Genomic DNA, 68,756 nt, shown 5'->3' on the forward strand with positions numbered 1-68,756 from the left:
TAAAATGTTTTATTAAATTTAACTGATTAAGCATTTGATATAGATTAGTCATCGTGAATAAATACTTCACATTAATTAATATCTTATTAACAAAAAAGACTTCTTCTTTTTAGAAGGTTCTGGCCTGTCTGATATAAAGATAAGAGGAGAGAAAAGAGAATTTCAGGAAAAAAATCATGTCTTATTAATTATTTTTTTATAAAAGTTGAAAAGGTTAATAATTCTCTTAGTTTAATTAATTTCCTCCAAATTTGGAGAATATTAAAAGGGAGAATAAAGTGAGTCAAAAGAAAATATAATTTAAATTTAAATTAGGTTATTTTTAAACAACTAACTCTACATTTTATGAATTTGAATTTAGATTTCTAACTAGACATATTTTATAATATAATAATTATATTTTTTAAAAGATAAAAATATTATTTTCTTAATATATGTATATATATTAGTTTATATATCAAATCATTGTTTTATTAATATTATTTAAATTTCAAAAATATATATTTCATCTTAAAAAAAATTTATTTTTTTGGAAAAAAGTTAAAACAGATATAAATAACTTATTGTTATGAAATAAGATTAGCCTTAATAATTTTTTTGTATTATGTTTTCTTAAAGATGTATATTTTTATACTTGAATTATTTTTATCATGAAAACAATGTCTTCATTAATCAAAACGGTGTTTACTAAACATTTTTATAAGTGTGTTTCTTCCTTTACAGCAAGTAAAATGTTATGTGCATTAAGAAGAGGAGGTATTTAATGTTTATAAAGGACAAAACTGTCATTTTGTTGAAAATTATTAGGGTGCAGTTAGAAATTATGGGGCTGTAGAAAGAAAAATGCTTAGAATTATGCTTTCTCTCATATTCCAGAAAAAAAAAGCCTGCTATTATTTCTTAGCAAGCTGCTATGCATAGAATGATAGAACCCGTAGCAAAATTTAAAGTTTCCATCTTTAGAACAGTGACTGTTAAATAAAGCTAACACAATCAACATTACATTGAAAGAAACCAATGTCAATCTATGTATGTTAAATGGAATTTTATCATACAACTTAAAATTTTCAGATCTCTAGAAGGTTTTAAAATGACTTTTCACCACTGGTGATACAAAGAAAATTAAGCTAAACCAGAAAAAAAGATTGAAAAAAATATATATTTTTACTGATTTCAGCTGTAAAATGCTTTTTGCAATTTCGAAAACACATTGATTTGTTGGAAAAAAATGAAAAAGACAAGATATTTTTAATGGTTTAATATGTTTTTAGTCCCTAAACTATTGATCGTTTCTGGTTTTCGTCTCTCTTTCAAAGTAAGGTACAATTTGGTCCTCATTTTTTTCGAAACCTTCGTTTTAGTCCTCGAAAACTAACACCATTTAAAAATTTGGTCCTCATTTAGTCAACAAAAATGAGAACTAAAACCAAAGTTTCGAAGACTAAAACAAACGTTTCGAAAAGAATGAGGACCAAATTGTACCTTACTTTGAAAGAGGGACGAAAACCACAAATGGTCAATAGTTTAGGGACTAAAAACATATTTAACCCTTTTTTTAATACAAAGAAACCGTAATTTCAATCGTATTTGACCATTTTTTTTCCAGCTTGATACATGCTCGTTTTCTTGTGTAAAAAGTGCATTACTTTCTACTTCCAAAAAATAGTTATCACAGATACTTGTCAAGAACTTCTCAAGAAACTTGTCCAATGAACTTTCAACATTATCGATTATACAAATAATCGATCGTTGAAAGAATTTAATATTCATAATTATCACAGATACACAGTGAAAGGACTGAGTGAGTCCAAGGTGATTCTTCACTGCAACATGATTTCAGTGTCTAAGTCATTACGCCTCATCTAAGGGTTCTAGTTCTACATTAGACCGCTCATAAGTAATGTACATACAGAAGCATAAAATATTTGTTGTGTACATAATATCAGACAGTTTAGCATGTAATGTACATAATATCTCAGGGATAAACGAATGGTAGTTGAAGGGAAGATTACATTAGGAAAGATGTTTGCTGTGTACAATGCATATCAGTTAGGAGTCCCCTGCATTGGCTTCAGAACAAAGTTTCAAGCAGTTTTGGTGAAGACAGAGCTGCTACACACTTGAACTGGTACAAACAAATCCATTATCAACATCAAGCAAGAAAACAGTGAAAAGGGTGTTTACTCACAAGAGTTTATATTTGTATAAATGTTGGGAAAGATGTGTTTTTTTCTATCTATACCTTGTCTTGTCTATATTTTGTGCGAATGGCAGTTAGAGGGCAACCATCAGTATTCAGCTGCAGGTCTTGCAATGCAAGAACTGTGGTTTTCAAATCTAATGCTTTGTAACTGGCATAGTGTTCAAGAGTTGGATTCTGCAATAGATATGAATAAAAGGAATGAGTGTGATTCCATGCTAGCTAGCTTCAAGAGTAAGTAAGTGAAACTATGAATGAAAGGACTAACCCATGGATGGTTTGACTGATCCAGTGTCCACAAGGCAAGAAACACTGCTGATGCAGCAATGATAGAAGGAAGGAAATTCAAGAAACCATAGTCCATGAGTGTTAGTTCAGCAAGGTAATTGGCCAGGTACTCTAATTCAAGGTTTGGATCCTGCATAATTTTTCAGCAGGTAGGTAAGTGGTTAGTAATTAGCAGTACTCAACCAAATGATTTGGCAGCATTGCCCCAAGAACAATGTTATCACCTTGTATGAAGCTTGTGCTGCCCGAAGAAACCTCCTAAGAACCAAGAATGTAAAAGGGCAATTGCATTAAGGATCTCTCAATAGTGGTTTGAATTTTTCTTATATGATTTTTTGATATGGATATATTAATGATTTGATGAAAAAAATGTCAGAAAGTACCTGAGAAATGTTTTTATAGTGGGAGCAAACAGTTGATATTCAGACGACTTCAACACTTGACTCTCCATTTTCAGCACCTGTCCATTCACATTATTCAACAATTGCAAAGAGTTCAAAAAATTGTTTTCTTACTTTTGCATGATCATATACAGGATCCGTAGGTTTCAAAATGAGTTTGAAAAGTCAGAGAATATGATGTTTGAGATTGAGGTTCTATGTTCTTGTCCATCAGTGCAAATAGTCTTCAGTTTTCAGTTATTTATTGTGCTTAAAGCATTTATTGAAGAAAAGTGACATACCTCAGCTTTGGTGTATGTATTGTCTGTAATGAAGCAGAAATCTTCAATACGTGGCGCATTAATTTCTTCGTACTTCCTTCAATCACAGAAAGCATAATACAAAATAAACATTTCAAAATGCATTACAATTTACAATGACACAAATTTTCCAATCTCTGCATTCCACCTTTCAGCCTAAGCTGAATTATCAAGGTTTAAACAATGACCATTCATTGACATAAAAACAAGGATACGGCACATTTTATTCTCAACAATAAGCATCAATTGAATATGGAACCACACACCAAGACCAATCAAACTAAATTTTCCAGTTCAAACATCATTTTTTTTTAGTTCAAACATCATTGTATCATGAAAGTAATTACATATGCTCAGTTCAAGAATAATACTGAGAGGACACGGTTTCAAAATTTGAGAACTTACGAGGCAATTAGCATGCAGGTGATACCAAGTAGCTGAAGTCTCTGTCTTTCAATGTAGTTTTTGGAGAGGAACCAATCTATGAGGTACACAGTGAGGTAAAGAGTGTCTGTAACCAATTTGTATTCCTCCGAAACCTTAAAAAAAAAATATAGTTCAGAATAGAATTTGGTCTCTGAACAACACAAAAATGTTTCCTAGTGAAACTTCTTATCATCTACGTCCAACTACAGCATTTTTTGGCATGATCAACCACATATTAGAATGTGTAACCTAACTCCACGTTCAATGCCATTAACTCTTATTTATAACCAAAGATCCTCATTTTTTTCCATATTACCAATCCATTTTTATCTTATCTGCAACACTCAATTGTTTGTGCCATATCATATACCACTAAACGTTTGGAAATTATATTAGAAAAGTAATTAAAACAAACCTCTACAAGCCAATCAACCAGTATTCCACGCATGCTTTGAGTGATATCTCGCTGCACCATCTCCATAAAATTAGGATAAGGCCTTCTTGCAAGCTGGAAAGCAGAATATCAGACAAACAAATTAAGACAGGAAACATAATCTAATAGAGGCAGGTCACAGAAAGGTAATGGTAAGTCTGCAATTCATTTGATAGGACAATTAGAGACTAGGAATCCTAACATGTATATTCCAAAATTTATAACAACCTTTTTCTTATTTAGATCAAGTTATTCTAAAACCAACCACCCAGTTCAGCATCTTATCAGCATCCATTGTGATAATAGTTGGATGCTGCTCAGTAATAGCCATTAGTATTAATTTCATAATGACAAATGAAAACTCTTCAATCAGAAAGCAAAAGAAACCAATTTCATTATTATTCTTAGCTCTGTAAACTTAAATTGTGTTTTCATAGAAAGATCCAGTGTCCTAGTCATGGAGTTAGATTGATGCAAATTCAAAATCTAGAAGACATACTCCCTGTCAGAGCAGTTGAGGTGAATATTTCGACTTATCAGCCAACCATTAATGCAATGAGTGAAACACTGATTTTCTAATACTAAAGGCTCCTGTTTTTTCCACCTATGTAGAGTGTACAGAAAGAAATCAATACTTAAATCCTCAACATGGAAAAGTTGGCAGAAAAAGGTAGACATTTGCTTGCTTTCATAACTACCACAGTTGACTACAAAGTAAGATCATATGGTAAAGACATGACTACTGCGTACAAATGACATTATATTTATGGCACAAACCTCAGCAACACGCATGGTGTCGTAGATATCAGCAGCATAGAGGCTGCACAATAGAGGATCTCCAAGATCATCGTCTATGCTAGTGACGTCTTGATCCTTCCACGCAGTTAAAACTTTCGAAAGGTTACCTTTCTTGTCTGCAAAATAATTGTATAAGCACGTCAATAGTGATTTATTTTATTAAGGTATTGAACAAATTCAAAAACCCAGTGAAAAGTCTTATAAAACATATGATGACAGATTATGGTTAAATGCTTCCATGCAACAATTGATTATGATATTAAGAGGAAACAGATAATCTTTAAATTTCTCTGCACCAACGAGTTGGATCCTTGCGAGACTTTATAGGCCAGCGATGTAGCAACAATTTCCAGTCTTATAAGAACTGACTTTAAGTAAAGGAGTATAACAGAACAGATAAAAATGTTACATTCAATTTTGAAATCAGCTTCACTAACCAAATTCCTGTCTCATTTTATTAATCAACAAAACATCAATTTTTTATGACATTATTGTCTCACGATACATTTGCTTGAACATCAAGATAAACAACCTCAGACTTAAGAAACTGAAGTACAAACAAAGTATGAGTCCTATGAGTATTTGAGCAATGCATAGTTAGGAAAACCTTTATTCTGAGAAATCAAAGGTTGACCAGATATTCCAGACATCTGACTTTCAGGCAATCGAACATCCATGTTACAGTCATTGGAACTTGGCCGGAGAAGTTCTCTGTGTTCCAAATTAATTGAGCACATAGTATCTTCTGATTTCAAAGCCGTTTCCTGTAAACTTTTTGCTTTGGAGTCAGCTTGAAATTGCAGTGAGTCTACAGCAACAGAAGGAACCCCTTTGGACACATAAACTTGAGCAGCCTTAGACAGCTTTCTTTTCTTAGCCTATCAATCACAAAAACTCAATGTAAGTGAGGGCATGAGATTAACTTTCCATGAATGTTACATTAATCCAGCAACAAATTTCAAGAAAGAAAGTAAACAGTGAACAACAAGAGATAAAGTATTTTCTTGCTCTAAAAGGTTGGGGCTTCGTCATGAAAAAGACCTGAATTTTATTTGAGTTGACACAACTCGTGTACACATTTTCACAGCAAACATTAGTAACATCCTGAAGAACGGTCCTTTTTTTACGAGGAACACATGTATTATCAGAAGCTGCTCTTTTTGAATTGACTCTGGATAACTGCTTCTGATTTTGCTGTGATCTCTCTTTCAAAGGGGGTAGCTTTCCTGATGAGCAATGAGCAGCAGCCCGAGCCCGTGTCACTCGACCAGATAGCTCCCCAGTTTTCAGTGTAACACTGCTTTCCTTCTTCATCTCTGCAAGATTCACAGCAGCACGAAGAACTGTAATCTTGGTGTCTCAATCCTGCAACAAAAAGACCGAATCATACGAAAGCAAAACATCTCGAAAAATACTAGTGTAGTAGTGTCTACTGTTTCTCATCAGATGAAACATTTTGAACTGGATCAGCAACTTCACACCATGAAAACAAACTTCGCTTCAAACTTTCAAGCACTCTCCTCAGAATTTAGTAATTTCGTGGTGGACCAAGTCCATTTTGTAAATGCAGAGTGAGTGATTAAATTAGTATATTGTTGGTTATTGGAAATCAAGCATACAATTGGCACAACTTGAGTAAGTAGCAAACTATTTGAATGGCATTCAAAGTTCAATCTAGTTAAAGAGAATTTAGCATAAAAACTGGTTAGTAACAAAGGAAACAAGAAGTCAACAAATCACATTTTCCCCTTTGCAGGAGAACCGGTTTGCATAAGGTCTTGCTGGGCCGAAAAAAATTCACTCTCTAAATGGGGAAAGAATGTTAAAAGATTTTACTCAAAATAGTGAACATACGAGATCAGGGACTAATTCACGGTTTCATCACGCTAACTCAGCTTATTTCGTTAATTCTTTGTGCAAGGAAACTTCAATTAAAGTTTCTTAGAGTGGCCAACAGAACGATCATGTCAACAAAGAAATTTTGAAAAATCAAAATGCTCACTGCATATCCACTCCGCTGAAAGATACAATTGCTTAAGAAAGGAAGATATGCAAGTTGAAGCAAAGTGGACATCAAAGTTCTGAACATCCAGGAGGGAATAAAAAGAAACCCAGCAACAATTTGTCAGAAAAATGGTGTAGAAAGGGAAAGAAATATTCTTTCTGCGAATGGATATTACCAAAAAATATATATATATCTTTGTCCATATAAATCAACATTCCAAAACTTCAAAAGTTTTAGTACAAACCAAACCAATCTTCAATAAAAATGTTCCTTGTTTCCTTTTACTTCAGTTGGGATTTCCCCTTTTGAAAATCATACAAACGTACCCTCTTTTCTCCAGAGAAAAACAATAAAAACTCAATCTTTGTATTAATACATTCTGTTTTAACTCATTCTCTTACAGACCCAACACAAGGATAAACAGAAACCCAAAAGCAACATTACCACCACAACAGACTCGGGTATCTTCAAAGACGTGACATTGTAAAAGACAAGACAAAAAGTAAAAACATTGATGGTCTGTTCCAGAAGCAATGCAAGAAGAATGACCTGGTCTATCTTGCAAGCTCCACCACCTCCATTGAAGAGAGATAGAGAGAGAGAGGAGCTCACAGACAGAGAGAGAAAGAGAAAGGGCTCCAAAGCCTTTCTTGGGAGGAGCTTCGGACAAAGGAAGAGACTGAGCGGGATGTGGTTGTTTAAAATCTTGGTGAAACTATGCAGGAAAAAAGGGAAAGGTTAAAAATTTATTAATGATGATAAAGATTGTTTCTGAAGAAATAATAATATAATATATGTGGCTCAGTGCCATTGTATTGTTGACTTTTGACTCAAAAGTGAAAGCCAGTTCATCACAAGGGAGTGATGTTTTTTTCTTTTTCTTTTTGTTTTATTTATAGAAATAGAAACATTTAAACTGCTAGCCCAGAAGTTTTACGTAAACAAATTCTTTAAAAATTTCATCTTTTTATTATATACAAGCATTTCATATATAAATATAGTATTTTTATATTTTATATTTTAATTTGTAATAAACTCAAGTTTGAGTATTTACTCTTTATAATAATAATCTTAGATTTAAGGTAACATAGCTTCTGAGATCTGGTCGTGTGTTGTAAATTACATTCATGTCCTTTCCATAATTGGGTGTTGACAGACAGTAAAGTTTGAATTAGTTAAAAGGGTAGTTTGGTAATTGAGAGATTTAGGTTAAGAATTAACTTTGTCAATAGCACTTTGTAGGGCACTTTTCTAGTGATATGTGAACTTTGAACCTATAATATTTATGGCTTTAGTTTTTTAGTTTAAAAGAAACAACAATTAAGAAGTTGCAGTTATTGATTCAAAAGTTAACAGTTATAACCACTTAATAAAATTCATATCATTTCAAGTTTACGAGTAATGGTTCGGAAATATTAAATTTAATTTATTAAATGTCATTAACTATTTCTAAAAGTGATTTAATGATATTTTAAAGATTGGGAATGACTTTTAACTAATAAATACTATTTTATTTTCTCGATATATATATAATATTAAATAATATTCTCCTTACACAACATTTCTATAAATATATTCGAGGTCTAAAAGCATACTTAAAAAATGTAAAAATGGAAGCACGCTGTTTTATTAATAGTTAAAGTATAACAACATGCACGTAAATGATAATTCAATGTTATTTACAAAATTTAATAAAGAAACTCGGAGTACTTAGTGTTAATTAAAATGAATTGAATATATTAAGTAAAGCAAAAACATAATTTAATTCGATAAAGTAAAAAAATGTTTATTGAATTATACGGAAAGTTGATCAAACATGTGTTACATATTAAAAGAAAAAAAAAATGTATCGCTGCTGAAAAAATATAAAGAAATTCGAATCGAATTTTCCAAAATAATTGAAAAAATAACCATTAAATCGTAGTATATATGCATCCACAAAAATGTATTATATATATATATATATATATATATATATATATATATATATATATATATATATATATATATATATATATATACACACACACACATAGAGAGAGAGAGAGAGAGATTATATAATATAATATCTAAACATTAAGCATTCTAAAATTTACCTCGTACCAAATATATATAATTTAATGAGAAGAAAAATTACCCATTAAATGAGTTTGAGTTAAGTTGTAGTATTTATGCATGTTTTTTTTTATAAAATGTGTACCACTTTAAGCATTTTATAATCCACCTTGTATATATAATTTAATATTTAAAATAAAATATTACACTAGTGTATATATGAACATTAATCTAATCCTTGACTGCAGATTTTCATATTGTTCTCATTTATTTAATCTAATTCATTGGTCATTATTTGATCCAAAGTTACATTTATTATAAATGTTGGTATTATTACTTTTATCTCTGTTCTCTTTCAAGACAACCAGAGACACTTGTCTTCTTCTAACATTAATTTGCACCAATGTATAGCTATGGTGGTCCTTTTGTGTGTGTGTATGTGTTATTTTAGCTTCAATATAGCCATGGTTAATGTGATTTTAGGTAGGGTATATGGCTGAAAATAGTAAATGTTTTGACAAATATTGAAAAAAAGATTTGAAGGTCTTAGTTGTTTCATATTGTTTATATATTATTTATTTAGTGTCATCAATTATTTTATTTATTTTGGATTTTAATTTGTTTTATATATGTTTTGAATATAGGGGAATGCTTTCTAGTAGTTAATGTTGACATTAAAAAGGCGTCCATGGTTTAGTAAAATGCTAGAAAGAAAATTAAAACATGGTTTATTTAATTAAAATATAGAAAATAGGATCTAACATGTAAACATTAATTGATACGAGCTTGAGGAGACTCTTTATGTGAGCAAATATTTTAATATTTGAATTAAAATATATTTATTGTCATTTTCTAATAATCGGAATTTAAATTTACGTTAAAAAATAGTAATAATGATGATAATAATAATAATAATCTCAAATAGGACATTTCTTCTGGCGTTTGAATTGGGTTCTTATTTTTATAAAATTGAATTAAATAGGACCTCTCCATTAAATTGATGAGACAACCTTAAATATTAGTATGCTTACAATGTTGTTTTAACACTTAACGTGTTTACCTTTACTTTAAAAAAATATTCGTTTACCTTTACTTTAAAAAAATTTAAGGAAGATTAATATTTTAAAAGCATAACACGTTAAAAACGAATTCAATGAACTTTGTAGGAATCATCCATTTAAAATTGAATTGAACTTTATAATTACATGAAAAGTATAAGTAGTATAAATATTTTTTTCTTCTTCTATGAGATATCTTTTTAAGCTAAAATTATATCGAAAGTTTGCTTATATATATATATATATATATGTATATATAAGTCTAAAAACATTAAAAAAAACACTCAAGTTTGTTAGAAATTAGGTTTTTAATTAAGAGTGAATCCTTAATAAATTTAAATATTTTTAATAGAGTTTATATTAAAATTTGTAGGTTTTTAGTATTTAAAATTTTTATGTTTTTTAAATTGAGTATCGATATCTCTCGTTTAATTTATTTATTAAATGTAATGTGAGTTATTTTATATTATTATTTTATTTATTTATCTCTATTTTTTAGAAAATATGACTTTATGAAATTATTATAAAATAACATTGTCATTGATATAAAACGAAGATTAATTTTTATTACTTTCATTCAAAACATGTTAGATAATAAGAACTCAATAGTAAACATAAATTAATAAACAAGATGACAAAAACATAATTATATTTATACAATCCAAATAATAAAAAAAATCAATCCACAAAACTCTAATAAAAAAATGTCAAATTATTATTTTTCTTTTTTAACATTAATTGAAATGTTGGCTCAAGTACCAATCGAGCGAATCCAAATTCAAATTTCTGGCGATAAACAGACTGAGATTCTGACAAAGAAAAGGGAACCATGTTAAGAGAGTAACAGCTAGACAACCTAATTAAAAACTTTGGAATGTTTTGAATTTTTTTGAACCATATCTTAGGATAAAATTAACATAATTTAATACCATAAGCATGTGACTTAGCAGCTTTGGGACACACATATGCATATGTGAGGGGCATGTGGCTCCTATGGGCCCCACACTAAGTGAAATTACCCTTAATTTATAAGTCCTATGTCCCAACTCACCCATTTCTACATCTCTTATATTTCGGATCGACATTTAAACTATGTTATCTAGTATTTCTCAAATATTATTGTCACATTTTTTAAATTCGTATATTTAATCATAAATACAAGACTTGCGTGAAATAAACAATGGTTGTGCGTAAGTCAACATGGATCCACATTTTTTCTTTTCTTAAAATCAATGGAAATGATTCCTTTAATTATGGGTTATTTGTGTAAAAATAATAATTTTGGAAGAATATTTAAAATGTATTAATTAAATAAGAATTAAATATCTTTTAGTTTTTTTTAACTTTTAATAGAAATTATAATTAGTAGTTTTCAAAACTTTAAACCAATTCTTCGTGTTTAAAATTATCTAGATTTCTCACTTTTAACTAAATTTTGTTAAATTTATTTTATATTTAAAATACGTTTTTCGATTAACATTGAAGTGAAAATATATTAAATGGTATAAACAACTTAAATGTTATTATGAAATACGTTTAAAATGTTAAATAAAATTTACTTAAAAAGCTATATCCACTTATATATGTGGCTAAAGTTTTGAAGATAAACTATTTTTAATTTTCGCTAAGAAATTAAAAATATATTTAATCATTAAACGATAACACGAGAGTGTATAGTCTATTTTTGAGATGTATGATTATTTTTTTAAATATTTTTTACTCTGGGTATAGGATTAATACATTAAAGTATAGTTGTGTGTTAAAAAATGGAGTTGATAGATTAGTTGTTAATGTTAATGTTAATTATTTGTTGTGAATATGATTTATTGGTAAGTGTTAACCATGCATCACATGATAGTAACGAGTGGACCCTTCCCAATGGAGACAAATTCAAGATCCCTTTGATGAGGTTTAAATTTCTTTGTTGACTTGTCAAAAGTGAACCCTTATTGGTTCTTTAGGATACACGAAGATGGCCATGATAACAAAAATTTAAAAAAAGGAAGTCCAACTTAACTTTGTTGTTTCAATTTTGAATACAGAAACAATTTTTCTCGTGGCTTCAAAGTTACTAAACGTGGTGATGTAGTCTTTTTTTTTTTCAGAATAAACTCAATATCTTTAGATTATTATTTCTTACGTTTTGAAAAAAAAAGTTTTAAAAAATAATTTTAGTTAATTTAATTAAAGAGATTTACATTTATTTATATATTATAATTTTTATTATTTTTTAGTTAATGTGAGATTTGATGTTTTTTTTAAACAAATACATTTCAAACGCACAGGACCATAGATATGTTAATTGTCCAATAATAATAAGTGAAATAACAAATTTAATTATTAATATATCTTAATAAGATAACTCTAACATAATTATTGTAAAGAAGTTGATTTAAGTCTGATTTAGTTCTACCATTTATAAAGTGAATTTTTACATTTATTTATATATTATAAATTTAGTCTTATCTCTAATTAATATAGGATCTAAAAAAATTAAACAATAAAAATACACAATTGCTTAATATAAGTTATCAACATGTATGAAATATAGTTTAAACTTTTCTTTTTTTACTAAAAGGAACCGATTTACTTTTTATAATTACACATTGAGCAAGCTTATTTTAAATATTATGGGATTGACTAAAGTCGTGTTAGATGAAACAACTTTTAAAATGTAAAGTCGTATCATCCATAACGATCTTAGTTTAAGTATGTGAATCAAAATTGTCACATCTGAAGTAGTATGTGTTAGTGTGACTTTAAGTGAAATCGTGATAAATGATATGATATAATTAAGATTATTTTCTATTTTAATTTCTTCAAGTGGTATCAGTTATCATTATTCACTTAAAAAGAACATCTAAGAAGATGTATTAACACGTATAATTTCAAATAAAATAAATTTAACTCAAAATCATTCAAAACTATATACCCAACAAACAAATTTAACCATGAAAGTAGAAAAATGTGGAAAGAAAAAGCCATAAAGAAGACATGCACGATGATCATTGCCTTAGAGCTTTGATGGGAGAAAAAAACAAACATAATTGAAACTTAGAAGTTGCATGGGTTCGTACTTTAAATTCATTGGTGGAGAGGGAAACTTCGTAATGATAATTATTAGAACTGTATTTGGAATTTTTTTCGTACTAGAAAATTATAAGAACAAAGAGTACAAGGAAAAGGACAAAGAAGGAAAGGGATCATTTTTCGCCTTATTTACCATTATTCAAGTAAAAACAATGAATACTTTGATGTTAGGATAAATAGAATAATATATGTTGGTATACAAAAATCACTACCATCCACTTTTCTTTTGAATTGGAGATAAAAAAGAAAATTAAAGAGGTCGGTAAAAAATAATTAACAAACATTTTTTTTTTCTCTTGGGCGTTAAATAAATTATTTCCTTATACAGTTAATTTAAAAAATAATTTTTAATTAATTGAAAATAAATTTTAATTGACTTTCGTAGTTTGTGCAAAGTTCAATGAATTTATTACGTATACTCTTATAATAAATATTAGTAAGAAAAGTTTGATATGTTCTTAACTAATATTTATGAGAGTAAAATTTAAACTGTTTCGACATCGCAACTTTATCATACCAGATTGTTTGGATATAAATATAAGACTTTTTTTTTTCAATTGAGTATGGAGATAAGATAACTACGTACATATTCATTATGTTTTCACGTTTAAATCTATTCCAATTTTAAATTTCTAATTAAAACACATTTAATTTATTAGAATCTAAAAAAATTATATTGACTTTTTTTTTCCTTTGTAACTTATTATTTTTAAAGTACACGTTTAATCATTTTTACTGTTTTTATAATTATTTGACATTTATTTAAATTACTATATGATACTCTTATTTGTTTTAAATTATTATAATCACTAAATGAGCAAATATGAGTATATTGATTTTCTAGTAAGGATGAGAATGTGTATAAATTTAAACTTTGAGAATGAAAATATGGATGAGATAATCAAACTTACACTTGCCATGTTTTTATTGTCATTCTTATAGGATATTTGCATCTATTTATATATATATATATATATATATATATATATATATATATATATATATATTATAATTTAGTCATATTTACGGTTAATATACGAAATACCCAACTTATTATCTTATGTGAAGCTATTGAGTATCTACATTAAAGACATCAAGTATGAAAACAAAGAGAATTTAATACTCAATGATAGGATATATCCAATTAATTTCATTCAAATATGTCATTTAATCATTAAAATTTATCTGAAGCATTAAACACAATAATTACATACCTCAACTTTATTATTTTCAAAATTTCTATAACATATGATTGTTATATGAGTGAAATACAACGTTTATTCAAATTAGTTAATATACATTAATTAATACAAACTTTATTCAACGATAACTTTATTGTTATTCACTAAATTCTATTCTATGAATCTGTCATTAGATATAAGCGTACATATTATAATTAATTTGATGAATACTTGTTGACAAGGTTAATCATGCGAAAAAAATATATATAATGTTTCTTTCCAATTTGACAAAGTAAAAAACATCATTATTAATCAAGTTTCTAATAAATTTATATATATTTTTCATTAAAAATAACAAGCACTTGACCAGTAATTGATTTTGTAACATTCAAATTTGTATCACTGTTTCCTTCGATAAAAGTATGGTTTATGAAACTTTATCACTTTAGAAGACTTTTATGTATACATTATGTGAATAATTATAACTTTGAAGGTAAGAATGAATTTTAATATATAGATTTTTTAAAATCTTAAAGACTTTATATTTAATTATGATTTGTTTAAATTAAATTACCGTATAATTTATGATTTTTCGTTTAAGTGATAACTACTATCGTCAAACTCAATCTATTAAAAAAATTAACCACTTTGTTAAATTTGAAAATTTTACCCGCGCATGAAACACCCAAATCTTTTAACATCATGGTTTTCCTACTTTGTTTGTCGTTAGCAACAATTCAATATATACTATGTTTACACAATATAATATATATATATATATATATATATATATAATATAATATAATTAATGCAATTCTATAAAATCACAATGACCCAGTAAAAAAGGACAAATAATTATTTATTATTTCACTTTCATCGTAACTTTTTTTCCAGCTGGTGAAGTTATTTAAAAAACACACAGTCAGAAATTAAATTCAAATGAATGGATGAGCTGCCCCTTTCAAGTAGATTGGGACTATTCACACTCAAGATTGGGTCACAACAGGCCGAATCTGACACTACATTTGGGACTCTAACCAAACACATTCTTCTTTCTTTCCTTATTATTCAACAATTCTCTCACAAAAAGAAAATAAAAAGAAATTGTCATCAACAGATTCTTTATTCTCTTTGGTTTTACTTGTGTTGAGAAGGAAAAATAGTTGACGAAGATGAACATTCTTTAAAATCTTGTTCATCACTTCACGAACAATAGAGTAAATCATTGGATACAAACTTTCGTATGCTATTTTAGTACCAAACCTAAATTTACGTCTTCTAAATTTGGATAATGATACTTTAATAACATTTTTTTTTTACAATATTTTAACATCATCTACTTGTTATTCTGTGATTGATCCAAAATTATTCCACGATCAATAATAATAATCATAAATACTAATATGGACCAATTATAGAATAACACATGAATGATGTTAAAATATTTTAAAAAAATGTTGTCAAAGTATCGTTATCGTCTAAATTTACTTTTGATTTAAAGCAAACACAAATAACAAAAAGCATTGAACACATAACATTATTTTTGTGTTAGTGTGTAAAAAAGTAAATAGAGATATGTTTGACTAAATTTTGTAGTTATTTTTTGGTTTAATAAGTATTTTAGTTATATATATATATATATATATATATATATATATATATATATATATATATATATATATATATATAACTAAAATATAAAAGTTCTGATTAATTTTGTTCTTAATATTTTTTCTACTCATTGAGACTGTGTTTTTTTTCTCTCTAAAAAGAAACTCAATTAAATTTTTATTTTTTATAAAAAAAACTTAATATTTTGTTAAATGAGTGTTAACACAGTTCAAAAGTGATATATGTCAAAATTTAAATTTATTAAATGCGAAAATCTAAGTAATATGTAATATGTTAAAATTAAAGAGATTCTATGAGAAATGAAATGAAGTTTTACACATGACAAACCTAAATTTAGACACAACACTTCTAAATAATATTAATTTTAAATTAAGATAAACTCTCAAATTAAGTGTTTTAACAAAAGTAAAAACTCAATTGAATAAAAACAAATACAAACCCTAAAAAATAAATATAAAATTATTTATTCTACCTAATTAAAAAAAAAACAAATGACTTCTATGGATTGAACCTCCCTCACTGAAACCTACTTTCTTGTTCTTTTTAAATTTTTTGAATGTCATTGGTATCAGTATTACTCCACCCTATTAATGGCTTTCATACTGGTGGCCCAACTTTACTTTATTCAAATAACAATACTCAAATGTTTAGATCAACTTATAAAAAAAAACTGTTCAGATCAAAACAAAAGCATCTGATTCTACGTTTACTTTTCATACAACTCATCGTCAAATTATTTTATCATAAACAGTGCCGTATCAACCATTCGGTAACTTCTACTTTCAACTTCCATCTATATTATTTTAAAACAGTGTTACAACACTTTTTTCTTCTTAACTTTAAAATCTTGAGATTAACAGTGTTGACAGTGCGAAATTTTTGGCATGAAAAAAATATATTTTTAAAAATACTTTCCTGCGAAATATTGGTATATATATATATATATTTATGTGATACTGTATCTAATGTTGTCCATAAAAAATTATATGCAGCTTGCTGTTATTATCGTTATTCGTACATATCACATACTTTGATTAAAATAAGTGTCTTATGAACTTTAAAATCTAGTTGTTTCAGGAATGAATTCAAATCATTCACGCAAAATATTTCAAGTTGTTTTGGATACTTGTCAAAAATAATGTGACATGATATAATGTTTAAGTTGCTAATGTAACCAAATGGTTAGATGTATATATATTGTGCTAAAGTCATATTTAAAACCTTTATTTATATTAATTGGGATGAATTTTTACTTTTGGGAATCTAATAACAGTCCAATAACACTTTAATATCCATTAAGAACTTAATGAGTCAGTTAATAATATGACTCTATTATTAGGTTGTATTGAGCATGACCTGGGTAGACGGTCTTGGGGACGGCCTGAGAAGAAGACCTAAGTAAACAACCTGAATGGTCAGCCTAAATGAACAATATGAAAGGACGACCTGAATGTTGCTTGACTCATCGGTCAAACCGTACGGTACACTAGTCAATCTTAAATGCAATGAATTTGGTTCGTGTTAGATATGTTTTTTTAGGTTAATTGTTAACTTTATATTTGACAGAGTTGCGTTATATACATGTATAAATGGTTTGAAATTAATAATATGATACATTTACCAAATATCAAATGTTTACTTTTACATAATTATGATATTATCTTAAAAATAAACATTAAATTTTATTAGTTTTTAATAAATAATTTATAAAAGAAGATTTACAATCAATTTTCAATAAGGTATAGTATAAAAATTAACCCATAACATATACAAATATGTTAAAAATAAATAAAAATCAAAAGAATTTTGAACGGAATGACTTGACATGATTACCCAAACTCCACTCAAAGAATTCAAATGAAAAGGGAGAGGAAGAGAATAAAAGGACCATAAAGAGTTAGATTTTCAAAATGAAAAAGGCAAAAATAATAACGTTATGTTGACATTTTATTTTTAACAGAGAAACAGATAAAGAAGAAATATAACTGAAAAGGAATAGTTAGGAGAAACTGGGCCACTTCATAATTTAGGAAAAGAAAAGTGGTTGTGGGCTGGTGGGCCCATCTCACTGGACTCAAATTCAAAACTTCAAAGCCCATCTAAGAACACCATCTCGTTTCGTTCCGTTTCGTTCCAAGGAGGAAGTGTCACACTGTTGGGAACAGAAGCAGAATCATCAGAATCAGAAGAAAAAGAAGAAGAAGAAGATAATGGTTGGAGGTTCCTTGGGAGGGTTGCAAGAGCACCTCAAGTTAGCCAGAGACTACGCTGTGGAAGGGCTCTACGACACTTCCATCATCTTCTTCGACGGCGCCCTTGCTCAGATCAACAAGTACTCTTCTCTCTCTTCTCAATTTCCTGTAATTTCTGTCACTTTCACTGATTCGTTCCTTTTCACGATTCTTTCAGACACCTGAGCACCGTCGAGGACCCTTTGATTCGCGCAAAATGGATGAATGTGAAGAAAGCGCTTTCGGAAGAAACCGAAGTTGTGAAACAGTTGGATGCCGAGAGAAGGGCTTTCAAAGAAAACCCAATTGGAAGACGCGCCGTTTCGCCTCCCATTTCTGCCAAGTCCTCGTCTTTTGTTTTTCAGCCGTTGGATGAGTACCCCACTTCATCGAGCGGTCCTGCTCCTTTTGATGATCCTGATGTATGGCGGCCACCCAGTAGGGATACCAGTAGGAGACCCGCCAGGGCCGGTCAAGTGGGTACCCGCAAATCTCCCCAAGATGGGGCCTGGGCGCGAGGTTCTACTGCTAGAAGTGGTGCAACTGGGCGTGGTGGTGCTAAAGGTGGTGCTACTAGTAGGGTTAACTCGGGGACACGAGCGCCCGCTGCTGGAAAGAAGGGCAATGTTTCTGGAAAGTCGACCAATACCAAGACGGATACTGCAGCTGTTACTGTAAGTTTCAACTTTGATGAGGCAGTTTGTTGGATAACATTCACTGTATGCTGTTGGTTGGAGAAGTCGTTTCTAAGGATAGTTTTTTAATTTGGTTGGTGGACTCAACCATATTTTGTTGGTTTATTTGCTTAATCTTATGACACCTTAATTATTGAATAGGTTGTTCTTAGCATTGATAGGGTGTCTTTGGATGAGTGGTTGCAACTTTGACATTGAATAAACTTGATTTTTGTGAAATCGATTCTGGTTTAAATTGATTATGTAGTGACATACTTTGTGTTTGGATTATATTTAATTTTTCTGTAATCTGGAGTTGATTGTAAGTAAATGTGAGTTTATAGTGCATTGTTTTTTGGTTTGGATTACACATATTAGAAATTTGGTTTCAACTTGTAATGCTGTTTTGGAAACTTGCTCTCGAAGTCGATTTTGGATATGTTGTTACCAAATTGACTTGAGTCTAAGCTATATAAGTGGAAGAAATAACATGACTAGAGTTAGAGCATCTCTCCAGTGGAAGATGCTTGGGGGTTGTTTTGGGTTACTTAAAACAATTCTTCGATTGTAGTGGTCTCACATCACATGGCATTCTAAAGTTACTTGATAAATTTTCTTTTTGCTTCTCTAACAAACTCCAAGCAACTCAACCTTAATAATACAAATTATTTTACTCATCAGAACAATCAATATTATTTTCAGAAGTGAAGTATAAATTAAAAAAATATAAAATAGTGAGTTTTGTATCCAGGTGTTAATTTTGTATTAGATCCACGGCAAAGTGTTTCTTCTTCTTCATGTTTTGTGGTTTCTTGGATTATCAATTTGGCCTTTGCATATTGCATCCCTAAGTCTGGACAGTTTGAAAAACGTCTAACTTCTTAGATACGTGGTTTGGTCCCTGAATTTGCTAATAGAATGGACAAAATGGTGATTCTGAAGATGGTAAGTCAAAGAAGGGTCAATATGAAGGTCCCGATCCTGAATTGGCTGCAATGCTTGAAAGGGATGTGTTAGAAACCTCTCCTGGAGTTAGATGGGATGACGTTGCAGGACTTACTGAAGCAAAAAGACTTCTAGAAGAAGCTGTTGTGCTTCCCTTGTGGATGCCTGAATATTTCCAGGTAATTTTGATTAAATTTCTATCTGAATTCTCGTAAAAGCTGGCTTACTTAATGATACAATCCAGTTACATTTAATAATCATAGTTTATTTTAAAACTAATAATTTGGAATTGTGATTTGTATGATACTCTAATTGTTATCACGGTGGTTATTTTAGACATTTTGTTTGGCATTATGATAACCTGCTTTTGCATACAACTTGATTTCCAACTAAGCCTTGTTTATGAAATTATTGTTGCAAAATAAGTTCACGCTTCTCTGGTTACATGCATATGACTCTTTGAATTTTTAATTAGAAATTTGTTTGTTTGATTAGGCCTATTCTATAAGAAATCCCATAATATCCGCACATTTGAATCTCTGCGAATTAAATGTCTTGGGGAATATTGAAGTATGGTGCTCATTATTTCAGGGAATCAGGAGGCCATGGAAAGGCGTTCTCATGTTTGGACCTCCAGGAACTGGGAAGACACTTCTTGCTAAAGCAGTTGCTACTGAATGTGGGACCACTTTCTTTAACGTATCTTCTGCAACTTTGGCTTCTAAATGGCGTGGTGAGAGTGAGCGCATGGTGCGGTGTTTGTTTGATCTTGCAAGAGCATATGCACCAAGCACAATATTTATCGATGAAATTGATTCTCTATGCAATGCAAGGGGGTGAGGCTTTCTTGTTCTTTAAGACGTCCATTTTATGTAGTAGCCTTTCAAACTTTTTATGGCTCCCCAAAATGAAGTTTCATTCAATCCATTGTTTACATTCCTTGGACACATTCGTAGGCTGTGTTGGCTTCACTCTTTTTTGGATTGATTATTGAGATCTGATTGAATTCACATTTACTTCGTCAGGGCATCCGGGGAGCATGAATCGTCTAGAAGGGTGAAATCTGAACTTCTTGTTCAGGTTGATGGTGTAAGCAATAGTGCCACAAATGAAGATGGTAGCCGTAAAATAGTAATGGTTTTGGCCGCAACTAACTTCCCATGGGATATAGACGAGGCATTAAGGTTTGCTTTTTTTTTTTCTGCATTATTTTCTTTACAATTTTAAGCTGTAAGTTATAAAAATTTACGATTAGTTATGTGCATGATAAGATAAATCTCTTTTCTTGCATTCTGATTCAATTTGATGCTTTTAATGCAACACAGGAGAAGGCTGGAAAAACGTATATATATTCCTCTTCCAAATTTCGAGAGTCGTAAAGAGCTGATCCGGATAAATTTGAAGACTGTTGAGGCAAGTTGTGATGTTAATTTCTGTGTTGGCCATATAGGATTTTAACCTTATAATTTTTATTGTGTGGAGCTGTAATTGAGTGATGATTGGATTATTACTATTTTATTGCTGATGGTAGTCGTATTTCACTTTCACCAGGTGGCGACTGATGTGAATATAGATGAAGTGGCTCGGAGGACAGAGGGCTACAGTGGAGATGATTTGACCAATGTGTGTCGTGATGCTTCCTTGAATGGTATGAGGCGAAAGATAGCAGGAAAGACTCGAGATGAAATCAAGAACATGTCCAAGGATGAGATTTCAAAGGATCCTGTTGCCATGTGTGATTTTGAAGAAGCTTTGGTAAAGGTCCAACGAAGTGTTTCTCAGGCCGACATTGAACGCCACGAGAAGTGGTTTACCGAGTTTGGATCAGCATGAAGACTGGGAAAAACATCAACCACGGTAGTGTTGTTTTTCTTTTTTCCTATGAGTGGGTGGTTTGTATCTGTTGTTTGATGATGATGTTTGATTCGTTTGCTGACGAAATTCATTGTAGTTTTATGGTATTGGAGGGATCTTCAATTGTTAATTTGTATCTGCGAGATCATTGAATTTTGATGTAATGTAATTTAGTCTGACATGATTCCAAAGCAGTTCTTGTGCTTTAATATACATCAGTTTGGATCAGTTTAGAATGTAATTTAGAATGTACATCAGTTTTGCATATAATGATGTTGTTGTGCGATCTGTATCAAACATTCTATGAAAATTCCTGATATAAGTCAAGAATTTTAGATGCCTTCAACCGTCTTTGTCTTTTCTTTGCGACGAGGCATTGAATTTCTCGATTATGTCGCCATGAAAACGGCAATCTCAACACGTTCTTCCTTCTTCAGTGAGAAAATCAAAGTAACAGTGTCTTATTCACTCAAAAAAGTATGATAATCTTAATTTCTTGGCATGAAGCTGAAAGCCATGTACTTATACAAAGGGTCAAGTTGAAAATTAAGTGAAAATTTCTATATAGTATACAAGGATGAATTATACTCTATTTCTTGATTAAGTGAAAATTTCTTGATTCATCATTAGAAAAATAATAGTACTTGCAAAATCTGTCTCTTAATTTAAGCATACAGGGATGAATTATAATATATATGGTATTTTTTTTTTTTTGCCTTTAAATTGACTTGCATTGTTAGTGGCAGTTTGTTTTTTTTCTTTTGGTGATAGAAATTTTTAACACCCTTATTTTTAAATAAATATGAGAGTAAAGATTGAGGAAAACTTACAAGTTTATATACACACGGAATAACAAATAAAAAAAATTAAAATAAGTGAAATGGAAATATAATTAGAGATTTTTTAAAATACAATTAAATAATGTATATCTTACAGATGTATATTTCACCATTAATTAAAAAAAAAAGTCATAATCCAAAATATAAATATTTCTATATTTTTAATTTTTTTAAATATAAAATTTGTGTCGACTCTATTTTGTGATTATAGAAACTTACACTCAACTTTTGAAATAGGATACTGGTGGTCACCAATCCAGATCATTAAATTACCATAACCATGGTCATTAAATAGCTTGGGAATTGAAGAAGAAGAAGAAGAAATGGGAAAATTCAGTTGGACAAGTTTGGTCCTTGTTTCTCTATATCCCTTCTTCTTCACATGTCAAGTCTCTGCTCCTTCCCCACCGTTAATGTCCAACCTAGGAATAAGTATATACTTAATCCTTCTCATCTCTTCCATTTTTATCATTTATTCTATTCTATTAGTTTTGATTACGAATGCTTAAAAATTAGATTTAAAGTTTACTTTTTAATGTAAATATATTTTGTTAATTTGATTATTGTGTTTGTGCAGATATTTTCAATGTATGCGATGTAGTATACTGTGGGAGAGGAACATGCCAACTTTCTTCCAGTGATTTACTCGGGTTCAGATGCGATTGTGAAACTGGTTGGAAGAAGCCTAACATTGGTTCTTTCCAATTACCACCATGTGCTCTTCCCAATTGTGAGTGATGCATCATCTTCATTGTTCTTATCCATGTTCATACATAGGAACTAAATCATGCACGAAACCAATTCAAAGAAAGTGACTTTCTTACATATGCAAGGAAATTGAAATTTGTTTCCATTCATGATTCGAACAAAAGGGTATATTTGCTGAGACGAAAGATGCAGGTACCGTTGATCTAAACTGTGGCAATGGTTCTTCGTCACTGCCTTCTTCTCCACCTACAACATTTAAGGATCGTAAGCTCATATAATAAATACTTTTGTTGAATTCATCAGCAACGTTTTGCAGAACAAAATATGAAATGAGACTTTGCACGTTTTGATGTTCTGTTTTCTATGCAGCTTGTTTGTTGAATTTGTGTGGGGATGGAACTTGTGAGAGTAATGGCTCTGATTTTAGGTGTCGATGCAATGAAGGCTCTGCCAATCTACTCGACGATCCAAAACTCATTTGCATTAAGAGATGTAAATTGCTTTTTTCTTCATCTTATTTTGCTTTGTTCTTCCATCTATTGTTTTTTCATACTTAGTTTTAACATTTTAAAAAGTAGGCCACTTTGTTCTGTTTCTACAACCTATCTATCTTCATTTGATTTGATTTGGGTTCATAAAGGGTCAATTTTTATTTCAATTCATCACATGATAATTGATAATTTGCTTCTTTAATTCAATTTATTAACACCAACTAAACCTTTTCCATCCAAAAGTTTAAAACAATAGATTTATTGTAAATTTTTGTAAGATTAAATATATTTCTAGTTATTAAATGAAATATATTCCTTCATTTAATCTTGCAAAATTAGAAATATTTTTGTAAATTAGAAATTTTTTATCTTGAAATTTTAAAATGAAGGAATATAGTTGTCTTAGCCCAACTTGTTAATATCTTTTTATAACATTTTAAACTGATATCTGAAATGAAATGTATGAAAGAGTGTAATTAGCTACTAACATGAAATATGTGAAACAATAATATAACTAGTTAATGTTTCAGTCTAAAATGTAATTATATGTAAGAAAAAAATTAATATAATTAGATTAAGAAGACAGTATTTATTTAAATTTAAAATTTGAGATCAAATTATATTTTAAAACTATGATGAAATTTTAATTTTATTTTGAAATTTAAAAACTAAAAATATATTTATTCTTATAAGTTATTCAATATGAAAATTAGAGTGATGTATTAATTCTAAACAATTTTTATTAACCAAAATAATTGTTCAAAAATATTTTAATCAAACTAAATTAAATATATATGATGCAGGCACTTTGGGAGGGGATTGTGGGGGATTTAATCTAGGGTTTGACTCGTCACCTAACGAAACTCAGCCACCACCGGAAAAATCAGGAACCAGTGGCTCTCCTCCGACTTCTCCGACTGCAGGTACTTTCAGTATATATATTTTCTTTTAGGTTTAATGTCTCAACATGTCCCTATTTTTGTTCAAAATTTTAAATAGGTTCCTTTATTTTTTGGCGTCTCAATTGGGTCTTTATTTTTGTTAATTTGATGCAAATAAATTCTTTCCGTCAATTTCATCAAACGGTGTTAATGAATGTGTGACGTGGCTTGAGGACAATATTGACACGTGTAAGGCCACGTTACACATTCATTAACGCCATTTGATGAAATTGACGGAAAGAATTTATTTGTATCAAATTAACAAAAATAAGGACCCAATTGAGACAACAAAAAATAAAGGGATCTATTTCAAATTCTGAACAAAAATAGGGACCTATTGAGACATTAAACCTTCTTTATTGTGAAAAAAATTATAATTTACAATTAATTTTTATTTTTTTAATAAATTATAATAATGAAATTGGTTGACTGAGTAAAAGAATGCAGAAGTTATGTTCTTTATTTTGTGTGCATGGCAGTGTCAGGTGAAACGCTGCGTTCCATAAGGGGGCTTCATGTGCTGGCTACGTTGTTATTAGCATTAATATTTGAAGCATGGATTTAAAAGGGAAGATGAAAGTGCAGAAATGCAGAAAATAAACCCTTTTCTAAATAAAAGAGTCTTTTTATTTATTTCTGTAATTGGTTACTTAATTAGAAATTAGTAACAGTGTTAAAGTTGTTTACATGTTGTTTTTTTATTTTAGAAATTAGTTAATTAGAGATTAGTGACAGTGTTATCGTTAATTAGAAATTAGTAACAGTGTTAAATGACATCTATGATTCTCTTGATTTTAATATATACATTCATGTTTTTAATAAAATAACATTTATATCTGTAGATTTTATAGATTACTCACCTTTTATGCTTTTAATATAACAATATTAATTCTTCTCATGTTCTAACAAATGTTACTAATTAACTTCATTTATCTTATTTAAAGCCAGCAAACAGGTCCTTTTTAAGATATTGTTAGATATTTGTAAAATTATTTAAAAGTTCTTTAATTTTTATATTTTAAAATTGTAATTTTAAGTTTCAAATTTTTTATTTAAGATTTAATTGATATTTTTTAATTTATAAATAAAATAGGAGGATAGGTATTACGTTATTTATGTATAAAGGGGATTTCCCCTGGTGTCCACAATTATTTTCAATTTTATCCTTCAAATAATTTTTTTAAAATTAAAATAAGTATTTTATTAATTTTACCTTTTAAGTAATCATTTCTTTAAAATAATTTTCATTTGATATTTTTTTAAATGTAACAATTTTTAATTAGAAAACTCCTAGAAAATAAATAAAAATGATTTGCAATAAAATTATAAAAACTATTTATATTTAATTTTACAATTATAATAATAATAATTTTATTATCATAAAAATAATAATACATATGCTGCAACATATATTTTCACTAGTTAAACATAAATAAGGTAAGTACGTTTTATGGAAAATTTAAGAGAAAAAGTGTATTTTAAAAACTAGAGAAGTGTTATAGATGTTTTATTAAAAAAATAAAGAAAAATACGTTTTTAGTATTTTATTTTAAAGCATATACATGGCATATTTAATATAATATATGGTAATTCAAGTATTGTTTTTATTTTATTCTCTTATCTATTTTTTTTATATAAAAAAAATCGAGTGTCATTACATGGTAACTTGTGATTTTCAATAATTAACTTGGAATATTAATATATTGCAGGATATATAATATTTTTTCATTTTGAGGTTGAAATTATTTTTGATATTTAAGTCAAATATCTAGTAATAAATAATCATCTAAAGTATATCATGTATTAAAATAATGATATAAATTGAAGATATTAAGTTGTATGCATTGGTGTTTTACTATTGTCGTGGTGTTTCCCATTTTTAAGAAGTTGAATGAAACAAGAGAAAAGTTGTCCGAAAGCATGTTCTGTGTTGAAAATTTAGTGACGTGGCATATCCTGAAAAACCTAAAAAATTTGTACAAGTTGGTGAAGTGGATTATCTAGCAAGCATTATCGTAACATGTTTTTTCCTTTGAAATGGGAGGGCCGACGCCACTTGCTTCTTATCAAATTCATGCATTCTAATCTTTCACTTTTTCTCAATGCTAAACAAAATGAGTTATATAATGTTGTCATGCACTTATGAATATTTCTTCTTATGTATTGCAGACACACTGTAAGTGTTAGAATAAGAAAAAGTTATTCACCATTTTTTCAATGGCCTCACTGTACAAAAGTCTTTACTTGAAAATGACTAAAGTGATTTTCTATAATGACTTAATTGATGTAGCATATAAAATAACAAAATTGAAAAATAAATATAATTATTATCATTTTTCAATTAGTTGGAATACGAACCTGAATAATAATTGTCAGCTATTACATTACATACTAATTACATTCATATGAGCCAATTTGTTTATTATTACACTACAATATACCAATACAAAAGTTATTATTAAATATTTAACCGACTCGATTGATGTAGTATTCTTGAATTTATACACAAAAGACGATAATTTACATTAATATATAAAATAACAAAGTTGCAAAATATTTGAATCAATGCAACTATTATCATTTTTCAACTGGTTGTAATACAAACATGAACAACAATTGTCATCCATTGCATTACATAGTGACTACACTCATGAGTTAGTTTGTTTATTATATTATAATATATCACTACAATTATAAATAACTTAGAAGAAAAAAAATCAAACAATTATAAATATATTGACCAAAATACCAAACCTAGAGGAACACGAGCACGAACAACATACCATGCAAGCTTTTTTTTGTTAATTTTTCTAACATCATGCAATGTCTAATAACTAAACTACCAAAAATGGAATGTTTTAAGATACACTTATGTAACAAAGAAAATCCATAATATTGATGTTTTTACTGATCTACTACAAATCTAAGATAGTTGGCGGAGATATAAATAGATATAAATTATTAGTACGATTTGCTTTTTATATTATTAATTTTTAGAAAATACAATTTCTTTAAAAAAAACTAGAGATAGTAAATAATTCTCGTATTGAATCTCAAACGAGAAACTAAGGCTAATTCGATGCAACAAAAGTCTCAAATAAAACAAAATAAATCAATATATTTAAGCATATAATTAATTACATATCTAACATACAACAAAAATCATTATAAAAAGTAATTATAAACTTATACTAAAACTAAATTTTCAAGATAATAATAGGAACCTCTGAGAATAAAACATGAACAATAATGAAGATGCAATCCTAGATGGATTTTGAAAAGCTAATCAATATCGCCACAATGCGAGAACAATAACAACATAAAAACCAAAACTTTACCAATAAAGAATCTAAGGAATACACGAACTCCACGAAAAAATCAAAATAAGTCAAAATAAGCACTTACCAAATGATCGTTGAAACACAGTGAAAAATGTATGTTTGAAGTTGGACAACGATGGAGGAAAATTTCATGAAGAATAAGAAGAAGAAGAAAAAAAGATGAAATGTTAATCATGATAAAAAAGAATAAATCACGAAATAGAAAATAAAGAAGAATAAATTCAGAAACAAAAGAAGAAGAGGAAACCACAATGCATTCACGAAGAAGAAGAAATGAAGATCATTATGCATTTGTAAATATTAATCCTAAACAGAATTTTAGATCACAATTATTAGTAATCTCAAAGAATAGAGGGCAATAGACGACAAACTTAAAAGTTTGGTTATGTCTCAATTATTTATAAAACATTTTATATTTCAGTTTTCTCAATATATATATCTTTTCTCTCATAAAATAGTTAAAAAAATGAAATCTCTTCTCTCATAAAATAGTTAAAAAGATGAAATTTTAATAAATCTTTAAATCCTGAATTTTAACGAAATATAAAAATTGACAGACTTTAACTTTTTTTTTAAACCAAAGTCTATAGATTAACAATTTAAAAAATTATGACTGTATTTTGATATGTTTTGTTTACTATAAAAGTAAAACATATAAGATGGTTTTAAAAGAAAAAAAAAAAACTAGTGATGATGTTTAATAGTAGCATAGTTGAATGATGTGATGATAAAGATGCGACAGAAGAAGGTGACATGAAAATGGAGTTTATATTTATGTTGAATATTCTTAATGAAAATGATTAGCTGCAATTGCAAATAAAGAAAAAGCTAAAGAAAGTGTGTGGTAGTTCTCTAAAGTCAAACGGTACGATTCACATTTTTATTTATTGCGCTTTCTCTGTACAGTGCAAACGGAAATGCCACCCACGTTTAAGGTATTTATATAATTACAAAAATTATATTTTAAAATAATATCACAAACTTTTTAAATTCATTAAAATTATTATCTACTTACTAAACTCTATAATAGTGTTTAATGTAGGAAGTGTCTTAAGAAAAAATTATAAATGAAAAACTTTCACATATTTATTTTTGGTATCATTTATCAATGAATGTATTTATGTGTATATAAACTCATATCTGTCTCTTTTTTTTTATCTGATGTTAGACTTTATTTATATTCCAACAATAATAAATAAGGTTAATTAATTTAATTTAATTAAATAATAAATTCAATCATTTAATCACACAGAGTTACAAATATGTTTATCAATTACTTATATACTCAATTTCACTTAGATTTCTAATAATAATTAAATAGATTATAATTAAACTCATTACTCAACTATTTCTATAAAACACGTAAGCTTGGCTGTATACTGTAACATTTGAATCAACATCAAAATCTACTTAGTATCAATGCAAGTATCTTGATTAAATTCTTACCCTTTATATTATCATCCATACAATTTGAGAATTAGTGAGACAACGGACACTAAATATCTCATAGAGACCAATTACCACTTAAATAATTACCATTTTCATTGATCAAGTTTAATGAAATACAACATCATATTTTTTATTTTATTTAAATATATTTTATTCAAATAATATTGCAATCATAAACATTGATATCTACCAAATCATGAACGAAATATTTAAAATAACTTAAAATAAATAAATATTTTTTCTCTTCTCTCTTAGTAGTTGGTTAATTCCTATTCAAACAAATTTCAATCCAAAAATAAGTGGTTTTTTTGCTGTGAAAATCTTTCATTTTCTTTTTTCCTTTTTCTAATGCTTGAGTCCGATATTGGGTTAGTTAATTTGGTTGTTTTTGGTTATGTTCAGTTAATTTGGTTACTAAGTTATTTTAATTTATTTTAATTTATTTCAATTTAAATTGGATTGATGTGAGTGTTTGATTTAATAAATTCTGAGTTTTCAAATACATATTAAACTCAATCTTCCTCTCACATTGGATTGATGTGCCACGAAGTCATGTCCAAACATGCTTCTTAGGTGAAGGAAATTCGACAATAATTATAATTCGACAAACAAAATTAACTGTATTTAATGTTCTTTTATAGAACATAAGAATTACATTTATATATTTTTTAATTTTTATAATTAAATATTAGATAAAATTGTAAATATATAAATAAGATATTATTATTTTGAATTAAGAAGAATTAAATAAAAAGAATGCGACCGTTAAAAGGAAATGATTTGCGAAGGTAAAAGAAAAAGAAAAGGCATTATATTTTGTCGCGCTGTAGAATGAAAAATTTCTTGTGTTCAATTATACCCCTAGGGCATGCCGACTTTCTTTTTGATGCACGCGTACCATTCTAACATATCTTCACTATCATTACATAATATACCATAAATTAATTAATCTAATTCACTTTTATATTTTCAGAAGATAAAAATCATCAAAACCACTTTTCTTTCAAACTGCTCAAAACCCTAATTTTTTCTTCTTCTTTTTGTACTTCAATCCTTCTTTTGAACTTTTACTTTCATTTTGACTTCACAATCTATCATATCATATAAATGGTAATAAGTTAAGAAATACATTTATTGCTAATTTTAAAATAATAAAATATTCTTAAGGTATTTTGATGCTTGAAATTCTAGTTACTTAGATTTTCTTAGATATTATAAGAGTAGCACAAAGACAATGAAGAAATATATCTTGAGTTATTAAGGAGGAGGTTCACTGAGAGATGAAAACACTAATGAGATCTGAGCTCAACCATATAAGGGATTGACACTACTCTCTACCCAAAATCTTAAGGTAATGGATTAATGTGTATTTTCCTTCTATATAGTGCTTTACTTTCTCATTTCTATTCAATGTGAGACTTGACTCACACTTGGATTCCAACAACATAGTATAATGAAAATCACTTGTTTTATGACGTTTTTATATTGATGATTTAATGAAAAAAAATGTATGAGTTTTATTGTTGTAAAACTTAACATGTTATCATCTATCTTAATAAAATTTATTGATTATTTGATTTATTGTTCAATTTAATATTAAACCATTCATTAATAGTTAATCTATGTTTTGACATGAGGATGATGTGTTAGAAATTTTATATCAATCAATTTACATTATATAAATGATTGCGAATCTTAATTTATAAGTCGATTTTTTAAAGTTAAGTTAAATTTAAAATATATTTTTTAAGATGTTTTATTAAATAATTTAAGTTAAACATAAAATGTTATAAGAAGAGAGAAATTTGTACGTTTCATACTTTATTTACACAATAATATTCAAAGATATGGTCCCAAAGTGAAGTGCTTTGTGCACACAAAAAGTGAACAATACTATATGAATATCATGTGTGATGCTTTGAATACACTATTACATGTTATGTACGACCAATTACAGATTATAGGAGAAGTGCCATCAACGTTGTCCATTATTAGTAACAACTTGGTAACATTTTTCATCCACAATAATGTCTCATTTAATATTTATTTAAATTAATCTCAAATAATTAAATTTTTATTATTGGAAAAGAATAAAAAATATACTAAGATAAAATAAATATAAGGAAACCTATCAATTCCAATACTATATATTGACGATTTTTTTTAAGATATATAAAATTAAGGGTTAAATACATTTTTAGTCCCTAAACTATTGGCCGTTTCTGGTTTTCGTCCCTCTTTCAAAGTAAGGTACAATTTGGTCCTCATTCTTTTCGAAAACGTTCGTTTTAGTCATCGAAAACTAACACCGTTTAAAAATTTGGTCCTCATTTAGCAACAAAATGAGGACCAAAATCAAAATTCCGAGGACTAAAAAGAACGTTTCGAAAAGAATGAGGACCAAAGTGTACCTTACTTTGAAAGAGGGACGAAAACCAGAAACGACCAATAGTTTTGGGACTAAAAACATATTTAACCCTAAAATTAATAAAACTTAAATCATTTAAAAAAATATTATTTCTAACACCAAATTTTAAAATAATAAATATAAATGTTCTTTGTTATTTTAAATTTACCCATGAATTTGCATGCATATATAGGTTTAATAGGAAGAGTAGTGTTAGTTAGTGGTGTGTTTTGGTGATAAGATATGGGGACAACACAGAAAATTGTTGTACTGTTATGAAACCATTGCTGATGTCAAATATCAACAGGCCAACTAGAGGGACATGGGACAGACAAAACAAAAGTCCAACCACATAATACCAAATCAAACTTCACTCTTATCACTTATACATACAACTCAATAAACACACCATTCAATCAATTTATATTTTTCAAACTCTTTCTCATACCAAATATTTTACTCATTATATTTTAAAATAATTATTCACAAATTATTTTTTACAGAAGAAACTGATTTATGAAAAAAATGTTATTTAAACGAGAACTTACTTTTAATTAAATTTTATATTTTTATTATTTTGACTAGTAAAAACATATTTTTTATGATTACAAAAAATAATGAAATTATAATTATAAAATTATACATAACTTTTTCAATTTAATTGTAGATAATTTTTATTTATTTAATTTAAAAAATGGTTGAATTTTGAAAAACAGTTAAATTATAAAACACCCACTTAAAAATTGAAAAAAAATATGGACCCAAAATATGTATGTGTGTTCACAAGATAATAAAAAAATAGTAAAATTATTATTATTATAAAATTAAATTAATGATTTTTATAATTTTGTTTTTAAAAGTTATTATTTACGTTTTAGGTAGTTTTCTAATAAAAAAATGGTTGTTAAAAAAAAAGGTCAAATGTCACATTTGCTCGATTATGTATTGTTCTTCTATTCTCTCTAAAAATAAGCAGAGTTAAAAATTATAATGTCACACGCATATTTCACATTTCACTTAAAATTAAGTTTGAAAAAGAAAATAGTTGATGAACTATTCATCCAATGCATTGTGATGTGAGAACAAAATTAAAGTATGTGTATGAGGAATGAGGTAGGATATTTTTAAAAAAAGGAAATTTTTGGAGATACCCAAGTTATTAGAGTAGATTTTTTATGTAGACAAATCGTTTTTTTTCATAAAAAATAATTAGTGGGTTTTGTGTCAGTGTAGAAAAGTTATATTAATCACCAAACAAAATTAAGACTTAATTAAACTTTAATTATCTTCTAAATTTTAATATTTTAATTGAGTTTTTTTAAATTTTTTACTTAATTTTTTATATATTCTAGTTCAGTATTTATTATTTCATTTTTTTGTTAATTGAGTGAAAGACAGTTCTATCATTTCATTATTTTATTATTTTTTTGTTCCATAATTTATATTATTTTGTGATTAATATAAAATAATATTATATATAAAATAAGATGAGAGAATAAAGTAATAATCACGACACCTCAATAATAAAAAATAAATTATAAAGATTAATGAAATATATAAAAAATTTAAATATTTAATATAAATTTTTTAGTAAAACCTCAATTAAAAATATCTAAAGTTATTGAGGATTTAAAACTTAACACAGAAATTTTTTAACTATACCTTCTATACTAATAAATTATTGAATTTACTTTAAATGCTAATATCATCTAAATAATGTAATTGGATTGCTTTAAAGCACTATTTAAACGTTTTTTGAAATAAAAATTATTAAAGATGATTCTTTAGAGACTGAAAATGAAAGCTGATGATTTATTTAAAATTAGCAACACATTTAAAATATTTGTTACACAGGATTAATTAGATTAATTTGTGGTAAGTTGGTATGATGTCACATAGAAAAACTAGGTTTGTGTTGATGAGTTGAGTGTATATTACTGTTCTTTCCGTATTGAGGATAAGTGTGTAGTGATGATGGTGACTCCTCAAATGGCCCTGTATATATTGTCCTATAGTGATGGCGAAGGATCACAAAAATCCAAGTTGAAATGGAAGAATTTTGTTTCTTTAATTAATATTTATTTATATTTCAAGATAAGAGACACATGTAGAAGAAGGAAAATGATACATACATAACTAATGATAATGGACATTAATAATGAAAAGAAAAAGAAGTTTTTAAAATATAATGTGATAAAAAGAAAACATAGAATAATTAATTATGTATTTTTTTTGTAATTTTGTCTTCTCTTTCAGCCATATTGTTAACAACTATGTACTATGTTTAACCTTTCCTTTGCCTTTTCTTTTGATTTTTCTTTTGTCCATGTTTTCCCATGTCTCTTCCTCTTAACGGTGGTAGCTGCACGTACTTTTTTCTATTATTGTTTTGGGTGAAGTTCAATGGTTTAGTATTTGATGTGTTGTCCAAGTTCTAAGTTTTATTTGGTGAGAAGTCTTTCGTAAGAAGTCTTTCACATGTTTAAATGATATCTATAGAATATATTTTGATATAGATAGTAATAAATGTTGTAATTAATGTGTAACCTACCTTAACTTTAATATTTATTTATAGATTTTGTGGTAGATTTTTTATTAAGGTTGACTTAATTAAGGTGAAACGTGTTTATACTTTAACCTTGAGTTAATCAATTTTAGAATTGATCTGCTTTGGTCCTGTTTAGACCGTCTGATATGATGAATGACCATTTGGTTTGTTAGATAACCGTCCAAACTTCATCACTTGTTGTCTGGGTTTTGGAGTTGGTCTACTTTGGTTCTTGTTGAGTATATTCAAATTGTATGAGATTAATCTCTCTTGTGGTAAATCTACATACAGGTACTCTATTTATAATAGAAGAAATATGGGCTAAGTCCAAAATACAAATAAGGAATAATAACAAACTACCTAAAGATAAAAGATAAAGATAATATATCTAACCTTCCTCTTCAAGCTAGTGCATACAATAGTATGTATAAAGTTTATTACTCATAATCAATAAAGACTGGGTGAAAATATGTTTATGCTCTTGAGTGACGTCAAATTATTAATGATTTGCGAAAACAACATAGAATACAAAATATCAACCTAGAAGACTGACTCCCCTGAACAACAAATCTGGAGGTTACTCCATATAAATCTCTTCTTGTAAATCATCGTTGAGAAATGCATTGTTGACATTCAATTGATAAAGAGTGTGAATCGATAAACAACTAACAACAACTATGGAGAATAATATTGGATAATCAGGAAACTTCAACTAAGATGACTTTGACAAAGGAGATTACCATTAGTAGTGGACGATGTCCAATAATGGCTGAAAGCAACAGACTATGGCAGACTAGGTTGCCATCAACAACAAATGGTGGCCTATAGTGGTGGACAACAATAGATTGTAAAGACTAGATTGCCAACGAATGAGGCTTGTAGTGGCGAACAACGATAAACTGTAGGGATTAGATTGGACCACTTAGAAACAAACTCCCTTTCATAGTGAACGACGAAAATGACGGTACGCCGAAGATAGACAATGAAGGTAGAAGATCTGACTTTTCAAAAGATTGGTCTCCTTTATTCATCAAAACACCTAGAAAATTATTTATCTAAGAATGATATATAGAGCCTACGGTTCTTTTTCCTGAAAAGAACCTTAGACTCTATATACCATATTAAATATAGTGAAAAATATGTATGCGACTAATCTTTCTTGTAGTAAATATGCATATAGTGTATTTTATTTATAATAAAAAAAAATATGGACTAAATCTAAAATATAAATAAAGAATAATAACAAACTAATTAAAGATAAAAGATAAAGATGAGACAAAGATAACATACATAACATGTTATGAACGTCTAGTCTAATAAACAATTGTTTCGTTTGTTACATGATCATCTAAATTGTTTGATTGATCATCCCAACTCATTGATCTTCGGAAGTCTCACATAAGTTAAAAAAGACTTAATATAACATTAAGATTTTTTTACATTAAAATATAGGATTCGTATCTAGTAATATTTTTTGCAAGATTTTTTCTAGTCTTTATATTATAAAATATTTGTTATGATTCCAAGTGAAAATGTATGTTCTATCAAAAAAATTTCCTTATAAATTGGTTTAATCCACAAAAATCACGCACTGCAAAACTCTCTTAACGCTTATACATAAACTATATGATGTTTAATAGAGTGATGATGATAAATTGAATTTATTTGTATGAAAGTGGCAAGTTATGCTGATTGAAAGTTTTGTCAAAATATAAGATTGTGGTGGTGATTTATATTTTGAAAAAGTATGTATTTGAAAGATATGACATAATGGAAAGAGAAAAGGAGGGATACAGAAGGAGTGGCAGAAAAAAGAGCATGAAAATCGAAAATAAAATTACACTGCATGTCTGTCTGTCTTTCATTTAGTTTGGTTTGGTTGGTTTTTGGTTATCTTACATTAACACTGTCGGCATCTTCTTCATCATTCTCTATATATACCCACTTCAAACTTCATTCTTTCTCAACACTCTCTCTATATATCTTTCACATAACACAACACAACATAACACAAAGCAGCATGCCTTCACTCTCCGAAGCCTTTCGAGCTCACCCTGTCTACCTTCACCACAAGCACTCTGACTTCAACTCTCTGCAACACAAACTCCCCGATTCTTACGCATGGACACAACCAGATTCTGATGCTTCTTACACTGATACAAATTCTGATAACAACACTGTCCCCGTCATCGATTTGAAGGACCCTAATGCAGCCAACCTCATAGGACAGGCATGCAGAAGATGGGGCGTGTTCCAAGTGGTCAACCATGGCGTCCCATTGACCCTCTTCACCGACATTCAGAGAGCTTGCCTTGCCTTGTTCTCTCTTCCTCTTCACCAGAAGCTCAAAGCTGCTCGCTCCCCCGACGGCGTCTCCGGCTATGGCCGCGCTCGCATCTCCTCCTTCTTCCCCAAACTCATGTGGTCTGAGTGCTTCACCATTCTCGATTCCCCTCACCACCTTTTTCTCCAACTCTGGCCCCAAGACCATGCTAAATACTGGTACGTAAATAACCCTAACTGATAACACTTCCCAAATCCTAATACCTTTCCTTTTGCTTTTCGTTATTAGATATATATGTTTTTCTTCTAAGCCTAGTTTGAAAAGAGATGACTTTGTGAATTTTTCCGGCAAACTCACGTAGAAATATATACATATTAATCGTGAGACTAGACACAGTGATTTAATAGGAGATGAAACAATTCTTTCATACAAATGTTGTTATAACCCACAAAATCGATTTTTAAGGTAAGATTTACACTCATAAATTGGTCATGTATAGTTTATTTACCCTAATTTTTCTCAGCGTAATGCAGTTAGCAAATACCACTGTAATGACAGCCAAGGACCCATCCTTTATGACAATCTACTACACTATATATCCACTTGTTTCCCATTCTCGTTTTCTTCAAACCCTTCCAAGATTATAATCAGGTGGTCACATCAACATATATATACATTTCTTACACTATATATGCGCCACAGTGATTTTTAATAACCTGATCATTTGTGACGGTAAAGTTTACATCTTCTTGTTTTCTGAATAAGACGTGATACAGAGAGAAAAAGATAATGTTGTGAATAGTATTATGGAAATGGGTCGTATGAATAACTTTACTATTTTCTAAAGCTTCCTTCTTTTTTTTTGAATAATTTGCAGTGAGATTGTGAAGGAATATGAAGCAGCCATGAAAGAATTAGCGGCGAAGCTAATGTGCCTTGTGTTCGCTTCCCTCGGTATTTCAAAGGAGGACGTTAAATGGGCCGGGCCGAGAGGTGAATTCAGCGGGGCTTGCGCGGCCTTACATTGGAATTCTTACCCGAGTTGCCCGGATCCTGATCGGGCCATGGGTCTGGCGGCCCACACGGACTCCACACTGCTCACGATTCTGCACCAAAACAACGTGAGTGGGCTTCAGGTTCTCAAGGACGGTGAAGGGTGGGTGGCGGTTCCGCCGCTTGCCGGAGGGCTGGTGGTCAACATTGGCGATCTGCTCCACATTTTGTCGAACGGGTTGTACCCGAGTGTGCTGCACCGGGTGCGGGTGAACCGGAGCTGGCAAAGGTTCTCGGTTGCTTATCTATATGGGCCCCCAACAAACGTGGAGATTAGTCCAAATGAGAAATTGGTAGGCCCAGGTAGGCCCTGTCTTTATCGATCAGTGAGTTGGAACGAGTACCTTGGTATCAAAGCAAAGCATTTCAATAAGGCTCTCTCTGCTGTTAGGATTTCGTCCTCTTTTAACGGTTTATTTGATGTAAAGGAGGACCGAAACAACGACTTTCAAATGGGCTAGATACATAGCCTTAGCCCATAGCCCGTAGCCCATAGCCCATAGCATATAGCCATGAACTTTTTGACCCTTCTTGGTCAAATCTCGTACTAGCCATATAAGGCAAACAGAAAAAAAAATTATAAAATAAAAATTCCAAAAATTTGCTTAAATGGAATCTGCCTTGGTGGTTATATGTATAATTTACAAGAAGTTGAATACCAAAAGGTTAATTTAAGTTTTATATTAAATACAAATCAAAAATTAAATATTTTTGTTTGATTTATCGAGAGAAGAAAACTCAATTATACATTTCATGTATCATGAAACATTCAATAATGGAGTCCCTCCACCCTTCTTGTACATGTATGGTGGATCTTAGTGCATGGTTCGTTTTTATTGTATATTTTACTTAAGAATCTTTACAATTATCTTCTATATAGGTTTTGGTTCCTACACAAAATAATAGTAGAGAGTTTGTACTTTATATTATTTTACTAAAAGAAAATCATTAAATAGAAACTAATATAAAGACAACAAATATTTAGTTATTACATTACTGATTTGTAAATTATTTTAAATGTTAAAGATTGCTATTTTTCAAATTACATTATTGAATAAGTTTCTGAGTTAGCTATTGACTTAATCTCCAAAATTAAGGATTATAAGTACTTTAACTCCTTCAGATTTAATTTTTAATTTAGTCTCTATTTACTTAGTTATACCAATTCTTTAAACTTAGAAACCATTAATTCACAAATTACTTTTCGTACATTTTAGGATTTATGTAAAGAATCTAAAGAGGCATAAAATTTATACATTGATCTTGAAGAAATGTCGTAAACTATATTTCATGTTATATGGTTATAAAAGGTTAGATATTGATCTTTTGCCTAATTCGTTATACTATAATGAGTTCTAAACATTGTAGAATTTTCTCATCACAAAATACATTATTGATATGAACTGTTTCACCAAATTATCAGCGAACCATTCTATCTGATAGAGACAAAAAGGGACAAAAGAATTTAACATATTAGATTGGCACTATATTAGTTACTTGATTAAAAAGAAATGGTCCACAATAATTTGACATAATTGTTTCTGCTGGAATGGGACGAGGAAAACTCCTGCCGTTTCTGCTCGAGAATGCTCCGTCTCTGCCGATCGATCCTCCTTGTTCCGGTCTTACCGCCTGGATCTTTCTCTCTCTATTCTCAAATGGGGGTGACCTACAGGAAACACTCCGACGCTCAAGTAAAAATTTATCTCCGCAAGTCTAGTTAAAATCAGAAATCAGAACTTTTACCTTCTTAATCAATTGTTATTTTTAGGGTTTCAAGGAATATAATCCATTAATTTATCTCTTAATGACGATCAATGCAAACCTTAACTGCTCCACGGTGACCGTTACATCATTAATATTGATATTCAAGGGTTGTCTTCAGGAAACGAAGGTCGTCTCCAGCAAACGGATGGAGAGTTCACACGAGTATTACTATAGTGGCCGATTGGGAATGATTGGCTTCCATCGCCCCTACATGTCCGGTCGGTCTAACATACTCAGTAATAACAATAATTAATAGGAAGATATATATATATATATATATATATATATATATATATATATATATATATATATATATATATATATATAAGCTTGATTTTTTCCAAAACTAAAGTCGAAGATGGTCCATTGTCCGTTTATGCACATGGACTTATAGATAATACAGAAAAGTGCCAAACATATGCACATTAGATATAAATAGAGATAGAAAATGATAGTAAATGTGATAATTTACATTAGTCATGTATTGTTAAATATATAAACAATAATATATAATCAAAATCTTATAATTATAATAATACAAGCAAATACTTTTTTTTATATATAAGATGTTGATAATAATTACAGTAATTACTACAATATTACATCTTTAAAGAAAATTAATATTGTGAATCTTTAAAATCAAAAGTTAGGATTTTTGACAAAATTTTGATTTTGTCTAACTAAAATGATATCATGCTAAAATGATATCATGCCAAATGCTAATTATCATAGTTCTAAAGAGATGCATGCTGAATTATATAACTGATACATTTCACTTTAGACTGCAAAATAATGCAGGTTTTAGAGCATCAAACTTTCTGAGTTTGTGTTGTATATAATATATCAGTGTATATCCATGCATGAAGCATAGGAAGGAAAGTTTTGCAACAGTTTTTGAGAAAAAAAAGTGTTCTGAGGCGTGCTAGGATCATAGATATATGATTGATTAGTAAATCCTAAGGTGGTTTAAAAGACTCCATCATGAAAATGATTGAAGTTCCAAAAAGCAAAGTACAGCAAAAACTTCAAACAAATAATTGGTTACTCTTTGTGTGGCTTATGTTGTTGTGTTTCAAGCACGGGGCAAAATGCTTTTAGGAATCACTACTATGACATGATTTGTAACCATCATAATGCAATTAATACTAACTATATATCAATGCACCGTTTTCTCTCTCTCTCTAATAAACCAAATCAGGACATTGTTTTTTTGTCAAATACCAGGTTTAAGGTTGTCTGTTTGCCAATATTTGGCATCATGATATTGTGGAATAAGTGTTTTAACAAGACATGCAGATGTTTCATCAACCAAATGACAGTGTGATATGAAGTCCAAAGTGGCATTGTTAGAAGGAAGAAATCATCATATCTGCACATTGTAAGGAGTAGGAGGGTCTGTGTATCCTTTTCCTTTTGTGATCCACCATAGGAGCAGAAAATCTCTCTCTCTCTATATATATATATATGATTTTTGAAGAAAAATGATTATTTACACGTCTAAATTTTTTATATTTATTTAACATTATTTTTACTTATTTTTTAAATTTTTTTTAAAATACAAAAATTTATATTTTTATGATTATTTTATCTTTATATTTTGTGTTAAATAGATGTTAAAATGTCTCATGGTTATTTTTTTCAGAAGTATTATTGTTGGGTGGCAAAAGAATTAAAAGATATGTTTCATTTGATCACTGTCTTTTCAAGTTAAAATAATGACTGGTTTATTATACTCCATATTTGAGGCCTACATAGAATATTGTTTATGATTGATCTTATCAAGACGAGACGAATCTGTGGGTCTATTATTTAATTGCATTTGGAATAACTCCAAATACCTAAATCATGTCACTTTTTTTCTTCTTCTTTTTAATGCATCAATGATTTACAATTCTATCAGTCTATCATAGAATCTTTTTAAGAGACCATACATGTTATTCCATTAATTGTAGTATCTAGATAGCTCCATTTTGACATGTTAGCATTAGCTTTTTAATTCAAAAGTTATTCTTTCATATTACTCTACCTCTCTTATTTTTAATATAGTCTATATATTATATTATCAATAACTTTATATAAAAAATATCTACAACTTCTTATATATACATATACATATATATATATATATATATTGAAATATTAAATAGTTTTAAATTAATTTTTGTGTTGCTAAAATTGATAGCTTGGTCATTCCATTAATAAGACTATGCTTGACAAAATTAGATGGAAGTAGGGTCACTAGATGTAACTGTTAAGATAACCTATTAAATCACTAGGTAAAATTATCTAAAAGTTGGAAATGTAAAATGGAAAATATATGCACTTTCATCATATTTTATAAATATATTCTGCTATTAATCTTATATTATATATTAAAGTATTTAATCAAGTTTAAAATTGGTAAAAACAATAGAGTAGATGCTGTTATTTTGTTATATATGTATTGGTTAAAATAAATTGTTAATCATAAAACTATTGAAAAATGTAATAGAAAAAAAAGGAAATATATCATTATTAATATTTAAAATAATATAAAAAAGAAGAATGAGGAATGTTAGAAGTGGACTTTAAACTTAATTCAACCTCATAAAACTAGCATGTAGGGTAAGGTTTGCACCTACTTATAAGAATGAACCTTATCTCTAGTCGATGTGGGACTTCCAACACACCCCTTCACGCCAAGGTATATACATCTCGAGCGTGAGATTAGAAATTTTTAATGGATGGTTCAATAGCGGTCCGATAGCGGCCCGATAGCGGATGGAACAAATATATCCAGTAAACAACAAATATAGCTTTAAAAAAAGAAAATAAATCAAATAAATAAATAAACAAATTGCCTTATCTAAAAACATAGAAAACTTAATAAATAAATATTTGAAGAATACAAAATATTAACCTTTTTATCTATATGATTACATTAAGAGGATATATAATTGACTAACTTTCTTAGTGACATTTTTTTTATCGGACAATTTTATTTTTTAATAAATATATAAAAACAATTTATTTAATTTTTCTTTTAATCTATGCTACGTCAATCAATAACTACTAATATGTTTCAATCTTGTGTATCCATCAAAGGTTGATTAAAATCACCAAACCAATGTGAGGCTGTGCCTTCGAAGTTGCAATTGAAGACAAGACACATAACAGAACGGTTTTATTAAGGTAAATTGCATAGGAAACATTAATTATAACACACGACAGTGGTAGAAAACAAACAATGGCTGGTCAGACACCACAGTAAGTGTGCAGTGCAGACTGGTCTCTCTGTCCTTGTTCAGTGTAGTAATACTTGAGAAACTCAACATGATCAAAGGGCTTAAAAAGCAGAGGGTGTTCCTCATCCACCAGCTCCTCTGGTGCTTTTATTATGCTCCCTCCTTTCGGTACAGAGAACAACCCTGCAGAATATCTTGCCTCATTTCCACTCATCATCACCCTGTGAAAGGGTGAATGCAACCTCCCATTTGACCATGCCTGCAAAATTCATGCAAATAATACACTACCGTTAAGAAATGGATTTTAAATCGAATTTAATTCTACAAAATCAAGCTTAAGTAAGATTTACATTCACTTATATACTCTACATGTTGGGTACAAACAAAGTTTCACATCGGATAAAATAAGAAATGAACATAGGTTTATATACATATAACATATCTTCATTGTTAAGAGGCCTTTTGAAGTGTTACCAAAAACAAATCTGTGAGGACCTGGTCCAAAACGGTCAATATATTAAAATATATTTTAACTCATGATTTGGTTTGGACATATTTATGTACTTTGATTTGGTTTTATCTCGAGTCGATTCTAATGAAATATTCAAACAAGATTTATGTTGTTTAAATGGCAAGAGATGAAGAGAATTTACATGGAGAGAGTCACCAATCATGACGACAAAAGTGTGAGGAGAAGGCTTGTAGCTTATCCATTTTCCATCTTTGGTCAAAACCTCTAAACCCTCAACTCCATTTTGGTACAAAATGGTAACTATGTTCTTATCTGAGTGTGCGCTGAGGCCTAGCTTTGTGTCAGTGGTTTGAGGGGCTTTGTATTTCATAACCCTGAGGAGATAATTGGTTGAGTTCATGTGCTCCTCCAAGTACTTCTCAACACCCATGCTCTCCAAAATCATCTTCCTAACAATCTGATCCAACTCTGATAGCTGCCCAGAGAAGGATTGTATAGTTTTGCTGCCAAATCAAAAACACAAACAAAAAGAGTTAAAAACGAAATGCAAGTTCCAAAACATGCTATGAAATTTGATTGGTACATGCCTAAAACTTGGGTTTCCATTAGGCCACATGATGTTGGTCGTGCTTTCTACTTTCTCATGAACAACTGCATCATCAATGCCCATGCTTTCAAAGAGTGGAACCATAGGATACTGCCCAACATAACCATGATAAGGTTTCTTAGACACATTGAGTATCTTTGTTTGCAGAGGAAGATCAAAGAGTTCTTGAAGTGAACCAAACAAGGCTTTTCTAAGGTCTAAAGGAACAGTATCAAAAATTGCTTCAAAACAACCATACTCTACTAGTGCCTTGTGTACTTGTGATTTTACTGTCTCCCAATTTGGATTTTTGGCTTCCAGTTTCAGGTCAGTGAAGTCGATTACTGGAAGCTTTTGAGTGTCTTCTGAACCCATTTTTTCACTGATTTGATTACAAAATTGGAGGGTAGTGCTTTGTTTAAGGTGGGTTTGAAGCCATTTATAATAGATGTGCTATGTAATGGAACAACCTCGTTGATAATATTAAAACATTTTTTGCTGTTCTATTCTATTGTTGTGATTTGAACATTATATGCCACAAGAAAAATACTATTTTAACACTGATTTTTTTAACGACATTTTACTATAATACACATATTTTTTCATTAATTTATTATTGTACTGATGTACTTTAAATTGAGAAAATAATATTGTTGTGTTAAAATATTATTAAAAAATATGTCTTAACGTAACATTATTCATGTAACAAATTATTATTTGAAACAACCAAACATATAGGTTGACACAAAAAACAAAATTAGTTGGTTTCCGCTACAGGCTATGTTTTGGGCTTATGTTATGGAGTTTATTACCAACCAATCTGTTACAAAAGTTGAGCAAAATATGTTGGGTTTCGGCATCAGACTCTTTTTTGGGTTTATTTTAATGTAATAATTAGTATAAAAGGTAATGTTAATTTGTGATTTTGAGTGCAGATTGTGATTGAATGGTAGAATAAATAGATATATTGTTTATTCTGTTTTCAATCTCCATTGATTTGATGTTTCAGGTATGATAAAGAATAATACTACACTCATCACTGAAATAGACTTTCGTGATTACAATATTTTAAGGTTTAACCAGTGTCCATTTTAATTTAATTACTAATTTATTTTGAAACATTGAAAAAACATATAAAAAAAGTATATATGTTTTGCACTATTTTTTTAAATTTAATTTAAGTATACTGTCCATTTGAAGATATTTTACATATTCATTTATTTTGTTATATAATAATAATAATTTCTGATTCTTTTGACTGAAAAATAAATCTTTACATAAAGAATATATGAAAATTCAATTCTTCCCTTTGATGAGAAAAGACTTTGCAAACCGGAAATAATTACGGAAGACTCTTCCAAAACAATCTTGTATAAATTTATGTTTGTTTTAAATTTCTTATAATTTTGAGAAAGAAAAGTTGAAATTAACTTTTATAAACGATATAATATGATTATCCAATTAGTTTAAAATCGGACAATTCTATTAGTTTGGAATTCAAAAGAATCAGTTGATTAAGTGAATTATTTGATTAAATAAGAATTATTGTTAAGAATGATGATATTGAATCTAAACAAGATTATTACCAGTTGGATCGTAATTAAATCAGTATTAATCTAAAGTTCGTTTCGAAATCTATAAATACAATTTTGAGATATTGTGATAGGTTAATTACATTTCTTACCCATTTATTGTTATTATTGTCGAATTCTCACTGATTTTGACATTAAAATACTTTGTGACTCCCTAACTTGATCGAAGATAGAACTTCTCTCATAATTTTAAATTTTTATTTATACATTAGTTAATTTAATTTGTATTTCTTTTTCTAATTTTTATTTTTAAACTAACTTATATAATGAAATTCCTCTTGAATTTGCCTTAGAAGCATGGATGACAATGAAACCATTGAAGTTGAGACTCATGGTTTCTCCATATCAAGAAAGTACAATTAGAAGATAATTTTTAAAAATGAATTACTATTTTATATTTAAACAAATTGAATTTGTTTGTATTAAATTTTGTATATATAAGTCATTCAAAGACGGATGAACTTAAACTTCTCACCATGTTATTGAATGCTTAAGTTAATTATATTAAATATAATTATAATGATTATTAATTAATGTGGAGGACCATTCAGTAAAATACAATATAGTAATTAATTTAGAAAACAAAAGAAATCATGTTCTGGTGGGATATTTAACATCATGTATTCATATCACATGTACAAGTTGTGTCTGGACCACTACAAATTAATCAACTTTCGTACAATTATTCTCAGTGCATATTGTATTATATAACATAATCTTAATTTTTATAATAATTGGCAGAAATTAATTGTGGTACCATGATGTGTGATAGCCACTGAACAACGTTTGAAATGTGTTCTGACTAATTAATACACATTTACAAGCTTTTTTTATAGTTACTAGGTTTAGCTGTCTATTGTATAAAACAAATAACAGAAAGCAATTCAATAATTAGGTTAGTATGGTTTGTTTAATAATGTTAAACTTGTTTACAAGACTTTCCATATTTAAATTTTATTAAATAAATCTTTAGTTTTAGTAAATAATTAAACACGTATTTTAATATGACAAATAGAAATATATGTCATATTTTCTAATATTCAATTTTTTAATTTTATTTTTATAAAGATAATATTTTAAAGCACTGTTAGTTTAATTTTAGTATAATATTTGATATATATATATATATATATATATATATATATATTTTAAAATTAAGATAATAATATTTACAAACATGTATAATAAATTTTGCTACACTGTGCGAATTTCATGTAACTGCTGCCTCTCAACTGATGTTATTCGCACAGCGCACAAGTAATGATGCGCTATGCGAATTTATGTTTCCTGGCAGTGCGAGTTTTGGCTTGCGCTATGCGAGAATTGGCTGACAGACTCTCAACTATACATCCTTTCCTGTACAATAATTTATAAAAACATTCTACTACCTATTACAACATTTCACTGAGTAATAACATGAATAATTAGAAGATTGAGATCATTTATAAGTGTAAAAACAACTCTTTTTTCACACTTATCAACATTCAACACTCCAAGTTCACTTACGGTATTCATATTTACTTTGTCAATTGGATCCTTTTATAATTCTTTCACGTACTCATTTCACTCAAGAAATTTTTGAAAGAATTTTTTAATCTTTCTCCTTGTACCTTAAGTTCTTTTATATCCTTGCATAACAACATAATAATAGGGCAATATATATAAACAAAATCAAAATTCACCAATAAAAATAGAACACTACAACAGAATCAAAGAAGAACAAAAGCACACGACATACAAAGATTTTTAATGTAAAAAATCTGTTAATTAAAGGGTAAAAAAGATGCTTGGTTGAAATATACTATGATTATTAAAGAGTATTAGAGAATTTCCAATAAATACATAAAAAATGCAAGAAAAATAAAAAAGTAACAACTATAGTCACAAATAAAAATAAGATAGAAAACACTTAAAAAAAGAGTTGTTAATATAAACAACTTCTCTCTCTAGACCTCAAAATAAATAATTACTCCTTATGAAATTATTGTCCAAAAATAACTTATAAGGATAAATAAATTTATAGTTGTGATACGAAACTATGCATTCTAGCAAATATACAAACTCACATTATTTTTACCTTTTGTCCTCATATATATCATACACAACTTTAATTTGCAAAATATGCACTCTAACAAATGAAACGAATAATCTCTACACATTTGAATTTATCCTCCATGTAAAAAGTAATAAAAAAATAATGTCAAGTTCCAATAAGACTTAATCAGTTTCCGTACGTAGACGAATTAAGATAAAGAAAACTATGAAAGAAAAAAAAATGTGTTTATTCCAACTTGCCGAAATTAAATTGGATCTCTCGTGAAATTGTTATAAGAAAATATAGAATTTGACTTAGTTATCACATGGAGTGCATAATGACCGTTGTTGATTGGGAATTTGCCATGCTTTGACTTATAGAATTCAATGGAGCCATGTTCTTTTCCCTTTGATGTATAAATAAAATAAGCTAAACATTTATAAAGACAATAAAACTACATATATTAACAAATGATGGTTCAGAATTCAAGCGAGTTTATGTCCTATATTTAGTAGAAATGACAAAGTGAAACATTATGTAAAGGTAAAGAAAGATCTATTAACTCATTGTCTTAAGGTTTTAGGTTAATAGTGGTGTCAATTTTTTATGTGTTTTGACTTAAGTTTCATTGGTATTGCGAGATACCTTTTCGTTGGAGGGAAAATTTACCCAACAGTATGAAGAGATACTCGTGGTTGGTAAATGTTTTCGCTAGAGGATCAAAGTTACATTTTCATAGAAAGTGTACTCGACAATATGAAAAAGTATTCATAACTGATAATGAATCCGGTGGAGGGTCAAAACTACCTTTCCGTTAGAGAGAGTATACTAATGTGGAAGAATGTGGAAGAGATAAACTCACTACTCCGAACAACAATCCATCGTCTTATAACTTTTCATATAAAAAATTATTTAATAGCATAAATTCTGTATAAGTAAATTATGATATAGTATAAGCAAATTTAGTGAAGAGAAAAACGGAGTTTCAAATTGAGATGCACAAATATTTAGAACTTATGTTGCCAGCAAAGAAATAGTTTCAAATTATTTGATCATAAAATTATTTTATAAACCAATTACTCGTATAAAAGGTGAAAAATAATAATTAAAATATTATACATTAAGGGAATACGCCTATTATAACTGGAAATAATCTGTTAAAAAATAAGTAAAAGAATGTGTTCCTAGAAAAAACTTATAAGTGAACACATTGAAATAAATAATAAATTTTATTTTATACCATCATAAAAATCGTCAGTATTATGAACCTGTGTTATATTTATTAGGGTATAGGACAATTTTAAAATGTTTTAATTAAATGGCTCAATCAATTATGCCATTTATGTGTACTTTTCTAATTTCAAACTCATTAATGATTATCTTATTATAACTAAAATTTATTTTTAAAATTTTGGACATGCGTCTAAATATATGCATATAAAAATAATAATATTTTGAGTTTTATAATTCTGTAATAATCTAAAATCTTACTAAAAGATTATACTAATAAAACAAGGCTAATTTTAAAACAATACTAAATTAATTACTCAAATATATCATGTCTAATCAATTCCATTGTTTGACTGAAAACTTATTCTTAAAATATATTTTTGATAAAATATTATATATATCTAGTATTGTTATTATATATTATCTGCTTAAGATTGATCCATTGCAATGAAAGTGAACATAACTTAAAATAAAACACACTTTAATATCAAGAACTATAATAAAACACACTTTGATGAACACAACAATGTCTGGTCCAAGGTTTAAAGGTGTTGACACATGATGTTATGCTATCATCCCTAACCTAAGTTTTTCTTTATTGTTCTTGCCAACCCATGATAGTCCTTGAGCCATTCACTTAACACGGTGCCCTATTCACTAGGTCTAAAACACTTTCCAATAGGCTTAGCTGTGATATAAATATAATTAACAAATTAATTAATTAATTAACTTAAATGCACAGCATTATGATTGGTTGAATGGTATCATAAAAAATTCCATGCTCTTATTTTCTAACAAGATCATCGTATATCTTTTTTCTACACTCTTGTGGTTTGTTTTAATCGATGAATGTTGTTTTAATTTTCAACCATTGGTCTGGTTCCATTATTCGAGTTTTCAGTTTTGTCTATATTACATGTCTCAAAGCAAGAGGGAAAAGAGTAACGTTATGTTTCTTTGACTTTTTTGCTTGCATATCATGAATGTTCCCTTTCATTCGTTCTCAGACGGACCATTCCTTTATAAATCATTTTTCCATATATTCATTTTGAATATTATCCAATTTGGTTGAAAAGAATGTTATAATTTTTAATGAAACATGATGGGATTTCAAAAGTGCATCATGTTCAGAATTATTGCTCACTGTATAATTAATTTCTTGATATACGTAAGAGAGAATGGAGGTAGCTTAATCCTCTATTTATATTAATGTAAATATAGAGATAATTAATTTATTTTTTCCATCGTCATCATCGTCTTACATACAAACATCAATCAGATATGAATTTCTATAAGAGATTGATACTACTTTTTTATCTAAAATCATAAGATAATGGATTAACGAGTCTTTCATCTTTATATAATGTTTTATTTTTTCATTTTTATCTAATGTGAGACTTAGACTCCAACAAAACTGATATAAATTTAAAGTAAACCAGAAAAGCAAGGCCTAAAACCTGGAGAATGAGCTCCACTGCATAGGCAGACATCTATAAATAAATCTGATTAACAGCGGCAACCTAGTATTTGTAGTTTCTTGGAGAAATTAAGGTTAGAAACATTGTTACGATGATGATTTCCCAAAATATTTGTCAGGTTCCTGTAGTAGACTTCAGTGATAAGGAGATGAAACCAGGTACAGCAAAATGGGCTTCAGCATGCAAAGTGATCCGAAATGCACTTGAAGATCATGGTTGTTTTTATGCGTTGTATGATAAAGTTCCTACGGAGCTTCACAACTCAGTTTTTACTCTAATGGAAGAACAATTTGATCTTCCATTGGAAACCAAAATGCAAAAGATCAGTGACAAACCCTACCATGGTTACTATGGACAAAATGCTCATGCCCCTCTGTATGAATCTCTAGGGATCAACGATCCATTGACCACAGAAGAAATTCAGAAGTTCACGAAGCTAATGTGGCCAGCAGGACATGATCATTTCTGGTACTTTTTGAGATCAACTCAGTTATGTTGTCTGGTTTTTTTACATATTTATATTGTTTCTAATGTTTCATGCTGTGAATATATAGTGAGACTATGAGTCTGTATGCAAAGCTGGTTGTAGAATTGGATCATATGAGTAAAAGAATGGTGTTTGATGGGTATGGAGTGGATCAAAAGCACTGTGATTCTCTTCTGGAATCAACCAAGTACATGCTTCGGAGCTTCAAATATAGAGTGCCACAGAAGCATGAAAATAATCTGGGATTGCATGCTCACACAGACACATCATTCTTTACCATTTTGCATCAGAACAACGTAAATGGTCTGCAAGTAAAACTGAAAAATGAAGACTGGACTGACATTGATCCCTCTCCCTTCATGTTTCTCATCCTTGCAGGCGATGCATTTAAGGTCGGTCATTTTTCACATCTACCAAAACTAAATCCATGAATCAAAATCTCCTTTCTTTTTTTTTTCTTACATATCATACTTCTACGTCATCATGTCCAGTATCTTATAGGGTTTTTGATCTCGGTTATACAGATAACCGAGTTTTTGATCTCGGTTATACACAGAACCGAGTTTTTGGTCTCGATTCTGTATAGAACCGAGATTATATACGCTATACTGTTATGAAAATTTTAAAAATGTCATCGCATTATTTTATATTTCGATTTTTGTGAATCAAAGCATAATAAGCGTGCTAATATCTCTTTTTTTTAGGTTTGGAGTAATGATAGAATGCAGTGTTGTGAGCACCGAGTGATTATAAGTGGAAAGAAGGAAAGGTATTCGATGGGACTGTTTTCACTTGGTGGCAAGGTGATTGAACCACAAGAAGAGCTTGTTGATGAAGAACATCCAAGACAATATAAGCCATTTGATCATTATGAATATCTGCGTTTCTATGCAACAAAGAAGGCCCTTCAATCCAAGTCTCGAATCAAAGCATTCTGCGGCATAGACTATGCTGATGAGAACTGAAAAAATTGTTCTAAATGTTAAGTTTCTGTTATATTCCGTTGATATAATTACACATATAAGAAAATATTATTCGTGATTTTTTCATCAGTTTCACAACATTCAGTTGATGCATCTGCATTTGATTCATGACAAAAGGTTTTTGTTTAGTTCCTTGTATTTGCATGGTGGTTTTGTTTTTCTGAGTTCATTAATCCTATTTCTCAATCATTAATATTTCTTTTAATTTTCTTTCATGTAATTCATGAATCTATGATGTCTGGTTATTCTCAATATTAATATAATGGGCATGTTGGAATTTTTTAGATCAGCATTGTTTGATTGTTGAATTAATTTTAGATTATTATGAGTATGTATTAATAAATGTTAATCGCTTTTGAAGTTATTACGTAAGCGCATACGTAATGGTTGAAGCCTTCACTAGATGAGAGTTTTTTGTCATGTTTGGTGCTTATAAAATTGTCACCTTATTAAACATTATGTTAAAAACTCTGATTCTCTCATTCAACTGTTGTTGTTTTATCTTGTTTTTATATCTTCGTCTGATCTTACACTTCGTGTAAAAATAAATACCGTTTTAATATTTAAAAGAAATTCAAATTTAATGGTGTTTAAAATTTTCAAGAAAATGTTAATTTTTTATTTTCATTTATTTTTAAATAAATTGCATTAATATTCAATTTACGACAGAAAAAAGGTATATATTTACTGAGAAAATATTTTGTTCCTTATTTTTGAAGTGATAGTACAGACACCAATATTATTAAAATTAATATAATACAAGTTTTAGAGAAATGTATGAAAAAATTAAGATAGGAGATTATGAATATTCTATATAGATAAAAATTTAAAACATTCTAATTAACATTCTCTAGAATAATTATATGATTTTATAGAGTATATAAATATCTATCTACACTAACATTTGATAAACTCACACAACTATAGAAAATATTTTTTCCAACTATTAATTTCACATTTTCTTTCTATCAACTATTATCATTTATAAGAATACATTTTTATGTCTATCCAAATCAGTAGAAGAAAGCTTACATATAACTTCTTGCTAAGTGTGAATAAATCAGTAATATAGAAGCTGTTTGTTGATGGTTATAGCCAAATGACACATCACTTAATCAGCCATTGTATTGTATAGATTGCAGAAATTTGTGATTTATTCTTCTGCATATTTTCTTTTACCAGAAAGTAAGTTTTAGATTAAATTATGTTATTGTATTGAGTGTGTTGTCCGTTTTGAAACATAAACTGTATTACAATTTTCTCTTTAAAAGATATTTTAAATAATTAAAAAAAATATATTTAAACTAATATTGACATTAACTCCTAAGCGATATAAAATTATTAAAAAATAATAAAAACACATATTTGTATTGCTGAAATCGAACGCCTCTATATCATTGGAAGAAAGATTTGAAGTTAAAATTGTGATATGAATGTATATATGAAGAGATTTATCAAGTATTACTTTAGTAGAATCGTTTAATGCACTTGGAGACTAATAAGACAAGAAAGATAGGTAGAGGGAGATTTATTAAAACACAAAATACTTTTACTAACATAGAAAAAACATTTTACATCATCTGTTGAAAGGTAAGACATTGACGTTAATTTACATCTGATCTGATGTAGGGATAATAGACAAAAATTTGCTTTTCTTTTTTTTAATTTTAGGCCAAAATTTATGTCATTTAAAAGCATTAGAAATCATTATATGATACAATAATATACAAAAAAAAATTAAATTTTCTAAGTAGTATGAGAATCTCAAATAAACATTGTAAAGTATAAAAAAAATGGATGAAAAATACTAAAAAAATAAAAAATCATACATTAAATGGTGAAATTTTTAAAATTTCACCACCCATTCTCCTTTAGGAGCCAAGGCATTCATCATCTCATTTATAACAACTTTCATTTTTGAAACGTCTCCATTCAAAGTCTATATAGCAAAAATTATGATTATTTAAAGTTTTTAATAATCAAATCTTGACAATTTTAAATTTGTGATTAATGTGTCAAATGTGAACATTATACATTTGAATATAACTTAATAGAAGTTACCACACAAGAAATTGAGTCAAAAATCATTTTCTAAATATTTTTAGTAAATTTTAAAAAATTACGAGTTAAACTAAAATAGAAGAGATGAGAAAAATCACCTCAATGCACAAGACACAACCTTTAATGAATAAAAATATGAAACTTAATGCGAAATGAAATCGGGAAGAATGAAAGTTTGAATCCAAACAAAAACCACAACAACAAAATTAAGTGAAATGAGTTGAAGAATTTGTTCTTATGAGAATAAGATTTTGTGCAAACAAGAAAGGGAAAGATGAGGGTTAATGTTATTTTCTAAAATTTTAAAAGACTAATTGACGTCGATTCACCTCTTATCATACGTTAATTCTTCATTTAACATTGGTCAAAGGGTAATCCAACATCATTTTTCGTCTATTGAATCGATGACTAATGTTAAGCGTAGAATCGACATTTGTGGAAGGTAATCTAATGTTAATTTAAACGAAATATTTATAAAAATACTATCCACGTTACCAAGTGAAATTTGTGACGGTGAAAACTAAATTTATTTTAGTGTTTACCTTGTAAGAAGTTGAAATATCCATGTAAATATTGAAAACTAAATATAAAATATCTTGAGTATAATCAGGTAATTTATATAAGATTATATATAATCTTACTGTTAATAAAAAATTGTTAAGATGATAAAGGATGAATTAAAAAAATAATAATATTTTGGAAATATTATTTGCCCAATTTGTTAAATCATTTTAATTTTTGTGATAAATTATTTATTTTTCTTGAACTTGTAAAATTTTCTTATTGCTCAAATTGTTGGATGGTAAATAAAAGTAGGAAAGAAATAGGTTTGGAATTAAAGTAATAACTTTTTGGTTCATTGATTCTTAGTATTTTAAATACAAAAAGTTGGAAAGAAGAAAGAATAGATAAAAAATATATGTCAGTGATTCAATCATCATGGTTTTTAATGATGCGAAATTTAATTGGAAATTATATTCCATATTTTGATAGGACAAAATCACCTAATGAATTTGATTGCTAAAAATAAAATTTAACACATTAGTTGTTATACATGGTGAATCTTAAATAAATTTTTATTAAGTATTCAAGGGATTAACTATTAGTACTAGAACTCAATCTATAAATCAATGGTTAGTAACTTTTATCAAATACACCAAAAAAAATTACAAAAAAGGACACTTAAATATATTTAATTAGAATTATAAATATTTCTTTTACTTTTTTTCCCTCTAAATGTATACACTATCCAGTCCATGAAATATTTTTGAAGTTGCTCTACACAGTACATCTCTTATTTTTCAAAAGTATATAAACAGAAAAAGCAACCAATATACAAGACATTACAGTAATCTACGAAGGTATTCTTTGAAAACGTATAAAACCACTCATGTTGACTAATCTATCGCTTTTGGAAGTTGAAGGCCTTGATTGAGACAGCAAAAATAACAGCAAACAAGCCTGCAAAACCAGAAACCATGATTGCAGAAACTCCTATGAAGTCATGTCTGATACCAAAATAACTTCTCAAGAACTCTTGCACTGAAATATTTTCTAACTTCATCACATCGGTTATATCTCCAAACTGTGATGCAAGCAACCCGTATATGGTCCAGGCCACAGGGCATGCCCAGTAATACCACCTCCACCACACAGGCATGTTCTGTTACAAAAAAGTTACCAAAAGGGAAAGAAAAGTGAGATCATCATAAATTTTGAATCTTCTTACATAGGTTTTGTTAACCAATAGATGGATCGAACGATCCTGAGTGTTAATTGTTCAGTCTATATCATACGTCACATTAGTTTAATTCTTCTAATAGTCCCTACTTTTGTTGTTATGTATCAACTTAGTCTCTATCTTTTGAAAAATGTCAATTTCGTCCAAATTAACACACAACAATGAAATCTTTTACATATTATGTATTTAAAGTTGGACAAAGTTTAACACTTTTTTAAAAAAGGACTAAGTTGATATACACTGATAAAAATAGGAATAAACAAAGCAATTAAACCTTTTACGTATACAAAGTTTGGTAATACTTACAGGTCGTGGAATGACAAATCCTGAGAAAAGGTTCCAAATTCCATAAAATGCAGCAGCCACAACAGAAGCAACATGGTGATTTGGTGTGACAGCCACAGTCATCATGCCATAGAAGGTGAAGTAGCACAATGTGAAGTACATGAAAAACATGTACCAAAAGAACTTCTCTGAAGTCCATTCAAATCCCATCATGGAATAAACTATGACAGAATATGTTGTAGCTTGCACAAAAATATAAGGTAGCTCAATTATAACCTATGACAGAAAAAGTGAGTTGTGTTAAAATGGGTACGTGAGTTATATTGCAATTGTTGTTCCTCTATAAGAAAAAAGTGATCTTTTTACTTGTGCAAGTGCATATGGAAATGCAGAATACATTCCCGCAGCTCTTTCTCTGTAAAAGACAGTTCTTCCAATGGCTACTACGGGTTGTACAGAAGCAGAATTTTGGATACCAACAAAGAGAACAGCGTTATACATTGAACCCATTGCATTAAATAGGTCCTGTCTGCTAGAGCTGGAAGCCATTGAAAGGAATCAGAATTTTAGTAGAAAAACAAAATTAGCTAAATTTGATATCTTTTTTTTTCTTGAGTTAAAGAAATTTGGCTTACTATTTGCCTCCAAGGTCCCAAAACATTGTTCCAAACATCACAGCTATGACAGTAGTTGATAGAAATCTCACTGCTGTATATGGTGGATTGCGCCAATATGACCAATGTTGTTTCCATAAGCAAGCTAGACATTGAACCAAAAGTGACTGAGCGTATCGAGTAGGAAAATGAATGTCTTTTGATCCATGACCGGGGTTGCCTAGTTCTGCTATAAGTTGCTTGTTTCTCCTGAAGAATAGTCATTAGTGTATAATAGTCTTAGCCAATATAAATTCATACAAACATCTAAGTATAGTTAATGAAAGTGTTAAAGAAATAGATTTTAAGTCTAACTCAACCCTACAAAACCAACTTATAAGGTGAGGTTTGCACCTACTTATATATACTATAAATTGGCCTTATCTCTAATTGATGTGAGGCTTCTAACACACCATTCTCACGCCAATTATATACATCTTAAGCAGGAGACTAGATATTAATGGGTGGTTCGGCCCGAATAGCAGGTAGAACAATATTTTCAACAAACAGCAAATATCACTACGATAGGCTCTAACTATAGTTTTGATACCATGTTAAAAAGTGGACTTTAAGTATACATTACATAGTAGCTTACCTGTACAACTCAGAATTTTTATATGTTTCATGAAAGTCAACACCTAAAGTAAGTTCCTGTGCTGGAGTTGTGACTTCCAACATCCAAGTTGCTGGGTTGTAGCCATCTTTGATTTTACTAACCCCTTCAATGCTCTTGCCAAAAGAAGAGAATGAAAAAGAAGTAAATACTAGCACAAATATTATTACATTTGTTAAGAAGTGAACTTTAAGTCTAACTCAACCCCATAAAATTGGTTTACACCTATTTATATATTATAAATTGGCTTTATCTCTAGTCGATGCGGGACTTCTTTCAACTAACCTCAAAATACTTGATCAATTGACTAGAATGGCGACCCAATGGTCCAACATATATTTCTTGTCCTCCACGCTTCATTAGGAATAACTAAAATAACATGTAAGCATATATTAAACATAGTGTGATGGAGAAAAACTATTAAACACATCTTCAAATATCTTCTCATACTGTTTCTCACCTCATCAAATGCTTCAAATATGTCAATGCTTGGCTGATGGATGGTGCAAACAACTGTTCTTCCAGTGTCAACTGTGTTCCTAACAGTTCTCATAACAATTGCAGCAGCTCTAGCATCTAACCCAGAAGTAGGCTCATCCATGAAAATTATGGACGGATTAGCCACTAATTCAACTGCTATTGTTAGCCTCTTACGTTGTTCTGTTGAGAGACCACTCACACCAGGCAAACCAACCAGTGAGTTCCTCAATGGATTCAACTCCACCAGTTCCATGACTTCCTCAATGAACATCTGCAACCATATTCAAATCAGTAAGTGACAACAATCATTTTTGTGTTTGGATATTTGTTAGTCTCTTGAGATCAAAAAGCCAATTCTTTTTATTAGAGTAGAACACATTAACTTTGTAAATTGCTTTGGACGGTATTACTTCAAGAAAAATGATTCTTTGACACACCTAAATTTTGTACATTCATTTGACACTATCATTCTTTACTTTTTACTCTCTTCTTTCTTGAAAAAATATAAAAGTTTACATTTTTATGATCATTTTACTCTTGTAATCTGAGTCAAATGAATGTAAAAGTGTGTCATGCTATCATTACTCAAAGCCATAGGGTGTTAGGTTTTGACTCTTAAGTTGCAGCTAACCTTTCTAGTCTTGGATTCAACTTCTGCTGTCAAACGAAGCCATGCAGAGTAGACCAAGGACTCATAGACGGTAACATGAGGAGAGTGGATGTCATTCTGCTCACAATAACCAGAAATACGAGCAAATGTTTCTTGCCTTTTGGGATAACCAGAAACTTTTATGTTTCCCTCAATATAGCCACCAGTTTTCCTTCCAGCTAAAACATCCATCAATGTAGTTTTTCCAGCACCACTTACACCCATCAAAGCTGTGAGAACACCAGGACAAAATGCACCACTCACACCTTTCAAAAGCACCAATTTGTCCTCCCTTACACCTTGATCCTTCATTTCCTGCCAATTCCAAGAACTATGTTTTAACTAAAGGGAAATTTAGTTAAAATCACTATTAGAATCCAAAATCTTAGTTATAACTTTTAAGTGACTTACTTGTGGCATATCAACAGAGTACACTATTTGATCAAATGTGATAGAATATGGTTCAAAAGGAAGAACCATTCCTCTATTCTTTCTACGGCTACAACTCACGACAGAATTAGCACTTCCAGTAACTTTCTGCATGACAGTGAAAAAACTGTTCACTTGAAGGACATATACTGAAATTGAAAATAGTATGCATGCATTGAGTTTTCATGAAAGATATAAATAAGATATATCACCTAAGCATGTTAATTCTTCTTCTCGTGCTCTCCCATTAGCCACACCACCTTCTGATTCTTCAGTTATTGTTGTCTGCGGCTTGTCAAATGCTGCAAAAACAATATAGACGTGTTGATCAAGTTTTGCTTTGCTACAAGAATATTAAACAAACAAATGTGAAACTACTCACGATTTAGGTAAGTGAGAGCCAAAGTGTACATAATGTTGAAGAGGAAGATAAATCCAATCAATGCCCCAATTCCTATCCAGTACCAATATGCATGTGTGAAGAACCCACGGGACTCCAGAATTTGAATTCCCAAAGTCTTATTTGAATTTGGGGTGAACTGTGATTGCAAAGCAAACATGTTAGGAGGTTCATCAAGTAAGACACAAACACCAATAAGATCTGAGTCTAATCCATACAAAGGATCGACACTCATTCTCCTATCTAAAACTTTAAAGCAATGAGTTAATAGGGTCTTTCACCTTTTTATACAGTGCTCTACTTTCTCATTTATATCCAATGTGAGACTTAGACTTCACACTTAAATTTCAAACATATTAGGCTTACTCATGTTTTAACATAAAGCAAGTAATCTAAAGTTGCTAGTTAAAGAAATTACGTGGTTCCAACTGTTTCCAAGGAATTCATTCACCACTATTGCATTCTGTCCATACATTAAAGGTGAAATCCAGTAACCCCAGATCCACCAGTCCTTGATATCATCTGTTTCATTGCCAGTTTAAACAAAGAAGCATTAATATCAACCACCATCTGAGATGATAGAAACAAATTCATGACATTGTTAATTGAACTCACTTCTTGATAGAACGAAGCCACCCAATGCAAAAAGAATGAGAAGTGCAAATGACCCAAATGTGTTAGCCACAATCATGTTCCTACCAAGTGCTGCAATAGCTCGGAACAAACCAGAAGACATTTGGTTTATCAGTAGTAGCACAAGGTACTGCTTTAAAAACCTACATAAAGAATGAGTTCACATCAAAAGTAAACACTACAAGCAAATAAATAAAGCATAAGTGACCTTATAGATGAAGGAAACTCGATTACCTCGAAACATTTGGATCAAATCCAATTACGTAGTAGGTCAGAAATACCCAAACAGCAGCTTCTAAAAATGTAATAGGGATCTTGAGGATCCATGAGGGAATAGCATATGCCCATGAAGGATAAAACTAGAAGGTCTCGTTGCTTGTAGAAAATAGGAAGCTTTACAATGGTCATTGAAATCTCAGCCAATCCATTAAACATAAGAATTACTACTGCGAAAAATAGAGCACCAGTGTAAACACCTCCATCACCCAAGTTATCCCGATGCATCTCAGTTCGCAGAAACATTGTCATGGTCAATATTGCCAAGATCGTAAGCTACGTAAAGCACAGGAAAATCAATAGTAAGCAAAATCATTATAGTTTCAAATAAAGGATTATAATTTAGAAGCATTCATTCATACTAGCAGAAAGACATGCAGATAGTGTGGTGTAGGAGAGTATAATCAGTTTGTAAGTAATCAATGTATCATATTAGATAAAGTCAGTAGAACTCACCTGGAACAGCTTGAAGATGTAAACAAATGAATTCCTTTTCATGAGCAAAAGCTCTCTTGAGATGTTAGCCTTTACCAAATCCTTCTTGTTCACGCCATACCTTTTGGTGGTTAATGCAGCTGGGTGGCTTTTGGACTTGTCAAATGGAGTTGCAAGCTCTTCTCCAATTCTCCTCCCAACATGAAATGACTGAAATGCCTCAGTAAATTGAGTGACAGTTACAAACCTGTATGGCTCATCTCTGTGCATCCAATACTGCTCTTGATCCTTTCTTGAAGTTACCTGTGACAAGACATCAAATTTATGTTTCTGCAAAAACATCAAACGAGAGATGCAAAAGAAAAACTTTTAACTTACTTCTTGTAGAAAGTCAGCAACACCTTTCCTCTCGGGACATTGGAAACCAACAGATTCAAAAAATTCAAGAACATGTTCACGGGGTCCTTGGTAGACAATTTGGCCATCAGATATAAGAACAATGTCATCAAAAAGTTCGTAAGTCTCCGGTGCTGGCTGGAGTAAAGAGATAACTGCAGTTCCATCAAGAATGTGAACATATTGCCTGAGACACTTCACAATTTGAAAAGTTGTGGAACTGTCTAAACCAGTGGATATTTCATCCATAAATAGAGCATTTGCTGGTCCAACCAACATCTCCCCTGTAGTAACCCTCTTCCTTTGTCCTCCAGATATACCACGCAACATTTCATCCCCCATCATTGTATCAGCACATATATCCAACCCCAGAATCTGCAAAGTATTAAAAGCAAATGTTTTGTCGGCTCATTTCTTATTACAGACATTTTAGCATATTTAGTCCTTGACAAAATACTAAAACCATGTTACTTTTAGTAAATGCACGGACAAGAAACATAAACTTCTATGGAACCTAAAACCAAATTTGGAATATTTTAAGGCACCATAAGCATATATCTTGTACTATTCTTTGAACCATGAGAGGACATTGTTCTAGTGTTACCTTCAGAACATAATCTGTTACCAGACTTGCCTCCTGACCTCCAGTTACAGCTGCCTGGTATATCACAAGACATTCAATTGCAGAGATATTATATCCATGGCTATAGAACTATCTTAAATTAATGTAACATGATTTGATAATTTTAGCTTTTCTTTTACCTTCATGTAGACATCAATGTCCGGGTCTGGCTTGATCTTTGCTTCTTTTTCTCTTCTAGCCAACTCAGATAGCAAGTCTTGATCATAACAAATGGTGAAGAGAGGCCCCACATGAATAAATCGGCGAAAGTAGGCAACTGTTTGATTAAAAAGAAAAGAAGAATGATACTATGACACACTTCTACAGTTCATTTTACATATGATATAAAGATAAAATGAATCATAAAAGTGTAAACTTTTGTAGAATAAAGTAAAAAGTAAGAAAGCACAGGTATCAATGAATGTGAAAATTTGAATGTGAAAATTTGTGTGTGAAAATATCATTTTTCAAAAAACAAGGAAAAAAAAGAATAAGCAATTGGCTAACCGTAACGTGTTCCAACTCCTTGGCACCTTGCTGAGAATGCCAAAGTTTCCCTCACTGTCATTTCTCCAACATGAACATCATTCTGGCTAATATATGCAGCTGTTCTCTGAGGAACAAACTCGTCAAATCCATGCCCATTATAAGTCACTCTCCCCGATGCCTAGAGCACACAACAAAAACATATAAATTAAACCAAAACTACCACTTTCTAATGCAAAAATTAAGGGAAATTGTTTTTCACCTTAAGATTTGGATCAAGTTTTCCTGACAGAGCTAAAAGGAGAGTGGTTTTTCCTGAACTTGGAGGACCCAAAAGTAGTGTCATCCTGCGAGGTTTGATTATTCCACTGACATCTTTAAGGATAGTAACATGTTTCTTTTTGCCTGAGAGAATATGGAGAGAAGTAAAGACACTCTAAAAAGGCAAAGAGAAAAAAAGAAAGAAATTGTAAGAGAGTGAAAGAAACTAACTCAAAAGAAGAAACACAAAAAGTCAAAGCTAGAATCTGCCAAATGTACCTACCTCCACCATGTTTGTAACGAAGTTTACAAAAGTAGGCAAAGCTCTACTTCCCACATAAGTCTCTGCCTCAACATTTAAGTGCTCATATCGAACTTCGATTGTCGGAATATCAATCCCAACTCTGAAAAATTAAATCACAAAAACAGATAAAAACACAACAACAGAGAGAGACTTTATCAAGGATCATCACAGAATAACAGAGACAAGCATGGAAAAACAGAGGAAAGAAGCAACATCAATGCATCCTTAATCTTTACCTATCAATCCGACCCTTAAGCTTCAACAGAAACCTCTCATTGTCCTCTTCAGGCAACATTGATCAACCTGTCCAAAAGTTTCTGTCTTTCTCGAAATCCAAGTTCAGTTATATCAATCTCATTGGCGACTCCACGAGAAGTGGTCAACAAGCCTTTCTTCAAACGGTTGTAAGTAGGTAGCTTCTCAAGTGCAGCCCATTTCAGAGCTTCTTCATCTATTCCCTCTTCATGATGTGATGACCTCGAAAAACCCTCCATTATACTCCTTCTCCATGCAGTAGAACTGCTCGCACGTAAACTATTACTTGCTCTGTATATATCACTACCCTCCATAACTACCACACCACAACCTTTGCAGCTTCACACATGCAGTCACAGACCAAAGAACAGTGCTATTTGTAGCCAGTTGAAATATACAGCAGTACGAGAAAGAAAAACGTTGTCTTTTTCAGTTGGGTTTTCAGTTTTCATAGCGCCGGAAATGGAAAGCGTGTGGTTGTACACACAGATACCTGTTCACACTTTCTTATATGGAAGTTCTTGTTTTTAACTTAGAATTCTCTTTGCTTACTGTGTTCTCTCATTCAAATAGGCAAAAGTCAAAACTGGATTGATAAACATAGCAGGTGGAAGGTTTATATGCCATGAGAAATCCTCGAGTCAAGCCGCTGCTTTAATGCATGCATGCCATTTTGGTTACTGAAAATGATAGTGCTTGCACATTTTAATGGCCGGTATTAGTGCTACAACCGAATTTTACATTGGATTTATGACGTTGTTGAAGGTTGAAAGTTGTGTCTCATTAAATGTTTGTCATCTCGTTTACCATGTTAAAGTTTTCACTTTCGCAGACAAATTTGCAGATTACGTTTTCGAATCACTGTGATGTGACAGTAAAAGTAGATTGCTCATAAATATAACTACTCTGCAATTGTATGTATTAATTACAGTTTTAAATACACTTGTATGAAAAATGTTTTGGGAATTGAAAAAAACAAAGGTTTTCTTTTTACGTTATTAGCAAAATTTGAAAAACATTTTGCGTATAGACAAAAATTTTAAATTTAGGTAAGTTGTGGGGTTCATAGAATTTCAAATGAAGAAATTATTTTACATTGACACATGAGTATGAAGGAGGGAATCGCGCACTCCTAGAACGATTTTATACTTTGATAATTGATTACTTGAATTCGTGCAAAAGAGATACGACTTCACCTGTAATAAGCAAAATCTCTCTGATAATAAAGACCTCGAATAATCAATAAGCAAAAGATATTAGTGGTAAATCAAAGAGTGTTTTTAGTTATGTAGGTTATGTTGATTAATTATTAGTAATTATTAGAATTTCTATTTAAATTGTTATATTCAAATTAACATTTCTATTATAACATGATTATCATTTAAATTAATATTATTAGAGTTTCTATTTAAATTGCTACCATTTAAATTGTTACTCTTTAAATTGTTACTCTTTAAATTGTTAATTATATACAAATTCACATTTTTATTATTATATTTAAATGAAAATTTTAATAATTACTAATTATATACAAATTAACATTTCTATTATTACATTTAAATGAAAATTGTAATAAATACTAATTATATTCAAATTAACATTTTTTTATTATTATAAATTGTAAAAATTTTAAATGAAAATTCTAATAATTAATAATAATTAAAAATATATAATTACACTTTTTTAAAATTTTACTAAATAATTATTTTTTAAAATTAAAATAATTATCTTACAAGTTTTATTTTTTAAGTCACAAATTTTTAAAAATTTAACCGTTTTAATATTTTTTTAGAGTAAGATAATTATTTATAATAAAAATATTATTTATAAAATAAGTAAAAATTATCTTAAAAAATTATAAAAATTACTTATATTTATTTTTATAATAAAGAGTTTTTTTTCTGGGGGCTTTGTTAATTATTAATAATTATTAAAGTTTTCATTTATATTGATACTATTTAAAACTTTTTTGACTACTTTCTTCATGTTGACCTCAATTCTGTATTAACAATTTTGAAAAATTTAAGATGTATTTAATTATATAAAGATTGTAGAAAAGATGAAATTGGTCATCAAGGTTACTTCATGATCAAAAACGTTTTTGCTTTAACATTCTCATATTAAAAGAAAATAATTAGATTTACTATGTATTTAATTATATAAAGATTGTAGAAAAGATGAAATGGGTCATAAAGTTTACTTCATGATCAAGAACATTTTTGCTTTAACATTCTGATATTAAAAGAAAATAATTATATTTACTATGTATTTAATTATATAAAGATTGTAGAAAAGATGAAATTGGTGGTAAAGTTTACTTCATGATAAAAAAACATTTTTGCTTTAACATTCTGATATTAAAAGAAAGTAATTAGATTTATGATGTATTTAATTATATAAAGATTGTAGAAAAAGATGAAATGGGTCATAAAGTTTACTTCATGATCAAAAAGGTTTTTGGTTTAACATTCTGATATTAAAAGAAAGTAATTATATTTACGATGTATATAATTATATAAAGATTGTAGAAAAGATGAAATGGGTCATAAAGTTTACTTCATGATCAAAAATGTTTTTTCTTTAACATTCTGATATTAAAAGAAAGTAATTAGATTTATGATGTATTTAATTATATAAACATTGTAGAAAAGATGAGATGGGTCGTAAAGTTTACTTCATGATAAAAAAACCTTTTTGCTTTAACATTATGATATTAAAAGAAAGTAATTAGATTTACTATGTATTTAGTTATATGAAGATTGTAGAAAAGATGAAATGAGTTATAAAGTTCATTTCATGATAAAAAACGTTTTTGCTTTTAACATTCTGATATTAAAAGAAAGTAATTAGATTTACTATGTATTTAATTATATAAAGATAGTAGAAAAGATTAAATAAATAGTAAAATTTACTTCAAAATCAAAAAATGTTTTTGCTTTAACATTCTCGCATTAAAAGAAAGTAAATAGATTTGCGTGGAAGATGTTGATGAATTTAAAAAGGGCATCGACAATATAGAAAAAATAGGTAGGACATCCGAAATAAGTCTAACATTAGGAGATCGAAAAGAACGTTTAGCTTACGTGATGTTGGCTACATTTGTGGTATGGGAAATACTAACAGTACAATATTCTTTTTCTACAAAAGGGAGCTAGAAAGGTTCACACACCAAAGTCCACTGGTTAGAGTACACCAATCACAAATCACAAATCACGAATAGTTCGGTAGTTTACCAAACATTAAGAATATTATGTTTTCATATTTAATGTTTTCTGTACGACAAAACAAAATCTCATATTACTTATCATTTAATACTGATTTAAATAGGTATACTAGTAGAGAAATAATATTTTTAATACATCAGTATTTAAAATAATATTAAAAATTTTAATTACTAAAATGTAGACTTAATTAGTAATTTGGTTTATATATTTAAGATTTTAGTTTAATTGTTTTTTTATATTTACTTTTGATTCAATTGAATTTCCATTTCTTTTAAAATACTCTATGTAACGTTTATATTAAATTGGCATAAATCTTTGTAGAGTTATTACATGTCAAAATTTGTGTTATTTTCTGTGTTGCTGAGTGGAGAGCATTTGGGAGGGTGCAAAGAGATGAACAAGGGAGTGGGCTCATAAAAACAAAACTGGACTGTAAGCCCATTGTGTTCTAATCAGATGGGTTCATACTTTTTTATTTCTCTTTTTTTTCTTGTTTTGCTTTTTTTATCATTTATTTGTAAAAGGATTTTTTTTCTTGATTAAATTTTTAATCTTTTTATTAATTTTTAATCTAAATGAAAATTATTTTTTAAACTTTACATTTTTAAATAAATTTGTTCCATATTTTTTATTTTTCGAAAACAAATTTATTCATCTGTATGAAATTGATGGTTGACAGTTGTATCTAATAAAACCAATATGGTTTGTTAATAATTATGGATATTCAATGTAGTATAATCATTACAGCAAATTTTCTCAGTATTTTCTTCATTATAACTTTTACAAGTCAACTCCTTTTGGCCATTTATAATATTAGAAAAAATCATTGTTGTCTCCTTTTCACTTATTATGAATATTATTTATAATATTATGAGTAAAAAAACTATAAGTTAAATATTAAGGAAGAAAAGCAATATTAGAAATCTATTGGAGAAACATTTTTAAATTTTTAAGCTTTGCTTTTCTACAAATGCTTTTATTGCAGTCTATTTACAAAGAATCTTAAACTTGTATTATCCCATGAACACTTCAGCTAAAAGTGGCTTATAATACCTCCTCACAACCTTTTTAAACTCAATTTGTAGAAGATGCAGTTCATAAATAAGGCACAATAACAGTAAATCAAGACACGATTATGCAGTACCACCACTCAGATCATTACTGAAATGTTTATCGAGTTCATAAGATATACTAAAACATGTTTTGATACATCAAAATAATGATTTTTACTATAGTTCCTACAAAGTTTAATTTTTCTTTTGGTCTATTTGACTTCATGCAGTTTTTCTTTTTGGATTGAACTTCCATTTCTAACCTCTTTCTGCATCAAATTCATTACCGCACAGCTCATGATACATAAACAAATTCATTGCAATGTGGCAAACAATTGGAGAAAAAACAATGAGAAGTTGTTGAAGAGTGTAAAATCACAACAAAATTCACTTGATTATTCAGTACATGGGCAACCTCATACAAAATAATGCATCCACCCAAAAGTCTTACCTATTTTTCATACATGGGCGTACAACAGGTGTTGTTAGTCAGTAATTCTTAAGTTTACATCACTCTACCTCAACTTGCTCATTCTCTTTTGCAGCACTACCATTGATACCAGGGACTAGTTCAGATTCACAAGACCCAGAAGACAATCTTTGGTATTTGAAAGTTGGGAGAAGCTTATATTTTCCAAATGTCAGAAACTGACTCAGTTTCTCATAGCTCCATCTTTGTTGAATATAGACCACAATTGCAAGAACAACAGCAGTCACAGAAATAGCAATATCCCCAAATTTGGAGTAAAAATCCAAATTTGGATTGACAAATTCAGAGTCCTCAGAGAAGTAAGGATTTGAAACTGGAGCTCTGATGCAATCATATATATGAGGAAGAAGTCTGACCACAGTGATTCCAATAAAATATAGTTTTCTGAGAGGTTTGCAATGGATATGCCAGAATAGATTCCCAATGATTTGAGGAAGCAAGAAAAAGTCTTCAACAAGACCTACATATTCTTGCAACTCTGTTGCCCATACCGGCAATGGATGAGAATTTCCTCCATCAACCACATATGTCTTTGCTATAAGATCCTTCTGACTGGTCTTTGTGCCATGAACTATTAAAACAATAACATACCCTATCACATGCATGAAAAAGGTACAAAGAAATACCCATTTATCACTAGGGACTCGATGAGGCTCAAGAGGGGAACGTGTTTGCAATCTGATGCGAGACTTCCATACCTTCTGAAAAAGTCGCAGAGTTATCAGCAATGATACAATCAACAACAGTTTCACAGAGTAATCAATGACATGGAGCCACTCACTGCTCTCCAATTCACTAGATGACACATCATAAGATTCGGAAACCATTTTCTTAAAGAGTGCCTCTGCACCTGTGACCAAAGGAATAGTATACCCAAGAGCTTGAACACCAAGAACCACTAGAGATATATATGGAAGAGAATCCACACTATGTTGTATATAAAACAGTTGGCTTAAAATGCACCCAATTGCAAATGAAAGTGTCAAGAGTCGAAGAATCCCTTCAACACCTCTGCGTGAGAGAACATCCTCACGTTGCTTCCTGTATATGATTGGAAACGTTTTGAGCTTTATAGGATCGAATCTAAGGGAATCATCATCATTCCTTTGACTTTCTATTGATATTGTGGCTCTAGGATCGACTAGCCACCGAGTTGTGGTAGGAGGATAAGCCACAACCACCTCAATCAAACAGTCCATTCCAGCCTCAAGATCATAACTCTGATATAAGACCTTCCATGATGCTCTCACATCTCTGCAACCAATTAGATACATTTTCCCAACATGTGGATCATAAAGACCCTCCAGAAAAAGCACAGAGAAGTTACTGTAACCTTTTCCAGCAAGACTGAGTTGTGCAGATACATTTATAAGGAGTTGCTTTTCTGTATATTCAGCAGCCGTGGCATGATATGGCGTTTCCTGTTCAGATGCTGAACCATTTTTATCATACCAATAGCGTCCAAACAAGGAACCAACCGAGAGAATCTCCAGTTGAATGTCAACTCTTGGGGCCAAGACATTGGG

The 68,756-nt window shown here is 29.5% G+C and overlaps 7 protein-coding genes and 1 pseudogene across 10 annotated transcripts in view; 4 read left to right on the plus strand and 4 right to left on the minus strand.

Moving 5' to 3' along the window:
- Positions 1–1,802: 1,802 nt before the first annotated feature.
- Positions 1,803–7,559, minus strand: CYCA2;4 (Cyclin A2;4). 2 transcript variants are annotated; one of them, XM_047300573.2, is made up of 12 exons: positions 7,400–7,559; positions 5,887–6,210; positions 5,453–5,723; positions 4,825–4,961; positions 4,030–4,122; positions 3,594–3,727; positions 3,171–3,246; positions 2,872–2,948; positions 2,713–2,746; positions 2,469–2,618; positions 2,243–2,377; positions 1,803–2,125 (listed from the first exon to the last, which is right to left on the minus strand). In XM_047300573.2, exons 2-12 carry the CDS (start codon positions 6,157–6,159, stop codon positions 2,072–2,074), a joined length of 1,434 nt encoding a protein of 477 aa, XP_047156529.1. In that variant the 5' UTR covers positions 6,160–6,210; positions 7,400–7,559; the 3' UTR covers positions 1,803–2,071. The 2 variants fall into 2 exon arrangements, with proteins under 2 accessions (XP_047156529.1, XP_087958714.1); XM_088102588.1 differs by having other exon boundaries at positions 7,295–7,556.
- Positions 7,560–17,986: 10,427 nt separating this feature from the next.
- LOC124827505 (katanin p60 ATPase-containing subunit A1-like) lies at positions 17,987–21,811 on the plus strand. The gene is made up of 7 exons (XM_088102615.1): positions 17,987–18,198; positions 18,276–18,771; positions 19,689–19,895; positions 20,308–20,552; positions 20,742–20,900; positions 21,042–21,129; positions 21,268–21,811. Exons 1-7 carry the CDS (start codon positions 18,077–18,079, stop codon positions 21,547–21,549), a joined length of 1,599 nt encoding a protein of 532 aa, XP_087958741.1. The 5' UTR covers positions 17,987–18,076; the 3' UTR covers positions 21,550–21,811.
- An 840-nt stretch (positions 21,812–22,651) lies between these two features.
- Positions 22,652–25,251, plus strand: LOC124827504 (uncharacterized). The gene is made up of 6 exons (XM_088101477.1): positions 22,652–22,841; positions 22,987–23,139; positions 23,310–23,381; positions 23,487–23,609; positions 24,412–24,531; positions 25,029–25,251. The coding sequence occupies exons 1-6, from the start codon at positions 22,733–22,735 to the stop codon at positions 25,112–25,114; spliced, it is 663 nt and encodes a 220-aa protein (XP_087957603.1). The 5' UTR covers positions 22,652–22,732; the 3' UTR covers positions 25,115–25,251.
- Positions 25,252–36,312: 11,061 nt separating this feature from the next.
- On the plus strand, positions 36,313–38,392 carry LOC124835596 (gibberellin 3-beta-dioxygenase 1-like). Its single transcript, XM_047310561.2, has 2 exons — positions 36,313–36,796; positions 37,456–38,392. The coding sequence occupies exons 1-2, from the start codon at positions 36,315–36,317 to the stop codon at positions 38,090–38,092; spliced, it is 1,119 nt and encodes a 372-aa protein (XP_047166517.1). The 5' UTR covers positions 36,313–36,314; the 3' UTR covers positions 38,093–38,392.
- Positions 38,393–42,449: 4,057 nt separating this feature from the next.
- LOC124835595 (putative 2-oxoglutarate-dependent dioxygenase AOP1.2) lies at positions 42,450–44,079 on the minus strand. Its single transcript, XM_047310560.2, has 3 exons — positions 43,682–44,079; positions 43,276–43,597; positions 42,450–42,881 (listed from the first exon to the last, which is right to left on the minus strand). Exons 1-3 carry the CDS (start codon positions 44,053–44,055, stop codon positions 42,633–42,635), a joined length of 945 nt encoding a protein of 314 aa, XP_047166516.1. The 5' UTR covers positions 44,056–44,079; the 3' UTR covers positions 42,450–42,632.
- Positions 44,080–50,009: 5,930 nt separating this feature from the next.
- Positions 50,010–51,653, plus strand: LOC124835599 (putative 2-oxoglutarate-dependent dioxygenase AOP1). The gene is made up of 3 exons (XM_047310564.2): positions 50,010–50,483; positions 50,570–50,894; positions 51,207–51,653. The coding sequence occupies exons 1-3, from the start codon at positions 50,107–50,109 to the stop codon at positions 51,465–51,467; spliced, it is 963 nt and encodes a 320-aa protein (XP_047166520.1). The 5' UTR covers positions 50,010–50,106; the 3' UTR covers positions 51,468–51,653.
- Positions 51,654–54,735: 3,082 nt separating this feature from the next.
- Positions 54,736–63,021, minus strand: LOC124835591 (pleiotropic drug resistance protein 1-like; annotated as a pseudogene). Its single transcript, XR_015782781.1, has 21 exons — positions 62,446–63,021; positions 62,189–62,309; positions 61,907–62,080; positions 61,666–61,825; positions 61,299–61,375; positions 61,141–61,194; positions 60,519–60,911; positions 60,162–60,443; positions 59,664–59,981; positions 59,412–59,572; positions 59,215–59,318; positions 58,779–58,935; positions 58,609–58,698; positions 58,379–58,545; positions 57,950–58,282; positions 57,299–57,589; positions 57,124–57,207; positions 56,821–56,954; positions 56,208–56,435; positions 55,594–56,110; positions 54,736–55,209 (listed from the first exon to the last, which is right to left on the minus strand). The product of XR_015782781.1 is annotated as a pleiotropic drug resistance protein 1-like (transcript).
- Positions 63,022–67,112: 4,091 nt separating this feature from the next.
- LOC124835592 (PII, uridylyltransferase (DUF2921)) overlaps positions 67,113–68,756 on the minus strand; it is a 3,712-nt gene continuing 2,068 nt past the window's right edge. For both annotated transcript variants that reach the window (XM_047310556.2, XM_088102369.1), the window contains exon 2: positions 67,113–68,756. This exon is cut by the window's right edge. In XM_047310556.2, coding sequence (XP_047166512.2) covers positions 67,251–68,756 — 1,506 coding nt within the window. In that variant the 3' untranslated portion in view covers positions 67,113–67,250.

The sequence above is a fragment of the Vigna umbellata genome, chromosome 11 (genome assembly GCF_029865625.1).
Source record: "Vigna umbellata cultivar VRB3 chromosome 11, Vumbellata_1.0, whole genome shotgun sequence".
Classification (NCBI taxonomy): Eukaryota; Viridiplantae; Streptophyta; class Magnoliopsida; order Fabales; family Fabaceae; genus Vigna; species Vigna umbellata.

Bases quoted from the DNA above. Each gene is read 5' to 3' on its own strand.
- LOC124835599 (XM_047310564.2), top strand. From the start codon at position 50,107: ATGATGATTTCCCAAAATATTTGTCAGGTTCCTGTAGTAGACTTCAGT. The intron at 50,484-50,569 runs GTACTTTTTGAG...GTGAATATATAG, and splicing joins GCAGGACATGATCATTTCTG to TGAGACTATGAGTCTGTATG. The intron at 50,895-51,206 runs GTCGGTCATTTT...TCTTTTTTTTAG, and splicing joins TTGCAGGCGATGCATTTAAG to GTTTGGAGTAATGATAGAAT.
- LOC124827505 (XM_088102615.1), top strand. From the start codon at position 18,077: ATGGTTGGAGGTTCCTTGGGAGGGTTGCAAGAGCACCTCAAGTTAGCC. The intron at 18,199-18,275 runs GTACTCTTCTCT...CGATTCTTTCAG, and splicing joins GCCCTTGCTCAGATCAACAA to ACACCTGAGCACCGTCGAGG. The intron at 20,553-20,741 runs GTGAGGCTTTCT...TTACTTCGTCAG, and splicing joins TCTCTATGCAATGCAAGGGG to GGCATCCGGGGAGCATGAAT.
- LOC124835595 (XM_047310560.2), bottom strand. From the start codon at position 44,055: ATGGGTTCAGAAGACACTCAAAAGCTTCCAGTAATCGACTTCACTGAC. The intron at 43,598-43,681 runs GCATGTACCAAT...TTGATTTGGCAG, and splicing joins AATGGAAACCCAAGTTTTAG to CAAAACTATACAATCCTTCT. The intron at 42,882-43,275 runs GTAAATTCTCTT...TGAATTTTGCAG, and splicing joins TGATTGGTGACTCTCTCCAT to GCATGGTCAAATGGGAGGTT.
- LOC124827504 (XM_088101477.1), top strand. From the start codon at position 22,733: ATGGGAAAATTCAGTTGGACAAGTTTGGTCCTTGTTTCTCTATATCCC. The intron at 23,140-23,309 runs GTGAGTGATGCA...CGAAAGATGCAG, and splicing joins ACCATGTGCTCTTCCCAATT to GTACCGTTGATCTAAACTGT. The intron at 23,610-24,411 runs GTAAATTGCTTT...TATATGATGCAG, and splicing joins ACTCATTTGCATTAAGAGAT to GCACTTTGGGAGGGGATTGT.
- LOC124835596 (XM_047310561.2), top strand. From the start codon at position 36,315: ATGCCTTCACTCTCCGAAGCCTTTCGAGCTCACCCTGTCTACCTTCAC. The intron at 36,797-37,455 runs GTACGTAAATAA...AATAATTTGCAG, and splicing joins CAAGACCATGCTAAATACTG to TGAGATTGTGAAGGAATATG.